The following is a 72,089-nucleotide window of genomic DNA, read 5'->3' on the forward strand; positions in this document are numbered from 1 at the left end:
AACGTGTTAGAAATTAAACCGATTTGGAGAGAACACCACACTAACTTAACATGTAGATTGAATCAATAAAAGAGAGAAAAAGAGAGAGAATTCTTATTTCTTTTCAGATTAAACTAAATGGGAGGAGGTGGTTACCTTTATATACAACTAGGTAACCTCCTTACTAAGATAAGGGATTAACATGATAAACAGTAAGATAGAGGATGATCAGGATAAACATCAAGATAGAGGATGATCAGGATAAACATCAAGATAGAAGGTTATCAGGATAAATACCAAGATTAGGATAACACATATCAATGGTGGGCATCCACATAAGCCCATGGATTTCATAACATTTTTTATATATTGAAAAAATAATAGTTGAAAGCTAATTGGCCGGAAAAGGGGTAAAAGTGTAAAACTAGAAAACTGAAAGGCCTAGAATGTCCTCACTAAGATTCCACATGGACCGTTTATTTCAAACAAAAGTACTTTATTATAGGTAGTTTTCCTCTTTCATTTACTTCAAAATTCTGGAAATAAATTGTTAATGTGATGGAGGTTGTAGAGGAACAGTCTTCGTGGTGCATTGGTAGAAGTGAAATGGATTTTTGGTCGTCAAACTAGATGGGGGGAGTTAATTTTTCTTGTTTCAAATATATGTGGATGAATGTTATTCCTATAAAAATTAGCGTGTTCACTTGGAAACTTTGGAATGGAGTGGTACTAGTTGATGAAGGCATTCAAGCTATTCGTATTCCCATAGTTTCAAAATGTCGTTGTTGTACATGTTCATCATCAGAAGGGCTAGATCATTTATTTGTCATTGGAGATCTTGCTAGAAAGGTATGGTGTCATTTTGCAGCTATTTTTGGAGTGAACTTCGGTGGAGTGTCTACAGTTAAGTAGACTTTTTTGCATTGGTACAGTCACTGCAAAAAATCTTCTCTTTGTGGTTTTCTAAAAAAATTAACGTCTTCCTTAATTGTTTGGGAAATATGGTTAGCTCGTAACAAAATGTTATATGAAGAAGTTCCTATTTATTTTATGGCGGTGATTGAGAGAATTTCCAAATGGATGAAGAGGTTGTCAATTTTTTCTCATCATAAAATTCCATCTTTTACAGAGAAGCTTTCTTTGCATCCCTTGGCAGTAGGAGACATACCGGTTACTCATAAAGCTCCAATTGTAGTTATTTGGAAAAATCCGCCTGTTGGATATTTCAAGCTTAACTCCGACGGCTCGTCGCTTAATAATCCCGGTCAATGTGGAGGAGAAGGCATTACACGAAATCATCATGGTATGTTTTGTAAATCATTCTTATTTTCTTTTGGTCATGGTTCTAATACTAAGGCTAAACTTCTAGCTGTTATGGAAGGTTTAAACATATGCTTACAACATAATTTTAAGCCATTAATTGTTGAAGTGGATTCCCAAATTATTCTTGGTTGGTTTTAGAGATGGCGAATGATTTGAATACTACTTTTCTCTATGTATTGGGTTAACTAGTATTACCCCCTAGACAGGGAAATTAGTGTCTTCTCCCCAAGTATACAAAAAAAAAAATCAATTTGGATTGACTGTGTTTTTGGTGTAGAGAAATCCTAATTGGCTCATCTAGTAAGGGGTTACCCCCTTGTATTTAGAGAGGATAATTGTGTAGCAAATACTCTAGCACAGTGTGCAACGTTAATAGTCTTGCTAGGAAAGCTAAAGGTTGCTATATTCTGGACAAGATGGGTATGGGTCATTTTAGAGTTTAAACTAGATTTTGGACCCGGACATACGCCCGGGATCTATTAAATATTTTGTGGGCTGAAAATGCTTTACAAAATGTCTCACACACATTTTCGAATCAGAATATATTTTTATTGAAAATAAACCGAAATACATTAATGACCAACGATTATGGTGCATAAGTATTTGGAAACTAATTAAGAGATCAAATTGAGATAGCCTCATCACTTTGTGGTTTAGGATATTAATCCGTAATTTTCAGATAGAATTATCTTAAACTCGATCTATCTTGTATAATAGTTTTATTATATTTATGGTCATTTAGCGGCAAATTTTCGAATCGGAATATATTTTTATTGAAAATAAACCAAATACGTTAATGAGCGTGATTATGATGCATAAGTACTTGGAAACCAAGGGATCAAATTGAGATAGCCTATTCACTTTTGTGGTTTAGGATATTAATCTATAATTTTCAAATAGAATTATATTAAACTCGATCTATTTTGTATAATAGTTTTCTTAGATTTATGGTGATTTAGTGCAAATTTTTTTAATCGAGAATATATTTTTATTGAAAATAAAACCGAAATACGTTAAATGAACAACAATTATGGTGCATAAGTACTTGGAAACTAAGGGATCAAATTGAGATATTCTATTCACTTTGTGGTTTAGAATATTAATCTGTAATTTTCAAATAAAATTATTTTAAACTCGATCTAGCTTGTATAATAGTTTTATTAGATTTATGGTGATTTAGCGGTAAATCATCACCGTTAAAACTTACGTACTAATGTGTACAAATCACTAAAACAGATTGATTGTTTCCATATCCTCAAATAATACACTACTCCCACTTGAAAAGATTTATCATATGAGCGTGTCCTACTTAACGGGTGCCATTATATTAAATTATTCTAAAAAATATTAGCAACTATGCATAGTTATGAGATATGAAAATTATATTAATTACTCATTTAAATTTCTTGCACCACTCTCTATAAAAATGAAGCACCAAATCTTGATAAAACTAATCGATTTTTTTTTTTTTTTATTGTTAGGTTTAATAATTGAAGTTTTGTGAGAATGCCCAATCTTGGTAAGATAATATTGAAGATACTTGAATAGCAAGGTATTCCCAATCACAATAAAAAGAATTATAATAAACAATACTTAAAATACAAAACTATATTTGTCGAGACATTTATCCCCTCTACATAAAATACAAATATGTTTTAGGGTTATTAGTTCAATGCATTTGCACCAAGTTTATAATTTTCCATTAATTATTCTTTGAGGTTAGTTTAATATAGTATGTTGCATCCCGTTTCTAATTTCTCATTAATTATTCTTTGAAGTTAGTACAATGCAGTTGCATCAAGTTTTCGATTTTCCGTTAATTATTATTTTGAGGTTAGTACGGTGCGCAATTACATCCACTTTATGATTTCCGTTAGTTATTAATTAAAGTTAATTCAGTACGTACAATTGCATCCAGTTTTTTATGTTTCGTTAATTAGTCTTTGAGATTAGTTCATTGTATTTGCATCCAGGTTCCAATCTCCCGTTAATTACTCTTTGAGGTTAGTTCAATATATTTGCATCCAGGTTTACGATTTCCCATTAATTATTTTTCTAGGTTAGTTCGATAGTTTACAATTTCTATACAGTTTGCATACATGTAAGAGTCTATTTTTATAAACTCACTTTCGTTTTGGGTTCATAATTACTTGTAATTACTCATATGAGAAGGCTAAAAAGTGGATATTTATGCCTTGAGGTCAAGTCGCGATGCGATTACATCCGACTTAGATTTCTAGTTAACCATTTTTTTATGTTATTTCAATGCATTTGCATCCAATTTTTGATTTCCGTTAGTTAATCTCTCGATTTTAGTTTAATGCAATTGCATCCAGGTTTTAGTTTTCCATTAATTATTCTTTTGAGGTTAGTTCAATGCATTTGCATATAATTTTAGATTTTATGTTAATTGTTATTTGAGGTTAGTTCAATGCATTTGCATCAAGTTTCGATTTAGGTTAATTATTTTTTTGAGGTTAGTTCAATGCAGCTTACATCAAATTTATAATTTTCCGTTAATTATTCATTTATGTTAGTTGGTGTAGTTTCATCTATTTTTTAATGTTTCATTAATTAGTCTTTGAGATTAGTTCATTGCATTTGGATCCAGTTTCCGATTTTCATTAATAACTCTTTAAGGTTAGTTCAATACATCGCAGATCTAGTTTCGATTATTTATGCTTTGAGGTTAGTTCGATATAATTATATCCAGGTTTTTTATTTTCCGTTAACTATTCTTTTTGAGGTTATTTCAATGCATTTGTATTTAGTTTTCAATTTCCCACCAATTATTTTATGAGGTTAGTTCAATGCACGGTTCATTCGTTTTTTGATTTTATGTTAATTATTTTTTGAGTTAAGTTCAATGCATTCGCATTCAGTTTCCGGTTTTCCATTAATTATTATTTGAGGTTTGTTTGATGTATTTGCATACTATTTCCGATTTTCCAATAAATATTTTTCAAGGATTTGCATTCAATTTCTAATTATCCGTTAGTTATTTTCTCAATCATTAGTTTAATGCAATTTGCATAAAGGTTATGATTTCCCATTAATTACTCCTTGAGCTCGGTTATGTATTTGAATCTAGTTTCCAATTTCCTTATAATTATCAATGTGGTGTGTAATACCAACTTCTACTGATCCATCTGTAGTGTCATTGAAAACATGACATAAAAAGTAAATTATACTTAATTTACTATGTGGGATCATCGAAGATTATCTAGTTTTCGATTTCTCGTTAATTATTCTTTAAATTATGCATGACTCACTATGTGGAATCTTCAAAAATTATCTACAAATGGGTGTTGTTTATATTAATTATTCTAAAAATATTTGCAAATATGCATAACTATTATATATTAATATTATATTGATCACTCAACCAAATTTCTTATAACGTGAAAACCTCACTCTCCATTAAAAAAAATAACTCACCTTTGATAAAATTCTTCAACTTCATTTTTTTGTTTAATAATAGAAGTTTGATTGAATTTTTGTGAGATTGCCTAATAAGGCGAAGTTCATATATATTGAAGCTATTTGAATAGCAAGGAGTTCCCAATCATACGGAAAGAGATAAGATAAACATCATTTTAAATGCAAAACTATACTTATCGAGACATTCCCACAACATATAACCCAACTATGTTTTGAGGTTAGTTTAATGCATTTGTATTTAGTTTCTGATTTTTTGTTATTTATATTTTGAGGTTAGTTCAATGCAGTTGCATCCAATTTCCAATTCCCATTATTTATTTTTGAGATCGGTTTAATGCAGATTACATCCAGTTTCGATTGATCGTTAATTATTCTTTTTTAGGTTAGTTCAATACATTTGCATCAAATTCCCAATTTTCTATTAATTGTTTTTTGAGGTCGGGCCTAATGCATTTGCATCCAGGTTCGATTTCAGATTAATTATTCGTGAGATTAGTTTGATGTATTTGTATCAAGTTTTCGATTTCTCATGTTTATTATCGATAAAGTTGCATTTGCATCTAGTTTCCGATTCAAGTTAATTATTGTTTGAGGTTAGTTCAATGAGTTTGCATCTAGTTTAGATTTCCGTTAATTATTTCTTGAGGTTTTGCATCCAATATATTTTTGAGATTAGTTCAATGCGATTTGCATCCGGTTTTCGATTTTTCCGTTAATTATTTTTTTAAGATTAGTTCCACGCATTTGCATTATGTTCTCAATTTATAATTAATTTTTTCTTTGAGGTTAGCTCAATCTGATTTGCATCCATTTTTCGATTTCCCATTAATTTAATCTTTGAGGGTTAGCTCAATGCATTTGCATCCAGTTTCTGATTTTTCGACAATTATTTTTTTATGTTAGTTTGATGTATTTGTATCTAAGTTTTGATTTTCTGTTAATTATTTTTTGAGATTAGTTTAATGCAGTTGTATCCATATTCTGATTTTATATTAATTACTTTTTAAGATTAGTTTAATGCTTGCATTTGCATCCAGTTTCCGATTTTCCGTTAAATATTATTTGAGGTTAGTTCGATGCATTTGCATCCAGTTTTCCGTTCTCCATTAATTGTTTTTTGTCGTTAATTTCATTAAATATTATATATATTTTAAAATATTTGTCATTATTGCTTTGCCGTTATTATTATTATTTTTTTATTTTCTATTATATATTTTGTATAATTATTTTTAACTATATTTTGAAGTCATGTTAAGGATATATTCGAAATAAGTCGGTGTTTTATTATAGATACTAAAATTGTATGATTTGTAATAGGAAATTAGTTTATACAAATCACCTATTTTTTAGAATTTTTTTTTTATTTGATTAAATATAAATTAGTTTTTACTAATCACCTATTTTTTAGCAAATTTTTTTTTTTTATTTGATCAAATATATAAGAATTGGAACACTAAAACTCTCCAAATATAAGAATTAGAAATACACTCAAACTCTCCAAATCACCTATTTTTTTAGTAATTTTTTTTAGTATTTCTACAAATCACCTATTTTTTTAGTAATATTTTTTTATTTGATCAAATATATAAGAATTGGAAATACACTCAAACTCTCCAAATATAAGAATTAGAAATACACTCAAACTCTTCAAAGATCTTTCATATTAGAGTGCCACATAAGATAGAAAAAAAAGCTAACTCTCATATTAGAGTGCCACATAGGAGAGAGAAAATCCTTCTTTAAAGGTCTCTCCTTTAGTATATAGATAGTAGATGGCATCTTTATATATATATAATAGCAGTCCCTTTTCAAGCTCATTGGGGCTGTCCACGTAATCAAGGGGATTAAGAAAAAATAGGAGAAAAAATATAGTAAGTAAGAGTCCCAATTAATTATGTTTCTTTTGTATACTAAATCTCTTTTGAAGAGTCCTAATTAATTATGTTTCATGTTTCCTAATCTATACACATCCAAACAAAGAATAATAAGGATTACAGGATAGACTCTCTTCTTCAAGAGTCCTAATTAATTATGTTTCATGTTTCTAATCTATACACATCCAAACAAAGAATAATAAAGATTACAGGAGAGACTCTATTCAAATCAGGAGAAAAAAATTGCTGATAAAAAAGCTAGAGAAATAAGCTACGAGAAAAAAACTAAATAGGAACTAAAAGTCTCAATTCTTGAACTTATAAGTATCCCATATTCTCGAGTTCTTCAATTTACAACTATTGTGCTGATTTCAAAAGTCTTCTTTTTCTACCTCCCCAGTATGTGTTGATTTCAAAAGTCTTTTTTCTTTTGATTTGTGTTTACCATAAAGTTTGGAGTGTTAAGGGAGAAGGTAATGTAGGTCTAACATTAGTACGTCTGAATGTGACTCCCGAGATTGACAAACCATATATTTTACGTATATATACCAACCCTAACTGTTTATTAACTCAGTCTACTTCCTCATCTAGGGAGAATGTTAAGTTATTTATTTTAGTTGTCACTATCTATATACTATCAACATATTTTAGTCTGTTCCATAAGAACGTTAGTAAGTGGATCTAAAGCTTTAATTTAAACTTTACATGTATAGTTTTTGAGCTTTGAACTTCTCTTTCATATGAGCAATTCTTGATCAATAAATTTTTTCAAGTAACTATTTTCATTCACCTAATCCTCATCAACACTGCATTGAACAAACCTCAAAGAAAAATTAATGGGTAACCGGAAAATGGATGTGAGTGCATCGAACTAACCTCAAAGAATAATTAACGGGAAATCAGAGACTGGATGCAACACTGCAATGAACTAACCTCAGAGAATAATTAAAGGGTAACTGGAAATAGGAGACGATCGACTGGATGTAAATGCATCGAACTAATCTCAAAGAGTTATTAATGCAAAATCGGAAAATTGGATGCAAATGCATTGAACCAGCCAACGTCAAAGAATATTAATGTTAATCGGAAACTTGATGCAAATGCATTGAAGAAACCTCAAATAATAGTTAACGCGAATTCGGAAATTGGATGCAACATTGCATTGAACTAACCTAAAAGAATAATTAAGGGAAAATCGAAAATTTGATAAATGCAAATGCATCAAACTAACCTCAAAGAATAATTAGTAGAAAATTGGAAACTGGATGCAACTGTATTGAACTAACGCCAAAAAAAAGTTAACGACAAATCAAAAATTGAATAAAAATGCATTGAACTAATCTCAAAGAATAATTAACGGGAAATCAAAAACTATATGCAACTGCATAAACTAACCTCAAAGAAATAATTAACGGAAAATAAAAAATTGGATGCAAATACATCAAACTATCCTCAAAGAATAACTGACGTGAAATTGGAAACTGGATCCAAATGAATTTAACTAACCTCAAAGAATAATAATTGTGAGAAATTAGAAGTTGGATGCAACTGTATTGAACCAAAGAATAATTAACATGACATCGAAAATTGGATGCAAATCCAGCTAACTAACCTCAAAGAATAATTAATAAGAAATCGGAAACCGGATACAAATGCATCGACTAGCCTCAAAGAATAATTAATGGGAAATCAAAAACTTGATACAAATGCATTGAGCTAACCTCAAAAAATAATTAGTGGGATGAAATTGAAAACTGGATGCAAATGTAATGAACTAACCTCAAAGAATAATTAACGGTAAATCGAAAACTGGATGTGGATGCAACACTGAAATGAACTAACCTCATAGAATAATTAACGGAAAATCGAAAACTGGATGTTACACTGCAATGAACTAACCTCAAAGAATAATTAACGGGAAACCAGGAACTGGATACAAGTGCATTGTACTAATTAACCTCAAAGAATAATTGACAGACAATCGGAAACTGGATGCAAATGCATTCAACAAACCTCAAAGAATAATTAACGAGAACTCGGAAACTGGATACAAATGCATCAAACTAACCTCAAAGAATAATTAACGAGTAATCGAAAACAACATGAAACTGCATCAAACTAACCCCAAAGAAAAATTAACAGAAAATCGAAAAGTGGATGCAACTGCATCAAACTAACCTCAAAGAATAATTAACGGAAAATTGAAAACTAGATGCAACTGCAAGGAACTAATTTTAAAGAATAATTAACAGGAAATCAGAAATTTGATGCAAATGAATGGAACTAACTTCAAGGAATAATTAACGACAAATCGGAAACAGGATGCCAATGCATGGAACTAATCTCAAAGAATCATTCAGGTGTAATCGAAAACTGGATGCGAATGCATCAAACTAACATCAAAGAATAATTAACTGGAAATCGAAAACTAGATGCAAATGTATTGAACTAACCTAAAAAATAATTAACGGAAAATCGGAAACTGGATGCAAATGCATTGAACTAATTAAATTCAAATGATAATTAACTTGAAATAGGAAACTGGATGCAAATGCATTAATCTAACCTTATAAAGTTCTTAACGCGCAATCCAAAACTAAGTGCAAATTCATGGAACTAACCTCAAAGAATAATTAACAAAAATTAAAAAAGGGAAAATCAGAAACTGGATTTAATTGCATTGAACTAACCTCAAAGATGAATTAACAGAAAATAAAAAACTGGATACAAATGCAATGAACTGATCTCAAAAAATATTTAATGGAAAATCAAAAATTAAATGCTAATGCATTGAACTAAACTCAAAACATCGTTGTTTTATGTGTAGTGGAAATGTCTCGACAAGTATATGATTAGGAATGACTTGCTATTCAAGTATATTCAATATGAATTTTGCCTCATTGGGCATTCTCACAAAAAATTTATCAAACTTCTATTATTAAACAACAAAAAGAACTCGAAGGGTTTTTATAAAAGTGCGTTATTATTATTATTTTTTGGAGTATGGTTTTCATGTTGCAAGAAATTTGGATGAGTAACCAATGTAATATTCATATCTCATAAATAGATCTATCTACATAGTTCAAATATTTTTTAGAATAATTTAATATAACGGCACCCGTTCGTAGGACGGGTTCGAAAGCTAGTTATTTTGTAATGGTTGGAACGGATTAAACTAGTCCCCCCATAGGAGGTTTCTTCACGAAAAAAAACTATATATTCCTTTCTTTGCTTTTTTTCAAAAAGTCTTATATTATATATTAGAGTATGCCCGTGTCTATGGCTCACGAGACTAAATGGCGCTTTCTTTGCTACTCTCGACAAGCTGGGTCGCCTTAGCCGGTATAAAGGTCACTGATTGCCTATTATCCATAAGCCCAATAGCATCAATTGGATTAGCCAATTGTGCAGTACTATGTCAAATTTGGAGGCCCAACAATTTATAAGTTCAGCCACAATTGTTAATTTTTAGTTGATTTTTAAGTAGATCTCATGATATTGATTGCACTTAACAAAATTGCACAAACCTACTAAACACTTAGATCTGTAAAGTCATATTTTAATGAGAATGATTACATACCATTAGATAGGGCATTTTGGGCCCCATACTTCCCTATTTTGTTAGATAGATAGATAGATTGTAAATTGCAACATATTAGGCTAAGTCCAATAGTTTGGTGTGTCATCCCACCAAACCACAATAGAATAGTGTATACAGTTATCGGTTTAGCGTTTCCTAACCCAATGGTTATTTTCACAACCGCCAGTGCCTATGACGGATTTTTTTTTTTTTTTTGGACTCTCCAACTGCCATTTCCACAGGCGTGTGGGAAAAAAAAAATAAAAAAAAATGATTTTTTTTGTTTTTTAGACTCTCAACCGCCAGTGCCTATGGCGGATAGGATTTTTTTTTTTTTTTTTTTTTTTTTTGGGACTCTCCAACCGCCGCTTCCACAGGCGTGTGAAAAATATAAATAAAAAAAAAGATTTTTTTTTTTTTTTGGACTCTCCAGCCGCCATTCTCAAAGGCGTGTGGGAAAAAAAATAAATAGATTTCTTTTACCCGCCACTTATAGTGGCGTGTAGACTTGACGCTATCTCGTTAAAACTGACACTATATATAAGTAAACTTATACCAATAGCGTTGGCGGGTTAGCGTTTTGATGCACTATTAGATCAAAATTTCCGTAATATTTGGTGGTTTGACGCACCATTGGACTTAGCCTTAGAATTTAGAATTGTTTGTTAAAACTAGATTGGGTGAGCTTAGAATTTATATCCAATGTGGTTATAGCGTAAGTCATATTCTCTTACGGAAAATTGCAAATCTCTCAAAGCTTTTCAACCACTGAAGCTATATTTGATTTTGTTTTTGCTTCCATAGGTTGTGTTTTTATTAAGTTTGTTAATCTAGGAAATATCTTTGTCTACTTTTCATTGTTTTCAAACTCTAGTTCGATTCTTAATCACCGAATTTGATTCTTGCAAAATTTTCACTGTCCTGTGTTTCTATTTTCTTACGGATGTACAGTAGGAAAGGACTAACCAACTGAAGTATAAGTATTACATTTACTCTGTTGTGAGACACGTACACTTAGTATATTGGACCTAGCGGGATTTCCGAAAGTAAAGCAAATCTGAGCAGGTAAGAAAAGTTGTGGACTTAAACTGATAGTTTTAAATTGAACAAACACAAAGAAAATTGATTTAGAGATGTAGAATGGAGCAGTTGAGGCTGCGAGCTCCCCCAACTAATTGTTTAGAGTTCTTAATCACACATTGGCCTGATTTCCCAAACACAACAAACAAAGAAATAGGATAGGAACACCATATATATATAGTAAAGCAGTTTTGTCAATGTATTCAGGTCAAATGACAAGTAGCTTTGAACTTGAAGGAAGATACATATTTTTCACTAGGATCATCTGATAAATATTTTTCACTCAAACAGGGGGTTTGACTTAAGTTGACTCAAGGAGGGGGTGAAACAATGAAGCCATTTTGAGAAATGCTAATTGCAAGCAGTTCTGGACACAAATGAATTGGCTCCAGTAGCACATGTTGGTCCAGAGGCATGTTCTATCAAAACTCTCCAGTACTACCTTGGGCTGTACATCGGTTGGTTTACGTCTAAATTGGACCCATTTATTGCTTTTAACACTCGACCAAGCCAAGCTGAAAACAAACTAAAGCCGATTTGCTGATCAAGTTGATCTGAGTAGTCATGTTGTAACTTCACAAACAATTTATGTTCCTTGAATGAAGATTATACACAGAACAAATGACAGAAGGTATCAATTCTGTAATAAGTGTTTAGATGCCTAGGAAGATCAACAAGGAATGGGATGAAGGTGCCAACTAGCAAAGTCAGTAAAACTTTGGGGTGATTTTACCAAAAGTCTGGGGCTCGAATCCCGCCAGTATCAAAGAGTTATTGATCTCATTTAAAACAGACTTGCTAATAAACAAAAAAAAATGGAATAACTTATATGACAGATTGACAAAGCTAAAGGTCTAAGTGGTCTAACTACCTAAGCCCAAATCAAGCTTTACCCAATCTTAAAGCCCGTGATTAGGTTAGGCCTGCCCAACTCAATTGACTTTCACGATGGGTGTGTGAACCAGTGTTATCAGACCCAGCCCAGTTTGGCAGTTTGACGCGGTGAACTGGCAACTCGGTCTCTAACCCGGGTTGGATCATTAAGTGGATCATTTTAGTAATTAACCTAGTCCTAACCTAATAAAACCGGTTGGTTTTCTATTAAATCAGTTAAACCGGGGCGATTTTAACTAAACCGGTTCATGAGAAATAAATTCGATAAGAGAGAGGGCTCAAACCATGAGTCAATAAGTCATCGATGGCTCACCAACGTGCCAATTCACTTCTTGTGATTCGAACCAAGGACCTCCAAAATCACTAATAGACAATATTCTACTAGGCTACAATATCAACTTTTGCTATAAAAATTAAACAAGTACATTGTATATATATTTATGGCGGACCAAGTAATGACCCATTAGTCTAACCAGTGACCCACTAGTTGAACTACTAACCCAATGACCCAGCCCCTTCACCGGGTTGACCTCCGGGCTCGGTATAGCATTGGTGTGAACTGTGAAGACTGGAATTTGGATTGAATCCTAGGCTCCTAGCTTGATCCCAAACCAAGATTTTAACCAATAACCACTATAAAACCAACAATAAGCATCAATTTGATTTTGAACTCTCAGGTTCAACATTGTCACTATTCCATATTACGGAACTTTTCATCCAAACCCAAACACTCTCAATATGTATCTAAACGAGTAAACGTTAGGCTAATTACTTGTTACATTGATCCACTCATCCACTGGATGCACCAATGCTTCAAAAACTAGCCTCGCGTAGGTTAATTAGTAGGCGTTCCGTTATTCCCCGCTCGATTAGCCTTTCGCTAAGTTTCAGTTGCACCAAAAATGGCTCCCTGTTTGGTTACTTATGGGGGCCGGTGATGACAGCCTTTGAGCCTAGCCGCCCTAACAACAATACCTCAGTAAGACCTAGAATGTCAGTGGCCGAAGCGAACAAGTCTTTTTCAAGTTCCCTTATAAATGCCTCTCTATTACCTTTCAGTCACCAAATTGGCATGCGTACAAGAACAACTTAGAAGTTAGAACGTATGGAGTTGGATTTCAATACCAATGTTGTCCTAATCCACGCCATTGCCATCTATCTCAACTTTTACCTTTTCGTTTGTAGTATTAATTGCTTTTAAGTAGTATGTAAAAGAAATATTTCACAAATTTGAACAGCACATTTTGTGTCTAAAGACTTAGATACCACAGAAATGATACATATCAATATATCATGACTATTGTGTTCCAATGACATCTTCATCTATATGCCATCTATCCAGTTTACGCTTTTGGATGGTTATGGATGAAATGAAACATTTTTTTTCTAAACTTCCCAGCTAAGGCTACGACTTTCAACTTCTAAAGACATGTTTCCTAGTATAGAAACATATAGCCACTCTGCTATGTTCTTTGGAGTGAACATTTCCCTAAGCACCTCGCGCAATACATGGAAGCAATCCGTGGCGCGAACTGCCAATGTATGGTGGAGAAGTTTATAGGAATACGTACACATTGTGTGTAAGCAATTCAAAGTGAAATCATGTTCCTCAAAAGTTGCGATGCTCTTGAGCCTTGACCAGAGCGTTTTACTGATCAAACCACCCCCACAAGCAAGCAACTTTTAGATATCAAATTGTTTGATTAAATACAATTTCGTGCCTAAAACGAAATAAAATGAGGGTGGGAGTTACCAAACAACAACACTAGTACTTAAATTAGAGTTAAGGTCATAGTCAGCCGGGCAAGCACATCACATCTAACCTTTGTTTGAAAATTAATATATGTTATGAACAATGTTCCCCGGGAAATCTGGCATACCAGTGCAAGAAAAATGCTGCTTATTGTAGTTGTTTGATTGATACATATATCCTCTTTGAAATCTCATTTCTTGCTTCAGAGGCTTTTGACAATGTTACATTGAAAATCAAGTAAACTAGCACATATATTTTAGGAAACAAGTCATATGATATAGAATGTCGCCATTAAACAATAATATGGTCAACTTGGAAATCCTATAATCTCTGAATCTAGCTTCCTTACTCTATGTATGTCATCTAGAATTTGTGTACTTAACTAAAATGCACGTATTCTAGGTGGATGACTGTTATATGAAGATGATTTTATCTCATAAACTAGCCGTTGTGAATAAATTGTAATAGGAAAGGCCGTCTTTAGGACTTTAACAAGATATCTAAAGATTTTTCTATGATAACAATCATTGTAATAGTCACTTTTCAAAATTTGCAACTATATAGCCAATGACCTCCCGTTAGCCTCATGTTAATTATTGAGTTTCGGGGCCAAAAAGTAAGATATTTTCTTTTGGGAATGTAAAATATTTGATTTTTGGTATCATGTTTGTAAGAGTTGAAATACGAAACTGCATGATATGTCTATTTAGCGCGCAACATGAAGTAGAACGAAAACTAAAACATTTTGCGACTACTGTTCTTTGTTTTCCCTTTAATTTCCAATTTCATTTTATTGAAATATTAAGTCTGAAAGCTTTTGGTCTACATCTTGGTGACTCTTGTGTACCAAAATGTAGTTATAACTGGATTGTTAGTTGTTACCAATGAAATTAATAAGGAGTTATGGTCTTTCTTTTTTCTGTTTTTAATATAAACAAATTTAAAGGTTTTTCTTCTTCCTGTTTTAATAGAAACAAATTTAAATGATGATTTTGGACACACTCATAAAAACACTCTCATACTCCAACTTTAAAATAAATAAATAAAATTGTTTTAAACATATTTATATTCCTAAATTATCCTTTTTTTATTAGTCATATCCAAGTCAAAATAATTCATTTATTAGAATATATTAATGACCCAATACTAAACCCTAGATACTTAAAGCTTTTCACTTGTAACTGGAAAAAAAAAAAAGAAAAAGAAAAATGATCTTGATTTCTTGTCCAATAACCTCTTATTTAACAATATTTTTCTCATTAATAAACATGCAAGCGCCCACCTTTGATTTAAATCAACCATACCAAAGTAATGGGGATGAATACCAATCTAATGAGGATGAAAAAAAAAATCAAATCAAATCAAATCAAATCAAATCAAATTTTGATGAATAATAGAGAAGGAAGAAAATTGTCTAAAAAAGTGCATTTTTTTTTTTTTTGGTTCATATTGAAAATATCTCAAATTTGGGAGATATTATTGGATTGAGACTGTTATTAGGGTATGGCAAAAACTTTGGTTAGTTATGTGGTATGGGAGTGTGTTTTATGGGTGTGTCCAAGATCACCCAATTTAAAATTTATTTTTTCCAGTTTTTTTTTCTCTGTTCTTTTTCCCATTTTATACTCACATCCCTCTTTGATGTTTTTCATTGATACTCACATAGTCACATCCCTATAAGGATTGATCAAAATTCAAACTAGCTTGTTAAGATGAACCATAATTATGGGATGCAATTGGTTAACATTATTGTGTAACTATCATGTCAAATCTCAAAAAAAAAAAAATCTCCATTTGAAGAAGTCATTAGTTAAGGACCATACAGATTAAGTTTTATTTAGGCTGGCCCATAATAATAATGTATGTGTGGTAGCATATCTGCCTGATTAATGAAAATAAGATCTTCTAAATTTGTGATATGCTAACACAATACTCTAACCCAATGATAAAGATGTTTTAGATTCCATTAATATTCTCTTAACTCCTCTTTTATCTACTGCAACTTGCTTGTTTTTCCAGAAATATCATGACAACAACTAATGAAGTTTGATTATGCTGTGCTTAGTTTAATTAACCATGCTTTACAATAATACAATCTTTATTAGTTTATTCCCATAATTAGGAGAACATATAAAACTCTTTCAAGATAAAGAAGCATAGACAAATCCCTAACAAGAAAAAAAAAATCCCGGCTGTCTTAATTTCTATGGTTCTGTTTCCCTTCGGAGGATGACTTATCCCATCAACCGTAAAGACAGTAATAATTTCGCTTATCCAACATTTGAAAACCACATTGATTAGCGAAAAAAAAAAAACATTGAAAACCACTAACGTATACAAAAGTGGGCCTATGATAGTATATGAAATCCAATAAATAAATATTTTTAAATGCATCTAAGAAGAGCAATCCAAATCAAGTAAAAACAAGTAAACAGCTACAATAAAACCAAACAAAACCAATGAAATAAGTAAGCAAATTTGAAAACTTTTTAGAGAAGAGAACCTAAACCAAAACGAAATGTAAGCAACGTATTTTGGGAAATTCAACTCTAGTATGATTCTTAATATAAACAAAAATTTTATATGAACAAATTCTTTTGAACAAATCCTCTTGAACAAACTGACGTGGCAAGTATCATGTGCTTTACTGAGCTACAACACTCTTCAAGTTGCAAAACAGTTTAAAAAAAAAAGATTTGATCTCTTTTTTTGTGGCACGTAATCACCATTGTCTCTCTCTCTAGTTTTAGTGCGAGAGAGATAAAAATTAGAGTTACGTAGCAGTTTTTTTTTTTTTTTTTTGGAATATGAGGAGTGTTGGTTTGAGAAGTAAGAGCACATGATGCTTGCCACGCCAGTTTGTTCACGTAGAAAATCTAATATGAAAGCCGTGGTACCAATTTCGACGCCAACTAACCTAGTGGAGACAAAAAGGAAAAACAAATGCCGGATAAAATTATAATTTCTCAAAAGCTAGTAAAGAGGTATTATGTATCAAATAAACGTTTTATAAATTATGACAAAGTAAAATATGAATAGGCAAAATATTAAGAATCGTTTTTTAACTTGGAAACACAATAATTGCATCCTTTGACGTCTGTTGTGCTCCTTAAAATCCTCATCAACACTTACACGCAAACTAGTTTGACCTTAAAAATAAAAGTGTGTTAGAAAGAGGGGGAAAGAGATGATAGAAGATCTGAGCCGCAATGTGACTTAAATAAAGGCCACCTTTTTCTTTACATACTACAAGTGGGTGAGACCGTGATACCCATTAGCTTATTGGAATCTCCCACTTTTTCCAACTTTTTCATTTTTAATATGTATTTTTATAAAATTTTATTTTATTTTCTAGTTGAGCAATTTAAATATTTTAAAAAGTGGTTTCCCTTCTCTATACGGAGAAGGAAGCCTAGTTTCTTGCATTGTCAATGTTGGAGGCTTATTAACCGGCCCACGTTAGTCCCACTTCATTTTGTGTTCCTATACTACCCCCATAGGTTTTATTCATTGGGTCGAAAATGTCCTACTATTTTTCCTTTCGAGTGTTTGGTTGTTTCGACAACTTCACTTTGGATTTAGAGTTCAACCCGACATAACACAACGTTGCATCCTGTCATACATTTTGGACTCCATGATGAGGCCTAATGAGAAAATGATAGGGATAAAATGTCTTCACTTTTGTAGTTAGCTATGGGCGTGTATTATTGGAATAAATAATAACCGTTATAGTGGTAATTGTTGTCGTTATTATGATTATGTTGAAACATTTTACTTTGTAATTAACCGCCATATCGATTAATGCTTTTTTTTCTTTTATTATTATTATTATTATTATTATTATTATTATTATGGTTTCGATTAACGCTTCTACTATCAACAAGTGTTGAATACATATTACTTTAATTTTCATTGAGGCTTTGAGTTGTATGAAGCCAATTTTTAGTAGGAGACTAGGAGTATAACATTTCATCTTTTGACTATAGTCATTTGACCCTAGGTAACAGTTGGAGGTTTGGGCAATGTCTTGGTGATGTACTAGGTTCAACTTTCAGCTTAATCAACTCAAGTAATTAGCAACCATAATTCAATATATACGGAATGAATTATGAAAGATTATGAAGATCTTTTTGTGTCCGATCTTTTTGTGTCAAATTGGTGATGAAATATGAGTTTCTTGTCCACCATCGCCAATCCCTTGTCAAAAGTACTATGTCCTTAGGCTCCATCGGGCTAACATAGACACTGGACGCGACAATGTAATAGATTATGAATTACTTTTTCCGATTTCTAGACAAGTAATAGTAATTACAGTGCAAAAAGTTATTTGATACCATTGCATGAGGTCATTTTGGTCCCAAAGTATCCTTGTGCCATATTGCCATCACTTTGAAATGTGCATTTCTTTGATGAAAATTCAAATTCAATAACTACATAGAAAGAGAAAAGATTGAGGAAATCATAGCGGGGCACCAAGTGAACGTGGCAATTTTGTCACTTACCTTGAAGTTGAGGTATGTGTCCGTCGTTGTGAGGGCAAGTAGGTCCAGATTCTTTTATTCCCTCACGATGCCCCACCTCAACACCAGTCTCAAGTCTCAACTTCAGCCTCAACACTCAACAGCAGTGTCAAATCACAAAACTACCCTTTTCTCCTGTGTAGAGGTGTGAATTTTGTGTGTACGACCTGATGTTGAGCTTGGTAGGAAATGACTGCACTCTTTCTTTAGACAAGAGTTGCCTATTCATAAAATTTATTGGGTAAACTTGAATCAAGCCTTACGCAGTTCATCTCGATCTCAAGTAGATGTTTGAACTGACTTTCCTTATTTGCTCCAAACCGTTGTCAAATGTAGATCCATATTTTGTGCTATCTTAATGATTCATCATTACTCCTGATGTTACAAAGTAAATGTCTCCTTAATTGATGTGTTGACTGAGCTCCAAGATCGCGGTAGATCATTTGCTTTCATATATGGTTGTATCTGATATTTGGGACGACCTACGTCTGGGTCATTGTTACGTCCGTCCTGATGGCTTAGTACGAGCTGTGAAGGTACGACCTGGTGTGTGGACACGTGTGTTGTAGTGATATGAATGTAGAACGGAGGGTACTTACATAGCCCCTTTTATTTTATTTATTCTTTGGACAGTTGTGGTGTGAAAAGAAAAGATAAAATAAAGCTTTCCAATACGTGTCATGCAGCTGGTTCGTTTGAATGGGTTTGGAAAATGTGCGGGAACTGTTAGATTTGATCCATGGGCCCAAATCGCGGCGGTTTGTGGGTGAGGTTATGATTGCTTTTTAGGGGAAGGCAAAACGTTTTGTCAGTTTTTGAGATTTGTGCACCTAAAGGGTTTTTGCGTGTGAAGGTTTTTCATTTGTTCATTCTATCAACACAAAGTAGAGACAAGGCAGAGAGAAAGAAAAACAAAAACCTTTCGAACCTTTCGGCTTCAGGTGCGTCTTCTTTGAACTAAAAAAAAATTGATCTTTTTGTTGTCGTTTTTGCTATTGTCATATCGATTACTAGTGATAGCTTGAGTGGGGAAGTTGACTTGGATCAATGGAGAGAGAAAACTGTGAGTGATAGAGATGATGCAGGTGTTAGGGCTCGTAGTGGAGATGAGGTGCCATCATCTTCCTCATTAGAGACGATGGTTGAGGAGGCGGTACCTAGGTCAGTAGATTGTATTACTGCTTTGAGGGAGGAGTTTGGCTGGGTGGACTCCGACTTGACTGTATACAACCTGGGTGGAGAGAGGAATGTGTTTGGCTTGGATTACATTCCTCGGGATGGGGGTGTTGTGGTTTGTTATGGTCAACTGCAGGCTGGGATGAGGTTGTCGTTCTCACAGCTTATTGTGGAAGTTTTGAACTTTTATGGAAAGGCCCCTTATCAGTTCGTAGGGAATAGTTTGAGGATTTTCTATGTGTTGGATTTGTTAAATGAGAGGGGTTATAACATCTGTTTATCAAATGTGCTAGAGCATTTCTCTGTGAAGAGGTCGTCTGTAATGAACTTTAGTTTGCAGGTGGTGAAGGGGAAATCTGCTGTGATTGTGGGGGCGAGTAAGAAAGATTGAGAGTGTAAGCCTTTACTGGTTGTGGGTAATTACAGTCTTTCTGACTGGGAGTTGGATAATCGTACTATAAAGTAGGATGGTAGGTCATTATTTTACAGGTCATAGTGTATGTACGGTAGTTGATATTTTGAACGTTCTGATCAGTTTATTTTGTTTTTGTAGAGGTTACTATTCGTGGGCGTACAAGGAGCAGGGTTATCGAAGATTTTGCTTGTTTGAGTTGGGAGGAGAAACGATCTATCTTAGGAGAGGTTGTGCATTACTTCAAAAAGCGCAAAGGTGAGAAGATCAACCGGAAGAAGGTTGAGCAAAAAAAGATGGCCCAAAAGCTAGTGTTTGATATCTCTGATTCTAGCTCGGATACTGAGATGGAGAGAGAGAACTAAAGGAGAGCACCTATTTCTGGAGTGAGAATTGCTAGAGGAGGCTTTAATAGCCATCCTGTGCCCTGACGAGCTGAGGTGGGTGAGGTTGATAGGGCTGGACGTGGAAGTGGGAGTGCTCGGGGAGGTGGTGATGCTCCCACTCCCTTTCGTAGGCCTCAGCTGAAGAGGCATTTTGAGGTGGTTGAGCCTGAGGGGGCGAAGAGGACTCGAACTGAGTCTGAGGAACGACCTACTTTGGTGAAAGGTCGTACCTCATCAGGTCGGGCTCATTTGAAAAGGATGAACCTGAAGGAGCTGGTGGCAAGAAGAAGGCTAGTGAGACTGAGCCAGCTGCCCAGAAGTGCAAGGGGTCGGGGAGTGCGGCCCCAGGTAACAAGGCTGGTGATTCTGACATTCTGGATAGAACGGTCACCTACTACGACCTAGTGAGTGGGTTGAGACGGCTGGTGAAGAACAAGGACTGTAGTTTCAAGTCTTCACTAGTTGCGAATGTGCTGCTGGAAAGTATTACCTTGAATGGAGATAGGCACCAGCTGGAGACTTGGAAAGACCTGGAGGCAAACCTGAAAGATATGGATCGCTCGCTGTGCTTTGTAAGTGTCCATCCTATCTTATTTTCGTTTTGTGCTTTGAGTTGTTGCTTTTTTTACTTATTTTGTTGGGTTGTCAAGTTCTTGCCATGTATAGGAAGCTAAGGGAGATTGCAACTATCTCTAACCTGTACAAGAAGGAGTTGGAGGTTGCCAAAGAAGCTTATGACAAGTTGCTGGCTGTGCAAGAGATTGAAAGGGCTGAAGTGGTGGGGCTGAGGGCTCAGGTCGGGGATCTGGTTAGGAAAGTGGCTTTGTTGCAGTCGTCTCTTGATGCTTCAAGGGTGGAGGTAGCGCATTGGGTTGCTGAGAGCAAACAATCATAGGCCGTTGTTGAGTGGGCTCAGAATGAATATAACGACCTGGTCAACTTGGTCGAGAGTGCTGATGTTTACATTCTGGTGGATGATTACATGGAGCTGGAACGTAAGTACAAAACCCTCAAAAGATCTGTTGAAAGTGGGGCTGTAACAATAACTGTTGAAAGTACTATTATAGATGCTAGTAGACGATCTGCTCAACCAACCGACCTGGGTGCTACTCATGCCTCAACCCTCATCGAGAATGTTACCACGAAGTCTTTGAATACGAGTGGTGATCCGCTAGCTAGCTGATTCAAAAAGAGGGTAAAGCCAACCTTATTTGGACCCCTTGAATGTGGAGAATCTTCCTTGTATCAAATGATCTTGTTCTTCTTGTAAGTTGTTTTGATGATGGACGAAATGTTTGAACAATTTTCTCTTTTGTTGTTGATACTGATACTTCTATTTTTTATGGGGATGCTGAGGTCATTTCCCCAGGATAACCTGGGGGCCTCTAGTGTCTAACCGAGATTGTATTAAGTGAAAATATTTAAATTACTTACTTGCTTTTGAATGAGATTATTTTTGAATTTTGCATGAATGTGATTGCTTTCATTGCTTTTTGATTTGTTATTTGACGACCTGTGCTGCATAGTAGTAGACTCGACGATCTGTTGAACTTTGTTAGATTGTCTGATGCTTGTAGGTTGTAAGTGTCTGTGTACGACCTGATAGATGTGCGTAGTTGGCACCTAGGTTTCCTTGTGTCCTTAGGTGTGTGTATTGATTGAGTGGTTCCTTTTGGGAGAACTTCTTATTGATTCCTGACTGATAATTAGCTTTTGAGTAGTAATTATAGTTGAGTCAAACTTAATCATTTCAAAGGCCTTAAGTTGACCTGTGGTTCTTTTGGGGGTACCTTGGATTGTATTTAATTGATAATTAGCTTTTGTGTGGCAATTACAGTTGAATCGTTCTTATTCATGGCGTTGGTGTTAAGTTGATTTGCAGTTTTTTTGAGGGACCGTGGATTGAATTTGACTGATAACTAACCACTGCGTGGTAATTATAGTTTAGTCGTGCTCAACTCTAGCGTTGGTGCTAGGTCGGCTATTTTGATACCCCGGATCGGGCAGTGAGTGCAAGATGCATGGTACTCATGTAATGCAATGATAACATATATACACGAAATGCTGATGAAATTTTATTTAATTGATTGATACATCTGGAGACATATTATTGGTAAAAACGCTTGAGTAGAGCTATATTCCAAGATTGGAGAAGTACATTACCGAGCTGAGTTTTGATCCAGTAAGCTTCATTTCCAATGACTTTGTGAACTACGTATGGGCCTTCCCAAGTTGGGCCAAGTTTGGCTGGTGCTAAGGTCTTTTTGAGGACTAGGTCTCTAGCTTGGAAAGAACTTGGGACGACCTTTTTGTTGTAAGATCGTTGGATTGTTTGGTGGTACCGAGCTAGGGATATTGCAGCTATTTCCCTTCACTCCTCTAGGAGGTCGACTTCTTTGACTAAGATGTAGTCATTTTCTCCTGATTCAACGATGTCTGAACGCATGGTTGTGATTGTAAGTTCTGATGGTATGCCTGCTTCTATTCCGAAGCAAAATGTGAAAGGAGACTCATTGGTACTGGCTCGAGCTGTTATTCTGTATGCCCATAAGATGTTCTTGAGTTGTTCTGGCCATTGGCTTTTCTTGCTCTCCAACTTCTTTTGGAGATTTTCTTTAATGGATTTGTTTGTGGCCTCTGCTTGGCCATTACTTTGTGCATATCTAGGTGTAGAAAATGTTTGAGTGATGCGCCAGCAAATTGGGTTTCGTTGTTCATGACGAGGGTGTGGGGTAGACCAAATCTTGTGATGATATTGGTCCATATGAAGTTGATAATGTGGACTTCCTTGACTTGAACGAGTGGTATTGCTTCAATCCATTTGGCGAAGTCATCTGTGGCTGTAAGGACGTATTTGATTCCTGTTTTCTTTTGTGGGATAAAAGGTCCCATGATATCTAGCCCCCACATAAGGAAAGGCCAGGGGTTGGCTATGTTGATCAACTCCCGTGCTGGACTTAGATGGTTGTGGCCAAATGTTTGACATTGGTGGCATTTGAGAACATACTTATTTGCCTCGATGTGCATGCCTAACCAATAATGCCCTTGGGCGATTGCTTTATGGGGCAGAGATCTTGCTCCTACATGGTTGCCACATTCATCTTTGTGAATCTCGTCGAAGATGAGTTGGCCTTCGCGTGAAGTTATGCACCTTAGGTGGGGTCTTCCTGTAGATTTACAGAACAATCATCTGTTGATCACGGTGTATCTGGGGGCTCAAAATTGTATGGCACGAGCATTCCTTGCCTCTGCTGGGAGCTCGCCATGTAAGATAAATTTTAGGAATGGACCTATCCACGATTGAGTGATCTCTTCTTCGGATGAGGGCTGGAAGTCCGTGAGGCTGTTGACGCTTTCTTGTTGGTAGGCGGGCCTCTCTAGGATGTCAATGTAGACAGTGTTGGGACATGCATCTTGGGTTTTCGAGGCTAAGAAAGTTAGGCTATCTACATGTCTGTTATCCTCTCGGGGAATGTGTTCCAAGGAGAATGTTGTGAACGAGCTGATGATATCATTGATGACATGGGCGTACTTGGCTAAGTTTGCTCCATTTGTCACATACTCTTTGGTGATCTGTTTGACGATTAGTTGTGAGTCACTGTAAGCTTTGAGCTTTTGGGCTTGTATTTGTTGTGCCATGCGAAGGCCTATAATTAATGTTTCATATTCCGTTTCATTGTTGGATGTTGCGAAATCGATCTTGATTGACTTTTGTAGTTGGGTTCCTTCTGGTGAAGTTAACACAGCCCCCAGTCCACTACCGATGTTGTTGCATGTTTTGTCTACGTAGAGGTATCATGTGTCTAGGGTGGTTGGTTGATGGAGTGAAGTAATGGGCTCAGGTTCCCAGTTGACATCTTCGACGGGGAAGTCAACAAAGAAGTCAGTAACGACCTGACCTTTGCAAGACGTCTGGGAACAAATTCGATGTGATGTTCTCCGAGTTCTTCAGCCCATTTGGCCATGCGGGCTATTTTGTTGTTAGAACTCAAAACCTGCTTGAAGGGTACATTTGTTATGACCTTGATGTTGTAAGCCTAGAAGTAAGGTCGAAACTTGCAAGCAAAGTATAACAAAGATAACATTGTTTTCTCAATTGTAGAGTAATGCTTTTCTAAATCTGCCGATGTCTTACTGGTGAAATAGATTGGTTTTTCTATTCCCTCACTTTCGCGAAAGTAACAGAGCTGATGGCAAAGTCGATAGTTACAAGGTAAAGCCCCAGTGTTTCTCCTTCATTTGGTTTGGACAGGACGGGCGGAGTTGATAGGTAAGCCTTCAGGTCGTTGAACGTTTTGTGGCATTCATCTGTCCATGTGAATGTTGTGCCTTTCTTGAGTATTTACAGGAACGGTGTGCACTTGTCAGATGCACATGAGATGAATCTGTTGAGGGCTGAAACCATGCCAGATAGCTTGTGAATTTGTTCTTTGGAAGTTGGTTATGGCATTTCAAGGAGAGATCGTATTTGTTCTGGGTTTGCTTCAATGCGTCTTTGTGAAACGAGGTATCCTAAGAATTTCCCTGAGGCTACCCCAAATACACATTTTGCTAGGTTGAGCTTCATCTTGTTTTGGCGTAATCTTTTAAAAGCTTATTGCATGTGAGAAATGTGATCACCAGCCTTTTCGCTTTTGACTACCATATCGTCTATGTAAATTTCCATAGTGTTGCCCAGCAAGTCTTTGAAAATCTTTGTGACAAGTCTTTGGTAGGTCATACCAGCGTTCTTTAAACCGAATGGTAAGACGTTGTAGTAGAACATTCCTTGTTCGGTTATGAATTGAGTGATGTTTTTTCCTGGTTTTTCTCTGCAAGTAGTATATGATTGTACCCACTATATGCGTCCATAAATGATAGAAGCTCATGTCCGCAAGTTTGATCTACCAGTATGTCAATCCTTGGTAGGGGAAGTTGTCCTTTAGACAATGCTTGTTGATGTTGGTGAAGTCTATGCAAAGTCGTATCTGGCCATTTTTCTTAAGAACGGCTACATTGTTAGCTAACCAAGTCGGGTACTCGACCTCTCTAATGAATCCAATATTTTTTAGTTTTTCTATCTCTTCATTTATGGCTTTTTGAAATTTGAGTGCTAGTTTCCTAGGTTGTTGTTTGATAGGCTTTATAGTTGGATCTATATTTAATTTGTAGCAAGCGACCTGAGGGTCGATTCTTGGCATATCGATATACGACCAAGCAAAAAACATCTTTATTGAGAGATATAAATTTGACAAGTTGCTCCTTGAGCTTGGGGTCTAAATCAGCCCCTACATAAACAAATTTTGGGTCATCATTTGTGCTCAAATTGACTTTTTCTCCCGGTTCGATTTGTGTTTGTTTCTCCTTGAGCTTGTCTGTTGCTGATGCTGGAGGGTGGAAGCTTGAGGACCTTGTGGCTTTGGGATTTCTTTTGTTTGGACAACCTAAGTTTTGGCCATGGTTGTTGCGCTGACTTAATTGCATTGATGAGCTTCTATTTGGTTGCTTCTAAGCTCCATGATACCTCGGGGCCCGGAGAACCTCAGGACTTGGTGTAAGGTTGATGGAACTGCTTGGATCTTGTTAATCCACCTACGTCCTAAGATGACAGTGTAGGACTACTTGACATCAATCACACTTAAGCGTGTTGAGGTATTGACCATGTCCTCTTTTTCTCCAATGGAGACTAGTAAGATGACGACTCCAATGGCATCTGTGCGATCTCCATTGAACTTGTAGAGTGGTGCATTTGACTCTATCATCACCGAGTCTCGCAGGTGTATATCCTTGTATGTTTGGTAGAAGAGGATGTCGCAGGAGCTGCCTGGATCGATTAGGACCCATTTGACTGTCTATCAATTGATCTTGACGTGCACTACCAGGGCATCATTGTGGGGTAGGCACACCTTGTCAAGATCTTCCTCGGTAAATGATATGGAGTTCGTAGATTGAGAGCTGGTAAGAGTGATTACTTCAGCTTTGTGGGAAAGGTGGTAGATTTATTGCAGTGCTCCTACACGTCTGTGCTTTTCCCGACATGAGGTTTCGTTGTTGGAGGTGTCTATAATCATGTGGATTACCTTTTCCTCATCATGATCGGAGGAGTATTGTCTCTTGTTGTGCCTCGACCGACTTGGAGATTTAGATCATCGAGCTGTTCTGCTTCTGCTCCTTCTGCGAGAAAGTCGTTCATGGCTCCGACTCCTACTTCTGTTGCGGTTGCCATTCAGCTTATGCCTGAGGTCACTTTCTAACAGAAACTCTTGCAGTTTTCCCTCTTCGACTAAGTATTGGAGGTAGTGTTTGAGACTCCAACATTCATCGGTGTCATGGTGGTGGAGTTTATGGAAGTGGCAGTATGGATGTCCTGGTATTGGTATCACCTTGTTGATGTTTGGCTTGAAGTAAGGTGTTGAAAATATCTTCTTCAGGATATGGCTTGCCATCCTGGAGAAGTTGGAGAATTTTCTTTTGGTGTATGAGGGCTTGTGGATGTTGTTGCCCTTGTTGTTGTTGCTTGAATACTGATTGCTTTCTTTAGGTCCCCACTTGTCGCTTACTGCGAGAATTTCTTTGCCTTTGCACTGGCCATCCATTCTTCGTACTTCATGTACTTGTCGACTCTGTGGTACAGGTCGTCTAGGCATTTTAGTTTATTGCGCATGAGAGACCCTGCTAGGTCGGAGTCGTCTAGGAGGGCGTTGGTGAATGCGGAAGTTGCAAAGCTGTCCTTGAGGCCTGGCTCCATTGATAGGAGTTCCTTCTTGAAACGTCCTAGAAAAGAGCAGATAGTTTCACCGTGTGCTTGCTTCAGCTGGAACAACGAATCTAGGTCGGCTTGTTTCTTCCTGTTGTGGGAGAATTTTATTGCGAATGTTTCGGCCAGCTTGTCGAAGTTGTTGATTGAATCGAGGATGTGGCGTGTAGAAACGATCCTAATGCTCCGATCCTTGTTTTTGTTTGGAAAGAGTTTGCACTTTAGGTAGTCATAGTCTGGAGTGCTGTAAAGTGCAAGGATCTGGCTGAAGCGAGCTATGTGTTGGCTTGGACATCAACTACCGTCGTACAACGGGAAATTTGATTGGATAAAATCTGTGGGAGGCTGCTTGTCCCTGACTTCGGCGGTGAATGGTGACGCCTTGTACGACTGTAGCATCTTTTGTACGATATGGGCTGCACTAGCCTTTTCGCTTGACTTCTCCAACCTCTAGGCGAAGTCTTCTAATCATTGATTGGTGGCTGTGGTGAGGGCAGTGACTGCATTGTTCTCAATTGCATCTAGAGCCACGTTGTTAGTGTTGGAGGTGGTTTGCTCACACATAGCTTGGTTCTCTTGTTGGAGCGTGGTGAATGACTTGTGGAGGAACTTGACTTGATCTACTAGAGCTTGTAGTTGTGCTTCCATGGTGGTTTTCTGATCAGCTTCGTGGACTTGAGAAAATAGTGTGTGTGTTTTTCTCAAGGAAACGAACTGGCAGACAGCACCAATGTAGAGGTGTGGATTTTTTGTCTACGGCTTGATGTTGAGTTTGGTAGGGAATGACTGCACTCTTTCTTTGGACAAGAGTTGCCTATGTATTAAGTTCTTTAGGTAAACTTGAATCAAACCTTACGTAGTTCATCTCTCTCTATTTATAGATGTTTAAGCTAACTTTCCTTATTTGCTCCAGGCTGTTGTCAAGTGTAGATCCATATTTTGTGCTATCTTAATGATTCGTCATTACTCCTGATGTTACAAAATAAATGTCTCCTTGATTGGTGCATTGACTGAGCTCCAGGATCACGGTAGATCGTTTGCTTCCATATATAACAGTATCTGATGTTTGGGACGACCTAAGTCTAGGTCGTTGTTACGTCTTAATGGCTTGGTACGAGCTGGTAATGTACGAGCTGTGAAGATATGACCTAGTATGTGGACACGTGTATTGTAGTGATATGAATGTAGAACGGAGCAAGGCCCAAAATATCACCGATATATCTCGGTAAATTGGTACACCGATATCGATATTTTTGACATATATCCACTGAATATTGAACCCTTTTTTCCAATATATATCAGAATTTCCGATATAAAACTTTATATCGCCGATATAATCGATATATCTGATATTTACGATATATATCGGTTGCCTTTTTGACCATTTTTTAATATAAATCTGATATTTTCAATATATTTCTGATATTTTCGATATTATATTTTTCGATATTTCTGATATTTTAAATAGTTTGGACTAGTTACCAAAAAAAATTGGACATATCCGATATATATCGGTTTTTTGGTACACTGATATATTCATCGATATCGATATCGATATTTTGGGCCTTGGAACGGAGGTTACTTACCCCCTCTAAAAAACCAAAATAATATTCTTCATTACAAAAGACAAGTTGTTTTATAAAAGAGAAAAGAGGAGATGCTCGTACCATGATCATGGACTTGTGACATATCTACAACAAGAATCTCCAGCACATTGTCAACAACTACTTAAACTGATATTATATGTATCCCGAGGAACGTAAATTTCTAATATACTGTTTAATTAAGCTTATTTAAGCTTGGTCACCAACTCCATCATTGTCTGTGCACAGTGCACACACTCATTTGGTTCAATGTACAAGTGACCTACATAACCATTATCAAAATTTGTTCATGGTGAACTGGTGGTAATATGAATATAGGTGTTAAATTTGGTAATTAATAGACAGCACAAAAATTTAAGACAAAAAAAATTAATGTGTGACAGTAGGGTCACTTTCACATTCAAATAGAAACCATTGGACGTTATCTACAGTATATATCCAATAACAGGGATATATCATTGTGCTCTCCACATCTCCACTAGACGTCTGTGAGCTCTTCAGCAGTAAGCATGACATCAGGTGACTTCACTTCTCCGGTGCTGTAACCTATTTGGGATTCCAAGCAAACTAGACCATAATACCCCTTCCAACTAATCAGAAAAACAAGAGTTACAACTTACAAGGCGGGTCCTATCAGTAAACATAAACAAAGATTGTACTTGTCTACCTTTTAAGATTTATGTTCAAACTTAAGGTTAATTATGAACTAAAAGAGTGTTGTATTTTGTAATTTGAATAACCTTGTAGGTGCTCTGCTACTAAAAAAAACATAAAAAGTGGGAAATTAAGCAAAACTTTGATGTCGAATCATACTGGTTACTAATATTTTCATCTTTTGGGAAGGAATTTGGAGGTAGAAAGACGTATCAATGCCGGCCTATAAACATCCTATTCTACTTCAAAACGATCTCCACTAAAACTCAAGTTTACACGACAAAATTTACAAGCAAACAAGCCCGACAGTTGATTCAATTGGACTTATTGATGCGTGCAACACAACCTTACAACCAATACATGTGAAAGATAGCGAAAAGACATAGGAAGTGTCTTTGAAAGTTCAAAGATAGTAGGCATACAATTTCTACTTGGATAGCCAAAATCTACCTCTCGAGTCAAAAATACAACCACCTCCATTTAACATGCCCCAACTAAACGCTGGGAAAAGTTTTGACAGCATTGATTTTTCACTTTTTTCCCATATAGAAGGCATGATAAATTGATAACCAACTAAGTTAAACTTGGTGATTCGATTCAACTAACAAAATTTAACATTTCGAACGAACCCAATTTGATCTTCTCTACAAGACTTTATATGCTTAGTTAAAAAAGAAAAAAAGATGCGTCAAAGAAGAGTTGGAGTCTCTTTTACGCCAAATGAGTCGTCCTATTCTCCCCTATACCGCTACTATAAAGAAGCTTAGCTTTTCCTAACCCAATTCCACACCCACATCATCTTTTCTTGCCTCTCTTTCCTCTTGTTCTTGTTCATCTCCTATTCTTCTTGTTCATCTCACTTATGTACACTTGTTTTTCATGAACTATAGGAACCACACTTGTATTCTTTGAATTTTCGGGGACGGGCTAGCGCGCGATAATTGTTGTTACAAAAATGGAGAAGCTCAATTTTGTTAGAAACGGAGTCATTAAATTGCCTCCCGGATTTCGGTTTCATCCAACAGATGAAGAACTTGTTGTCCAATATTTAAGACGTAAAGTATTCGCGTGTCCATTGCCCGCTTCCATCATTCCCGAGGTCGATATTTGCAAGTACGAACCATGGAATTTGCCAGGTCAGTCCCTTTGGCAATCTTTGTACTACACAAACTTTAATTTTCACAGTACAATTAAACTAAAATAATAGCATATCGAGGTAGATTGCCACTGCACTATAATGCTAACAGCTTTGTACTGAAAGTGATGCAGTTCATTGTATCCTTAAAAGAACTTTTTGAGCTAATTATGTTGAAATGTGGGGCTTTGTTTGTTCAGGTGATTCGGAGCAAGAGAGGTACTATTTCAGCACTAGGGAAGCCAAATACCGAAATGGGAATCGACCCAACAGAGCTACCAATTCTGGTTACTGGAAAGCAACTGGACTGGACAAAAAAATTCTAGCTTCTAAGAGCAACAACCAAGTAGTGGGGATGAAGAAAACTTTGGTTTTCTACAGAGGGAAACCTTCAAAAGCATCAAGAACTGACTGGATTATGCACGAATATCGCCTCGTTGATGCTGGAAATAGAGCCTGCATTTTACCCCAGAGAAAGAACTCAACCCAGGTGAGTTTTTTGTGCTGAGTACCTATTTCTCTAATATATAATGTACTTTCAGAATGAAACAGTACCAACGATTTCTGCAAAATTTAGTCTCATGTTACTGAACCTTCTACAGAATTCGATAAAGGAAATGGAGGACTGGGTTCTATGTCGCATTTTTCTGAAGAAAAGAAGCACTAGAGATGTCGAAGATAGGGTCCAATCGTATAACAAGAACGAAGTTCTTGATCTCACATTGGCAAGGCCTAGGTTCATTGATTTCATGATGCGAGACAAGATTACATCAAATCCTTCTCATTCTTCTTCCTCATCTTCGGCTTCGAGTGGGATCACAGAAATCTCTTCCACTGCATCCTATAATGATGATAACGGTAGCTCTAATAGTATTTCTTCATTTTCTTGTAGCAGAGAGCCATAAGAACTTTTAAAAATGAGCCCTGTATCAAAAATTGGGTTTTGGAATCCAATCAAAAGTGACCATCCAAGTTTTTTATTATTAACTCGTGTCCATCACTCTTTGCATATTTTGTCTCTAGTTATTTCTCAAACGCCTCGACATAAAACTTGACATCTACAACCTTAAGAATGACATTACTGTTTGTTTTTGCAATGTGAATTAAAACATTTTACTTCAAAAGAAGTAACTAGCTAACATATGCGAAAGCAGTGGCAAAGGCAGATGAATTTATAAGAAGATGCTCTGTAAGTGAGGAAAGGAAGAAAAACAAAGAGAAAAGGGGACATTTAAAGAAGGGCAAAGATGTCGAAGGAAAGAGAAGGGAAAGAGGGAGGAGAGGATATAAATCTATCTTTACTTTGTCGAAAAGATAGAACATGCGCAATTGCAAAGCAAAAAGAATAAAATCCATGCTAACAAGAATATCTGTATTCTTCAAATTAATTTCATAGGATCCAATGCTGTGGAAAGTTTTCTCAAGTGCTTCTTTTGTTTTAGGACATACTGAAATTTTCATTAGAACTGTGATATAAATCTAATTAATGACAACTCAAGTCGTAGTTTCTGTATCATATAGACCAGAGTCTAATGGCCTCTCAAACCATCAATTTGCCACAAAACCACCTTCAGCTATTCACAATATCTTGGTTTCAATGGCACTTTGTTTAACAACTGATATATACATTTCAAAACATAGAACCTTATTTGAAAGTACTAAGACTCTAAGAACTCCTACTGTGAGCAACAAGCGCAAAGTAGGATTTTAGATGAAAACCAGGGCTACAAGAGCATAATGCAAAACAAATAATTGTAGCAGCCAATAAAGAAAACTTCACGATTGTCAATATGGTTATATGGGTCCTCCACCTTCTATTAATGCATGGTTTCCTACGGAGTATCTTCTATCCATAGAGCAACATCGAATGATAATTAACCTATTCACTTCTCAAGTACAATTAAATGGATTTTCTTTTTTGGTAACGAGTACAATGCATTGGCCAAATATCATACTACCAAGTTATTTCACCAACAACATATCAAAGTGTTAATATTCCTCTATGGAACTTAAAGTTGGACGACAGATAAACAGAAAGATTCTCCTCATGATCACTTAATTACTTTGCAACATAATTAAGCTCAAGATGCTTACACAACGTTATATATATAGTCAAACAATTAAAAGGTTGCGTATAGTATCAATATCACAACATTAAGGAAAACAATTAGAGTATCACTGCACTTAACTCGACGTTCATTAAAAATTCCAAGGTAATAATAATCTGTGTACTTCATCGATATTTTAAGAGATACCATGAGGTTAAAAATACCAACCTAATAGACCGATCTTAATCAACCGATGAAATATGCCATGTCACAGTGAAGGAGTATGATCATCAAATGGTGGGTCAGAATCATCCCATATGAGTGCCATATGGAGGGACCAAAAGAACAGGACGGCTTCTACATAAAATTAATTATATGTAATTAGTGTACAATAATTAAGTTGATTGCATACTAAAGCTGGTAAAAAGCAAATGAGAAACAGAAAACAATTGCCGACCAGAGTTTCTTGTGACTGGTTTTAGAATCATCTATAAGGCTGTTGGAGTTCTTCACGTCACACCCTTTCTATATATATTTCACTCTCATAACCCTTCCATGTTCTAAGAAACAATATTATCAAATTGCCTGGATCAAGTTGAGAGAGAGATTGGATTGGTGACTTGGAGTTGGAGTTTCTTTTTTGTCAAATCTCGTGGGTTTGGCCGTCATTGTCGACCACAAACACTTCAATGGGACTTTTCTAGCTAACACCTGATCTATGCAACATGCAAGTCAATTACATAAACAAATACACTCAAGTGAAAGAAAATTACATACAAATGAATTAGAAAGAAAGAATAGTGCTTTAGTTATTGGTGGTGAGATTGTGACATTTAGAAGAAAGATAACCTAGCAGATGGGGAATGTGTGTTGACCTGTTCTCCTACTCCGACACTTTCTCAAATGCTGTCTTTGAAAAATTGTTCTGAAACGCTTTCTTAATAATCGTCTGACTAGGACATCTCCATTTCCTTTTTCCTTTGTTCAATGCAAGTTTTTACGCTACATGTTTGATTAACATATTTACATAGATAAATGATAAGAAGCAACTCATTCCAGACCATAATAACACCTACTGAACTTTCCGTAAATGGTCAACTTGCAAGACCATGTCTTCTCAAAGGTGGTATAGGTTCACCATGTAAACAATCAATACTAAGAGCAGAATATATGTCGTAACTGTAACAACGGTGAAAAAGCGATGTTTCTAATTAGCTTTTCATCTGTGAAAACGAAATGGGGAGTGGGAACAATTTAAAAGATTACATGGAAAAGTAGAAGATCTCATCGAATTCTATGGACATCGTAGACAAGGCTATCCTCCCCATCAACTTAATCGCCTCAGTGTCCTAATCAGTCTGTGTCAGTAATGTATTTTCAGATCAAGGCTCAAAGAGTTATCTGATTTTTTTCTCTTCCATGGCTCTCATTTTCTACTAGTATCTTGTCCTCTACCAAAATGGATGCAACATTACCAGCCTCAGAATATGTCCAACCATTACTGAAGTTTAGTTTTGAGAAGAAATCTACAAAACATAACCTACAAGTTGTGAAAAAAGGAGATTCTTTATTCAGTAACAACATAGATTGTCAACATTTCTGCGACATGAGCTGATTTATGAAAATGCAGATAGAAATCCCACTGCAAAAGCTGAAGAAAATGAACTCTTGCATATCTTAACTTCTACGAATGTATAACAGATGAGAGAAGTTATCATGATTTTATTTTTTTTTCAATGTCGTTATCAGTTTGTATTTTATCTTCATTTGAGGTCAGAGCTCACTCAACAATTCCTATACCCCTGGTTTTCGTGTTTCATATTCTAATCATGTTTCGTGGTCCTCTACCAAAATAGACTGCACCATCTCGCGACTCAGTAATAGTTCCTCCATACATAAATCGGAAGGAGCAACAATTCCAAATTATTCTCATCCATTCCCTATCTTAAATGTTTGGCTCCAAAGAAACCTATCCAAACAGTCCTCAAATATCTTTATGATTTCTAATTCATTCACAATAAGGATGCTGCCCAAAGGCTCGTATAATCATGTCTTCTGAAAAACTTCAATTTACTCGGCTAAAATCAATGTCTCTATCTCTTTAATAATCTCAAAGGTACTCAAAGTCTTAAACTTAAGCCCTCTTGCCTCATTCAAATCAAAGTCTCAGATGCTAACATACAATGGACCTTATACAACACTTCCTCTGCATCACTAAAAAATGCGTCCTGAGATGTAATGAAGAAAATCATGAATATATAAACACAAATAATTGCAAACAAAGATATATCATATATTGATCCAGAAATTAGGGAAATAAGGATATATCAAACATAAGCATAATATAGACATCACCAGATTACCAAAACGTTTTAGTTTTCTTGCTGAAAAGTTACTATCATTAAGGCTTCCAAGATTACTTGGTAAAGATACATATATCTCTAAATATCACAAGGCCGAAGCATCTTATCATGCTAAACCCATGATCAACAGCACTGCAACTTCTGAAACAGTAAAGACTTAATAGCAGTCATGAATTCAGTCTAACATGGACTACGACTATGGCGCTAAAGAGATTTCACTTTAATTAGAACTTGGAATCTTTGGAGTGCCGCCGTTTAGTTATCTTACTCATTCCATTTGCTAACTCTGGGAGATGACACTTTCCTTATCTGCCATTGTCACATCACCACTAGCTGTATCTTTCGGAGGAGGTGGCCCAGCCAAGGCCTTCAAGACTGCCTCGTTCTGAAAAAAGAAGAAACATAAGTTTTTCATAAGATCTCAATGAACTCACAAACTTCGACCCGATACATCTACTTTAAGCTCATACATATACCAAATCGTCAGAATATATCTAGTTTAAGCTCATACATATACCGAAGGTAACAATATAACACAAACTTTGCAATGACACTTAATGATGAACAAAAATAACCTGCAACAGAAATATGTGAACCGAGAATCTCAAAACAGTGAAAACACCCACTGTATAAACCACAGACGTCATCATAGTTTCGTGTCTTATCATATTGCGTATCAAAAAGTTCTGTTACTGAAATATACAATAAGTTCAAAATGTATGCTTTTTATTTTTATCGGTAAAATTCAATTCATTAATATGATAAAATTAGTGTTACAAGTAAAAAGGAGAGGGGTGGGCGTACCTGCCAAACACGGAGAAGTCTTTTTTTAGCGTTGGCTTTACGAGTGGTGGTGAGTTTGATTCGCTTCCAAAGGAGACCACCAGAGTCGTTCTTCTTCACTATCTCCATCACTCTACTTCCCCGAAATGCCCCTATTATTCCCATCATCATCTCCCTCTCGTCTGCGTTTCGGCTAATGTAAATTATTCCCAGAGCCAAAGGCATAGTACAAAAAATATCGCAATATATCTCTCTTTCGTGATATTTTACATTGGGCATATGCAAATATCGACAAATATCATACTGAATACTTAAAATATTAGACGTTGGTTCGACTCTGTTAAAGAATAGATTACATCATTTAATTCATTCTCAAATTTCCATCTCGTGATTTCAAATAGATGATTGCTCTGCATTGTTTTTTTTACCAGATCGCGATCTTTAGCAAGTGAAGTACAGTTCTCTAACCCCAAACTATTAACAACTAATATTAAAACAGACTATTTTTTTAGAAAAAAAGAAAAAGAAAAAATACAAAGTCTGCTAGAACTATATATGCGGGTGATAGCTTGTTTTCTAACACTAGGGCTGTGTTTGATAGGAGTTGTGACAAAGGCAAATTTTGTCACCATTTGTCATTGGCAAATTTGTCATGTGGCAATTGCAAATAATTTGTGACAGTTTAACTGTCACTGTTTGATAATACTATGACGAATTTCATTTGCTATGGTTTGCAACCATTTGTTGTTGTTTGATTGTCAAAATTTGTTGTGGCAAATATTTTTTTTTTCCCTTTTTTGGTTCTTTTAATATATTTAAAAATTATAGCTACTCTTATTTGTAAATGATTTCACCTATGTCACACTAAAAAAAAGTATAAAACACTTGCCACAAAAACAAAAAAAATAGCTTGTCTTTAACTTAAACAACTATTGTACCATTGTAACCATAAAATCAAAATTGGTAGTACTACTATCATCATAGACTTCAATGTCGGCTAAAAATGTTTAGCGAAAAAAAAAATCATAGACTTCAATGTTAAACTACATTCTTAAACCAGGAAGGTTGTCCAAAAGCCATTCCTTCCTAAAATCTTCATTCATAGTAACCGCAGCTAACCTACACACTTCCTCAGTCGGCATTCTACCTAATTAAATTAAATGGACAATCACCCATGAGACAAAATAAGTCAAAGCAAAAACATGGATTACTATAGCTTTTAACGTTGGAACCAGACAACAATACAATTTTCAGTTTCTGGATACGTCTTACAGTGCATAACCTTTTTTATCCTATTATCACCCAAATCATGTTCCTAAAGACACAATACAGTGAACCAATTTCAAGGATTGCTCCAACTTAATTAAAAATTAATGGAGGGTAACAAATTAAATTGAAAACTACTACAGTGGTATTGTCAAGCGAATCCATTTGAACATATAGCATTTTGCAAAAACTTTATTTGCTCAGAAAACACAATTAAGCAATACCATTCTAATAACGTTGGATTAAAAATTAAAAAACCACATTCACATTCTCATAATTCTCAAGCCATCAGACTAAAAGATTTTAATTGTGTTTGTCTCCATATTTTTGAAAGACACTCTAGACTAATCAGCTATGACAGAACAGGGACCCTCTAAGAAAACTAAAAATGGAATGCAGTCTACAAAACACAAACAACCATGGAAAGCAAGTACCAGCAAATTCCAAAACCCCCATCATTCAAAACTGCAAAAGATGATATTTTTACAACAAAATAAAAGAAAACCCCTAACCTTAACATAAAGGAGTTAGATGATGAAAAATAAAAAATACATATACAGAAGAGAGAGAGGAAGAAGACATACCTGGTTGAGACTAGGAGGAAGAAGCCTCTCTAAAGTGGGTTTTCAAGAATGTGTTTTTTTAATTCTCGTTTTTGTTTGGACTTTGGAGAGATGATGAATTGGGCTTTATTTTGTTGGTGACAAATCCACTTCTTTGTCACAGCAAAATTTAGATAGCTCCCCAAAACTTAAATTTTGCCGTCAAAATGGCAAATCACAACTTGTGGCAAATCCAAATAATATTTGTCATGCTAAAAGAAACACACATCAAATAGTGGCAAATAAATGAATAGTGCCATTTATTTGCATTTGTCATGGCAAATACTAGGATTGATATTAAGAAACTTGTATGCAAAAAATATGTTGTAGAAGTATAGGATAAAGTCATGTGGGCATCTTGGAGTCCTCCTAAATTAACACATAGCCATGCAGTCCCTCCATGTTGAGGTAATAACTACATGCCAGACAGATCGACATAACTTGTATAGTTGCATCCATAGTACAAAATATCACGATAAATATCGAGATTTCATAGATGGGTATAGAAATATTGCGATATTAATTTGGATAAATACCAGTATAAGTATCGACGATATTTGTTGATATATCGCGATATTTGGACGATATAACAGGTTTTTGTTTTAATCACGATATTTTCGGAGATAATTGGTGCCAGTGGCGATTCGATTGGAAAGAAAGTGGAGAATTATTCCAAACTGACGAACAAACTCAAAAAAGGCTACTCCTACCCTCTCCCACGCGAGCTTGCTATCCCATGAATTTTGATGGCTAGAAAAGCTCCTTCTTCTCCACTCTCGCACTCCTCTCAAACTCAAACTCTGTCAAAAGTGAGCACAAATCGGGTTTCACTGTCGAAGGCACAAACGGTCTAAGAGGCAAGCATTCATGTTAGATTGTTTTTTTAATTACCTCAGTTGTGTTCTCCAACTTGATTAATATCCTTATCTATTTCTTTATTTTTTTCTTTCCTTTTCCAGATTCGAGGACAGTGATGGCTTTGCTTAGTGAGTGATTTACTTTTCCCATTCAAATGACACTTATTAGCTAAACCTGACTAAATGACACAAGTTCTATAGGAAGTCTTAGTGGTTGTTTGTTTTTTCACTTTTAAGCATTCAGTGCCACTGAAAACTTAGTTTTCAGCATTCAGCACAAAGTTAGTTGTTTGATTTTTTCGGACTCTTGAGCATTCAAAGGTGCAAAACCGAATTTAGCATTCCGCATTTAAATCCTTGCTGAATGCTGAAAAGAGAGAAGCTCATGTTGGGTTTCCACCCCTACCCTTCTAAACCCTTCCACAACTTATCTTCTCCACTTTTGTTGATGCCCTCTCTGTATGTTAGCTTTGTTTCTTTAACTTTTAATTAATGATCTTTCATCCATTCTTCATATTTTTTGTGTATGGTTTGTGTATCTATATATTTTTTTAACATATCTATTTGTTGGAATTGATTAGTTAAATTCACTGTAATTTTGTATATGTGGACTATTGGAAACCAGGTAATATTATGAGTAGCTTAATCATTCCCAGGTGTAGTAAATCAAAGTATAGTAAACTGAGGGAGCCTACCAGGGGTCTTGTGGATGGTATGTACTTTCGAATGATGGAGCTCATGACCTCTAACTACGATAACTCCATAGAACTAATGCATAGCTTGGCATACCGGAAATAATATTCCAAAGCTTTCATATGTTCTCCGCTACTTGTGTGGATAAGACCTATGTTATAGAGTATATAGATCATAGGGATCAATTTCTAATCTCGTAGCTTCATAATAATTTTGTAAAGCTTCTGCATAATTTCCTTCGGATTGGGCTAACATCCGTTACGGTCGTTCATTCTATTCAAAGAATCCCCATTCTAGAACCGTACATGAGATTTTCACCTCACATGTGTCCTCCTTTCTGTGCATAATGATAATAATCCATGAAATCAAAGGAATTAAAATAAAATATTCTCATTATAAACTGAGTGGGGCTAGCGTTTTTACAATAAATATCTAGCCAACCCTCCTGCAAGAGGTTTTTTCTTAACACCAATCTCGTTGGTGCTAGATAGAAAAAGGGGTAACTCGATCGAGCAATTTCTTTGTCCTCAACGCCCCTTATTTCCAGGAATTAGTCACTTCAACGGTCTTCGATGGTTATACGGGCGTTAGTCGCTAGTCTTACGTCAAAGTAAATTATATAGATCGAGAAAATCTGATATCGGATTAAATTGAATGAGCCAACAATATGCTCAAATTGATTTTAATGAGTAAGATTCTTTTTATTTTATATGAATCAAATATCTTTTCGGGCGATTGAACCCAACAACAATACGTTTTCTTGGGTAAATTTTCATAAGAAAATTTTCCATGAGGAAATGAATAATTTCTCGAGAATTTCTAGATGGGTTGAGGTTTGGACTTTGAGTTCTACATGTGAGTAGTGTGAAGGTGTGGTGTATATATATGCGAAGTGTGGTATCTCTAGTTGGAACTAATAGAAGTGTATAACAATGATATAAGTGGAAATGATGTATATGTTGTTTACATTTTAATTCCTGTATATAATTTATAGTATTCTTTTGATTCGAGAATTGGTTACTTGACTTAACTGGCATTAGTCGAGATGGTTAAGTAGCTGGTTCTACGAATCAATATATATTTGAGTAGTTGGGTACTTGGGTTTACAAGGTATTAGGTTTTAATATATGTTATGGAAGTATATTATTTGATTTTCAGGTTATGACAGGTTTTAAATTTATAAAATGTTGAAAATACAAAGGAAATTCTGCCGAATTTTTTTTTAGAATGTGATGTTAAATGGTGGTTTTATATTTGAGTTATGTATATCATAAGATATTTTGTATTCTTGAAGTCATCTAGAAGAGGATTGTACCCATCTTTGGTCCTTGTCTTTGAGGGTAGAGCAAACTCTTCCATGAACTGATATGTACCAAGCTACATCCAAAGGGGTAGATGTGAACATATTATACTAATTGAGATGAAAATTTTACTGAAGCCTTAAAGCAATTGGCAGACAACAATTTAAAAAACTTTAGCAACTATACTATGTTCTCAGTGGTTGCTTGTTTTTCTATTTTGCTGCATAAGCACAGCTGAAAACTTAGTTGTTGCGCTCTAGGTACGTCGTGTTGTCTCAGTGGTTTGTTCTTCTCCCACTTTTGGTTGTTGTGCACTAGGTTTTTTTTTTTTTTTTTTTTGCAGCAAATATCAATTTTTTTAGTATTTTGAGTAAGAAAGTCGAGCATTTATTAGTAAGAATAATTCAAATAACCTGTTCATTGTTGGTGTAGTAGTGGAGTTTGATTTGTAGTAGTGGAGTTGGCTTCTAATTCTCTTGAGGTAAAATTTCTACCCATTTCGTATACTAGTTTTATTTGTTGTTTGTTGTTTTTTGCAACAACTGAAATTGTGGGTGTTTGTATGTGATGAAGTTCTATTGGTGCACTTAAATCTTAACTGCTTTTTACTTAGAATTGGTTAATACATTAGAAACATTTTTGGGGTTAGTAAGAAGTTTTCTGGTTTTCCAAGGCTTGAGAAGTAGGAGCATATGAGAAGTGTATAGTATAAAAATTTACCATTGCTTACCCTTTTTTTGGCCAAAGTCAATATTGTTTTGGGATTTTTAACACTAGAAAAATTTTACACTAAAAATACGAGATTAGAAGTATCCATGTTACTTATTTCAAGAATTATGGTGATGGTATTGTTGAACTATATGGTAATGGAGTGTCCATGCTAAATGAAGGGTCCATTGGCCCCTAGGTCTTCGTTTCGATCCTCACCATCACTTGGGGAAGGGGGATTCTGGATCTAGGTGTTAAAATAGTGGAAGAACATTATCCTGGATCGTACTTATTTTATTTAATCGTTAAAAATATTAAATTTCCTGGGGCAAAATTAGTTTACCTAAATAAAATTTAGGAGAATTATCCACAATTCCTAGTTGCTTGTTACAACATTAAATGGTATTTACTTATCCAATGATATTTACTTATTCAGTCAAAGATTCTCCTAGACGCACCCAAATACTATTCAGTCAAAGAAGCAATAACATAGGTAATGAATAAATGTTTTTATAAGGTAACATGCATATAAGGGACATGTTTAATTTGGTTGTGTGCCATGGTAAAGTCATTTGGTTTGTATATTAGCTATGTAGTGTTAGGATTTATTCTTGGTTTAATTATCAAGTGTGCAGGTTATATGTCTTTTATATTTTATTTGTGTATGACTTTAAATTAATTTGAATGGCTAATGTAATTTAAATTGGTATTCAGATTCTATGGATAAACTGATAGTTATAGAATTTATGTTTGCCTTTTTGTTGTCATTTTTTTTCTTTCTTATTTTACTATATGAGTATTTTAGGCGAAATACAGGTCAAAAAGTTGAATAAACAAAGGAAATTTTGTCAAAATATTTTTAGCTCTTTTGTTTTATAAACAAGCAAGTTAATGTTAAAAATAGATTGTAATGATAAAATTGTCTAAATGATTTATATCGTTATTTCTAAGTACAAGGAAGATATGGCATTGGTTGATGAGGCATGAATATTAGAATTAGATATAGGAAAAGCGCCCGACACAGTTAAGGCAACATTGGAATATCAATAAAAGCTTGGAGTTTCTTTTTACAGCTTGTCAGTTCATCTTCTTCTTTAGTTCTTAATATTCTTGATATCACTCAAAGTACAGTTTGGCTCCAGAACACGGTGTACCTACGGGTGATCTGAGAGTTCCTACTTGTTTAAAGATTGGTTAATTCGATCACAAGCCTGGATGCCGGTTTCGAACTTGACTGTAATTGTTTGATATTGTTAATATTTGGATGTTTGACTATTAGAATTAAATGTAGAAAAAGCGCCAGACACAGTTAAGGCAACGTTGGAATTTGAGTTATAGGACCACGTACTTGATCCATGTAGTTTTAAATAGGAATCATATCCATCAAATTTAATTATGTTTTGGTTTGATGTATATATTAAATTATTCTCGTTTGTGATAAATGAGGATAGAAATGCCAAAGGGATTTGATATTGGGTGGGACCACACTATCCGTATCCCTAGGAATAAAAACAGGACACAGTGCAAATGCTGTGATAGGATTTTAGCTGGAGGTGGTATTACAAGGCTTAAAGTACATCTTGGCGGAGGGAGCAAAAATGTTGAGAAATGTTTGAAGTGTGGAAAGGAAATTTGAGACATGTTCCAACAAATAATTGAGTCCGGAATTGAGAAAAGAAATGTAAAAAACAAAGGTCAAGAACATTATAGAGCTGCCATGCATGCATACCCTCCTGGAGAAGACTCAGACGAAGATGACTACAAGTTCGAGATGGCTCGGCAACAATCTAGAGATGAGTACCAGGGGTTCTGCGAGGAGAGCTCGTGGGATAGGAGGACTCCAACTAGAGAGAACACCAATGTTCCAAGCACAAGCTCTCGCAAAGGCAAAGGTGTTATGTCTTTCTTCTCCCGTTCGAAGAGCACTAGGCATCCCGAGCTTTTGACTTGTGGTGAACTTAATAGTGGACCAACAATTAAGGGGTGAGGAAAAAGAACTGGTGAACTTAAATGAAATAGGGGGTGAGAATATTACCACTATAACAACCCCAATTTTTAAGCAACATAGTTAATATTATTTAAATTGAAACTAATTATTTTGAAGTCTAGCATGTTACAAATTTGTTCTTCTTTAGTGAAACATTAGTATTCTTGTTGTTGTTGATTTTATGAAGTAGATTATTTTAATTGGTTGCTAGAACTTTTGTAGGTTTTGAGAATTATATTGGGCTTGAAAACATTGTTAAAATGTACTCATTCATATAGGTATGGACCTTGGATGTTTTTAGACCCATTTGAGGCCGAAGCTAAACAAACTTAAAATTTTGAAGTAAACAATCCTGCGAATTTTCTCTATAAAAATCTTTTTATTCAAAAACAAAACCCTAGCCCCCATTAAAAATAAGAATATTTTTAATTGAAAGAAAGAGAAGAGGAATAAGAAAAAAGATTGGAGAAAATGAAGCATTGATATTCATTTACTAGCATTCAATCCAAAGTGAATAGACACTATTTAATTTGTTTTGTATTGATATTATGTTAAGAGAATTTCTATAATATTATTATTGTTTTGTTTGGATTGTAATGTCTAAGACATAATGGATGAGAACATAAAAATCAAGTTTTGGATTGCTTATTGAAAATTATCAGTAAATCTCTGTCTTTGTTTATTATCTGTAAAAGTGGCTATTAATCACTCGTATATCATTCAAAACGAAAAACAACCCGCTTGTCCTATAGAAAATTTAATTTGGAACAACTTTTGTGAAATATCGTTTTTTGAGTTTCTGCACCATTTGATCAGAAATCTCAGTCTAGATTGGGTTTGCCCCAGAGCCGACACGAAAGTTGCCTGAGATCACCTATTATGATTTGTTTTCAAAAATTAGCATTTAGAATTATGGATTTTGAGTACAAGTATCTTAAAACATCTCTCCATAGTTTTCAAAACTAGATGATATAAAAATAAAAATTATACACCCCGGAGTAACCAAAATGATACCAGAATAACGTATAATTATATCTTCTTAACAAAACCTCTATATGCTAGAGATATCTTTTGCTTGGGGACGTCTTCAAACGCGAATTAAACAAATAGTGTAACCCAAAGTGATACTATTCTCTGTTTAATTCTATCGTTTGCCTCCACCTCTCTATTTGTCTCGAGAATCTGATGTTAAAATACTCAAACTTGTATAAATTTTTAAAAAAAATTCCTTCTTATATCGTTTTAAAACCTTTCTCTGTCTCAATCTCTTTCAAAATTCTCCCAATTTTTGAATATGTCTTCTGTTCAGAACAAAACCCATCCACCTAGCAAGACCAGGTGGATCAGTTTCAATGATCATGTACAAGCACTTTTTAGAGAGCTGGAAGTGAAGATATGGATCCATATACCAAAAACCATTCCTGGGTTAGGTAAGAGTTCATATGCACGTAAGATACGCGCGATGAGAGAAGGCTGGTGCTTGAACTATCAAACACCAACTTGCCCTGGTCTTCAACCTCATAATAATAATTCTGTTTTTAAAGTCTACATACATGTGTCTTCCTCCAGCGCACCGCGCTCAGTCTTATCAAGTTATTCCACCTTTGGGTTGGGATTAACTTCGGTCTTTGAAAAGTCTTGGGAATATGACTTAAAACGACCTACCTTTTTAAAATATCACTTCATCAATATCCAAAATACAAAAAAATTAATTAAAATTTTCCTTTCTTTTGTTTGTATATATTTTCTCTTCAGTTCTTTTTCATTTCTTTCCTTTACCTGTTTTTCATCCACTATTGTATGTGAGTGTACCTTATATCTTTATGTAGCATTTTCGATGATGATCGTTTTGGTACCTCATGGGTCAGAATCGGACAGGTAACAAAGAGCGGATCTGCTTTTGAAGTTGTCGAGGCACTAAGGACATGATCGAAATTACCTGAATTCATTTGGACTTGGGCCCAAATTCTAAACAACGTAAAAAGGCACATGCCACCAAATCCTTTATAAACCACACGACCGCCCGACTTACCCATCTTCCCAAAAAAAAAATTCAAACCCTAGTCGCACCACACCAGCGTGCGTCCGCCCCACATCATCGCGCAACCGCCTATCCAAATTCAATCCCACCACTCCAAATTTTTATAGAAAGCTCCATTTTCAACCCTCATTACAACAAACCACCCCGATTTCATCAACTCCTAACCAAAATGGCAAAAGTCTTAAAAATCGTGCCGGAGCAAAACTTTGAACCCCTCTTCAATTCCGATATGTTTGAAGTGCACTTCAAGGCTGAGATTAGAAGAAGAAGATGGGAGTCTCTTGTTTTGATGGGGGACGCAAGTTATTCTCCTTCTCTCACTCTTTTGTTTTACAACAACATACAATGAGGGGAGGATGATCGCGTTATGGTTGTCATGGAGGGCAACACTTTCAAGCTCACAAAGGAGGTGGTGAGTGAGGCTCTGGGGATTCCTCTGAAAGTCTATACACAGATGAAATAGTCCCCAGACAACAAGATCATCGATGTTATGATGGCAGAAACTCTTCTTGAGGTTTAGAAAAACCCCACGCCACACTGCGCGTTGCAGAGTTTGCTTCAAAGGAATTAATTAGTTAGTGGTATCTCAATGGACAACCCACAACTTGATAGGCTCAGTCAAGCCTTCTGATATCGGGAATTCGATGCTCCACATCCTATGGATTCTTCAGGAGCAGAAGAACAGCTTCTGCATCGCCACCTTAGTCTGGGAGCAACTCTGCAAACCCAGGAGGTCTACTGCTTCTTTACCAGTGTTGGTCACTAGGATCATGCAGCATTGGGGTTTCGCTGCTATAAATGCTCTAGTATGTGGAGATCAAAGATGCTACCATAGTTCCTATCTATTCCCACTGTGTCTAGCAATTCTGGCATCCACTTGCCGCCAAAGCCGCCGAGCACGCACGTGCTACTCCCACACCTACGCCAGTGGACTACTTCGCTGAAGGTGCCACTCGCCAGTTCACTCAGCCCATGGACGGAATTCATTTTATCCATGAGGGCCAGAGGATTCTGCACCAGTCCACCAACTCAGGCAAGGGCAACGAGTCCTTATAGCGGCACAACAAACCCTCAGAGAGGAGTAGCAGTATTTCCAGCAGGAGTAGCGAGGTTTTCAGCACAGTGTCACAATGACACTACACAACATTAGAGATGCACTCCCGTATAGTGATAGACACTCTAGGACCCGACGTCAGTGAGGAGAAGGATTTTTCGACGTCATGACGAGTCACGCACGGATTCTGACTAGGCAACTCCCTAGTGTCCGTATAGATATATGTTTATTTTCTTTTCGCACTTATGTATAATTATAATTATTAGTATAATTTTAATATTATATGCCTGTTTAATTTTTATTTGTGGAATTTCGTATATGAGTAAAAGGTAATACACATACATCATGCCAAAATTTTCCATTTTTCTTTTCTACATTACATATGTTTTCAAAAATACAAAAACCCAAAAAAATCATTATAGAATAATTACGTAACCTACTAGTACAATAAACCATAAATTTCTCGTTATATATCAAACAACCCACGCCTCAAACTTATTTGGGGATGGTATATTTTCATCACGAATAACAGAGTATAGGTGTATTGCCATTTTTGCTCATGTTTCTATGGTAATCTCTTTCCTTATCTCTTCATACTTTGATGACAAAACATATTTCTATTTGGGGGTGCTATAGTAATATTTTGCAAAAACTAGGCATTTCTTATATTAGATATAATAGTATATTTCTTTCTTTTTAAAAAAAAAATAGGAAAAGATCAAAAATATTTTTCTGTTTGGTATTAAAAGTCTTGGTTTCCTTTTTCCATGATGAATACATAGTCTAGAAGTCTCATTATAGTAATAGAGTAAGGATTCGTTCTTCAAACTTAGACTAATATACATACAATAGTTTCTACATCTTTTCATGAATGACATACATAAGCATTTGATTGTATATAGCAGTGAGTTTCCGAGACCAAGGTTAGAACAATTAAGTTCCATATCCTGTGAGAATCTAGCCAAAAGCCTTATCTGAATTATTATTAAGTAATGACACAAAGGATGTCCGGATAGAAAGACCACACGTCCACTTGCTTGATCACCACGTCATATCCTAAGAGAGAATTTAGGCCCTTTTTGGATCGATATAGCCAAATAAATGTTAAAACCCTAAAAAGATAGTTTTTCCTCTAATTATCCCTTTTTTAGCCTTCAAAATTTTCTAAAAGCTTTTTTTATTCTTCGCCATCAATCCCTCACCCATTACATCACACAATAAAAAGCTTACCCAGCTGACGAGTTGATAATTGGATGAATAAAAAAAAATAAAAAAAAAAAAAAAAAAAAACTTTGTACAAAAACAGATCAGTTAGTTGCTTCGAAAAGAAAAGAAAGACCTATCGAAAACCAAAACTCCAAAAAAATCAAAGGAGTAAAAAAAAAATCGAATCTCCCAAAAGTTCAAAATCAAAAGGAGTCGATATTAAGAAACAAAACAAAAAGAAACAAAGGCAAAGTTAGAACTCCCAAAAATCAAAATCGTATGGAGGTACAAAGCCAATGGGCTTAAAAAATGAATCACAATTAGGAAGCAAAAAACAAAACGAGATTCTTCTCTAGTTACAAGTATCCCGAAGACCCATTTTCTCAACTTATCAAATTTTGTTTTTCCTTTCCTTTTTCTTTCTAAACCATCACCCTAGCCCCGTAACTCCTAATAAAAGACCTCTAGCTCGATTAAAAATAGGATGGTGTGATAGTAAGTGGCAAGTGTGATCAATCGACCCCAGTTTTCTTTGGACGTCATTCGTGTATGTGAGGAATATAAATGTCCGCTGCATTTGAGAGAACGAAACTCGAGTGAATCTATCAAAGAGTTTGTGCATGTTTTAACACATCCCTATGAGAACCCACCTTAAGGACGCTCTCCAAAAGTTTCGGAAACGACTCTGCTTTTGCATTTCATTGCTCATGTTTGCGCATTTATCTTTAGATAAATTAATTACTGTACATATGTTATTCTAAGTTCAAAGGAATTTGTTCTTATTCCCCGCTAATGAGATGTATAGACTTCTGAGAATAAATAAGGAGATAATACCATTTGTACTAAATAGAAGAAGTTTGTGAGTACCTTCTCTGGAAAACTCTCATGAGGCTTAAGCTTATCCACTAGTGAATTCCTAGTGGTTTAAGATTTTGTTGCATATGGTTAATGCAATCGCACTCTGCAAAATGAGATTAGTATAATAAATCACACATCTATGATCTTAGTTTTCTCTTTGACCATTGTTTGAGGACAAGCAAAATGCTATTTGGGGGTAGTTGATCAGCTCTCAAATGTGCATTTTATTACCTTTACATTACTACATTACTGCCCTTCTTACGATAATAAACAGACAACTCAAAGCTTTTACTACCTTTTGCAGGCTATAGGCCAATTCAGACCACTTATCATAAAAGCTGCATTTTAGCACCAAAAGGAGCATTATTAACGTTTATTATGAAGACTCAAGCTGCTATGAAAAAGTGCTAAAAAAAGTCAAAGTCAGAGTCAAAGGTTAATGACTCAAAACCAAAGGACTGAAAGTCATATCCTTAACTCAGAAGACTGGAGATGGATGGCCTTGCTACAAAAGAAGACTTGCTCAAAACCTAGCTTGCTCAAGAAGATAGAGAAAAAGCAAAAGCAAAAGCATAAAGGAAAAACCAAAAGCAACATAGTGAGGTGTCTTGATTGTAGAAGGAGAGGGAAAATCAGTCATTGGGAAAAGGTGTAATATAAAAGCCAAAAAGTAGGAGGAGAGAGAGCACCTAGACTTAATCTATGGTCATGTAGGAGTAGAGTAGATTTTAATTTCAAGTCCTTTACATTTTCAAGTTTTTATTGCTTTATTTACTTTTGTTCTTCAATACAACTTTTCAATTCAAGTTTGTTCTTCAAGTTTCAATTAATCCAAGTTGTTCTTTAATACAAGTTTTCCATTCAAGTTGTTATTCAAGTTTCAATCTAAGTTTCCATTCATCAATATAAGATTTTCCATTCAAGTTTTTAGTCAAGTTTCAATACAAGTTTTTATTCTTTTAAAAACAAGTCATGAACTTTAAGAACTACTACCTTCTCACTTTCATAAACTTACATCAATCCATCTCTAAATATTTATGGTGAATCTCAATACAAACTCCCACAATACTATTACTTCACATCATGCATGAGAAAATAAGACGGCAGTGGCGCCATTTGATAACTCATAAAAACAGTAGGTAAATCTAACTATCATTCATGCTATCAATTCATATTTCATACTCTCATTAACACAATCATATATGCAATATAATTGAGTTACGAGGTCGTTCCACTCTCAATTCTCAAGACATATAATGATTAAACATGAAAATCTACTTTAAACTATATGAGAGTAATGATAGAAGTGTTAAATATAATATTTAAATTACTAAACTACGTGAAATAACGATTAACCAATGAATAAAAAGTAATAGAGAGGGGTTTATCCACCTATGTGATTCAAACAACCATTTAACCTAATCATTGATTTAGTTTTATTGATCCCTAGTAAACACCAAGTTATCTCTAATCATGGTTGTCGGGGCAAAATGTTAACCCGACACTCCCGATGTGATGGTGCTTCCGAAGGCTCGAAAGAGATGGGGGATTGGGATTTTTGAGGAAGAGAGACTGCACCAACGTTCTGGTTGCCTACGTACCCAGTGAGGAATCCGGGATCAAGTCTCTTAAAAAGATAGTTCTGGAGGATGCAGAAGCCTCCGTATATATAGCAATCTCCTGCCTTGGCGGCCAAGAAAGTGATTCTCAGAGATTGCATTCTTTCATGAATCCTATCATGACTCTATCTAAAATAGGATCATTCTCTAAGATTCCATTCTATCCTTGTGCAAGATCTTATCGGATTGCATTAAGATCTTATCAGGTGACTGGATCAGAATGATCCGGACGGATTGGGTCCACGAACTTGGGCCACCCGGATGGGCCTTAAACCCGTTGTGAACTCTAACGGATTAGAGGACCGGATTATCCAAAGTGTTTGCCCCCAAACTGGTCCGCCGCTGGTCTTACACCCGGTTCATAGTCCGAGTACACTTTGGACCGGAAATATGACGTAGGGTACACACATTGCCCCCTCTTCAACAAATGATCAAAACGAAGATGAAGATGATGTGTTGAATAATTAAAGTACCGAAAAAACCAAAATGAAGTAAGAAGGAACGTGTAATGGAGACAGGCCAAAAAGTTTGAAAAGCTTAAACACTTGAGTGGGTAAAACGAGTGGCCAATTAAATGATATGACCATGGAAGAGGCTAACCTGGTCGAAAAAAGACTAAAATTGGCTAGAAAACCGGTTGATCCAAAGAAGCAAGCACACTGCTGACCCAGGAAGAAAAAATGATGACCCGGCCTGAAAATGTAGGAAATTCATCAGACCCAAATCTAAGTAGGCTTGAACCGGCCTGGCAACTATTGGAACCGGCATGTATACCGACTGAATCGGCTGGGAAATGCTAGACCCAGCAGGAAAACCGCCTGGACAAGCTGGAAAATGCCTGAACCGGCTGGAAAAAGAGTGAACCGGCTGAAAAGATGTCGAAACCGGATGGAAACCACCTGAACCGGTTGGAAAAATGCTTGAACCGGCCGGTGCCGGTCGCCGGTCGCTGGTGGGAGAGGGTCAAGAGTTGAAGTGCACTGTTCAAGTATTGTGAACAGTACTTTTTTTTTTTTTTTTGGAATGGGCCCTTTGGATGGGGCTTTGTTGAATACATGGGAGGCTATTCGAATAATGAATTTTGGATGTCTTGAACGACTGGGCTTGTGGCTGATCAATTATTTGATAGTCAAGCCTTAAACTATATATGCTCTATGCGGCAAATCTAGCCGACATGGCTGACTTCGTAAAGGTCATCAACTAAGATGCCCCCGCTTGTGTTACACGTCCCGGTATATAGCTCATCATTAGAAATAACATGGGGTTTGTGATGCAGAATAACACCAAAATACATAGTATCTAATGAACCTCACGCTGCATCCATGTCGTGTGAAGAACAAAGTCAGTAGCAGATGAAAGTATGGAAGCCAAATCAGGAGAAATAGAAGTAGAATCTTTGGAATTGGGACAACATCTCCAACCGATTCGACACTAATCCGTAAGATTCTCTTCATAGAACCTGCGAAAGTGGACGTAACACGGAAAGAATATGTGTAATATCTTTATAAAATATTATACGGTGGTCTACCGTTGCCGCGACGATAACAATGCCACTAAGTCACTTGACGAACAAGCGTAGTTACACTGCAAAGATTCTCCCATAGACGATCCTTGAGGAGACCAACAGACAACCCAGAAGTGCCTCAGTAGTTGGGTTTAAATCAGAGTGTAGCTTAGACTCCGCCACCAAGGGTATATGCTTGATGTACTCTAAACAATCGCACCCAAACCAAAAGCGAGACATTATCGTTCTTGGATTTTCATTGTCGAACCATGATGCCAGGCGTAGGCACACTGCACCACGCAGTTTAAATCGGCGCGGATTGCCTTCGCCACCCAGGTAAATTTAAAACTAAATGACCAATTTGAAATTAAAACACAACATAAATGGAAAAGAATTTTATTGATGAAAAATGGAAGGAAAGTACATTGTATGTGAAATTTATTGGTGGAACTAATGATAAGTAAATTACTTGTGAAATAAGCGCAAATGGTACGCATTCCATGGTTTGGTTAGGACATCGCCAGCCAAGTTCTTGAGAAAATAAGAACCTTTGGATGCGAGCCTTTCAATGATAAAAGGCCCTCCCAGTTCTCACCGAAGTTTCCGTTGTTGGGTTCTTCGTTGCTCCTTTGCCGCGGTAATGCGTAAGACCCAATCGCCTGGTTTGAATGCTCGTCGCGGCGTAACTTCTTGTCATAACTGCACTTCATAGAATCTGGTAAGTCATGAGATTCTGGGGGCTTCATCTCTAAGGTCCTCCACCATGGCTCTCGTCGCAAGCCAAGATGTCGGATTGACCTCGTGGAGATGGCTTGTGAGCGACCGTTGGGGCGATTCTTTTCGGGGAGTCTTTGCTTCCATTCTATATGCCAATGAAAAGGGTGACATTCCTGTTGAACGACGAGGGGTTGTCCTATAAGCCCAAAGCACCCCTGGTAACTGTTTAACCCAGTTTCCTTTAGCCGATTCAAGCCTTTTCTTCAACGTGTCCGAATAACCGGTTGTTGCTTCCCCACCGCCCATTTCCACAGGGATAATAGGGTGCGGAGAAGTTATGCCGTATCTTCAGGGATTTGCAGAAGATGTGGATCTCAACAGAATCAAACTAGCGGCCATTGTCCGATACCATTTCAGCAGGGACACCGAATCGGCACACAATATCGCGCCAGATGAACCGTTTGACGTCTGAAGACTGAATCTGACTCAAGGAGACAGCTTCAACCCACTTAGTGAAGTAATCAGTTGCGACCAAGAGAAACCTCACATTACCTGGGATCGTAGGTAAAGGACCCACAATGTCGAGTCCCCACTTAGCAAATGGCCAAGGGCTAAGTATGGGATGAAGCTCATTCGCAGGAAGCTTAATGATCCGAGCATGTTTCTGGCATGGTACACATATTTGGACAAACCGTTTGGCATCTTTTTGCATATATGGCCACCAATATCCTTGGGTGAGAGCTTTGTGAGCGAGGCTCCGACCACCAGAATGATTACCACAAATGCCTTCATGAATTTCTTTTAAAATCTGTTGTCCCCTGCTCAGAGTAAGGCACCCGAGGAGTGAGCCCGAACCCATGGGTTTTTCAGAAGGCGGGACCCCCTCCGAGGTAGGTAACAACACAAACTGCCATGCATCCCGTTTGATTTTGTCGGATAAAAGCCCCGTCTAAGGGGAGTTCTCCGGTTCAGTAAGAATTCAACCATATTCGACGCCAATCGGAAGTAGAAGTTCCATTAACTCAATGTTGGAAAACCGATCATCCGGTATTTGGGGAGCATTGTCGCCAAGATCCGTTTCGAATCGATTCGCGCAGAGTCTTCCTTCAGATAACCTCGTTTTCCGCCACTGCAGAGTCAGTATCCACCATGGGGGAGATGTCAGGATCCTCCTCATGGCTGTGAGGAGAATCCTGAGTGGGATGCTTTTGGTGCTTGTCCCGCGACTTTGCGCGGCAGAGGATCGCGATAAATCTGCGTGAATGCCGCGCATTCGGCAGCGTAGACGTCAGCCATATCGGGCAATGGGAGGTCAATGCTAGGCAGTAACTGGACCTCTACCCTGATATTGCGAGGTTCAATTGAATCAATTGCTGCTAATGCATCAGCGTGCCGAACATCATTCCTTGGTCTTTGCAAAATTGATATGCGCTCAAATTTTGCAGCGAGATCGCGTATCAAATCTAAATAAGCCGCCATTCGCTCATCTCGAGCTTGATATGACCCTCCAAACTGACAAGCAACTAGCTTAGAATCCGTTACCATATTGATTTCCTTTGCCCCCATTTCGAGCGCCGCTCTCATTCCAAATATTGCTGCTTCATATTCGGCTTCATTGTTGGAAGCAGGAAAGCAAAGTCGGACGGACCTCTCGATTCGGCTACCATTTGGGTCGACTATCACACAACCGATCCCTGACCCCTTCCTATTACTTGAACCATCTGTATACACAACCCACGCCTCGCCTCCGGTGAAATTCTCTTCAACGGAGTCAGGTTGGTGGTTGGGAAAATTTGGCAGTTGTTCCTCCTCGAATAACTCGGGTGAAACCATGATATCTTCTACCGGGAAATCTGCCATCAAAGAAGCTAATGCATGACCTTTTTCTGCAGTGCGAGGCTCATATAAGATGTGGTAAGCACTTAGGTAGCTAGACCAATCAGCAAGGCAGCCAGACTCTTCGGCTCGTCCGAGTGCCTTGCGAAGGGGATATTCTGTATACACTTTCACCACACGTCCCTGAAAATAAGGCTTAAGTCTGCGTGCTGCATGCACAAGGGCAAGCGCGATTTTCTCAATTTTAGAATACCTACTCTCTGATCCAGTCAACATTTTGCTAATGAAGTAGATTGGGCGCTCCTCCGGGTTTTCCACAAACAATACTGCGCTTACTGCGATCTCAGAAGCTGCCAAATAAATTCCAATGTCTTGGCCAGTTTGCGGACTAACCAGGACGGGGGGTGATACCAAGTATGCTTTAATTTCTTTAAAAGCCCTATCACAGTCCTCGTTCCAAACTGAGGCACCTTTCAACGTTTGAAAAATGGCCTCAGATCGATCCGAATACTTTGATATAAATCTATCAGGGTTGCTAAACGACCGGGCGAGCATTGAATTTCTTTTTTTTATTCAAGGGTGGGGGCATTTCAAGAATGGCCCGAATCTGTTCAGGGTTTGCCTCAATACCCGGCCGAAGTCATCGAAATCCTAAGAACTTTCGGATGCTAACCCAAAAGAACACTTCGAAGGGTTCAACTTCAATTTATATCTTACGAGCCTATCGAATACCTCTTGTAAATGCTGAAGGTGGTCGGGTGCTTCTTTGGATTTGACTACCATGTCATCGATGTAAACTTCCATGATACGCCCAATCAGATCGGCAAACATTGTATTCATCATCCTCTGATAGGTGGCGCTGCATTTTTCAGACCAAATGGCATGACTCTAAAGCAGGGCCATGGTCCATGGTCCGCTACTTAACCGTGTGCTCCTGGTCCTCCTCAAGCAGAGGTATCTGGTTATAACCAGAGGAAGCGTCCATGAACGACAGACGCTTAAAACCCGAGATCACATCGACTAGATTTGAGATGCGAGGTAATGGGTATGGATGCACTGGGCAAGCTTTGTTTAGGTTGGTGAAGTCAATGCAAACCCCGAGCTTCCCATTTTTTTCTTTGGAACCGCGAACGATATTGGATACCCAAGTCGGTATATTCGATGGGCTTAATGAACCCCGCTTCAAGCGGTTTACCAATCTCATCATTGACCTTTAGTTTTCGCGGGAGCCATCCGCCTTTGGTCTTTGTCGAACCGGTTTGAATCTCGTGTCAATATCGAAGCCTGCGGGTAAGCGACATCCGTGGTCGACTCGGGCATTTGGTTGATATCCCGTGCAAATATTTCTTGATAATCCCATAACAGTGAATTAGAGCTTTTTTCGGTTGGGGGTAAGCCGGCAGCGATGAAAGTAGTTTCGCGGGCTCTCGCCCCTATCCGAACTTTCTCCAACCGATCGATCGAGGGACCCTTTTCAGAGCATCGGGCTTCGCACTGATAAGCCCAACGTTTCAGTAATTGCTATTTGGCATGATCAACACGGAGAATCGTGTTGCCCCGACTTCGGATTTCCTCAGATCTTCTAGTGCCAAATCATGACACTGATGTGACATCATCTGGTCACTGCGGATCTTACATACTCCTGTTGGCGTGGGGAATTTCAACGCCTGGTGGAAGGTGGATACAACAACCTGATTTGCATGGATCCAATCCCTACCGAAAATTGCATTGTAACAAGAACCACAATCTATCAGAAGGAAATTTATCCCGACAGATTGATGCCCAACCGTGACAGGGAGATGAACCTTTCCAATGGCATGGGCTGGTTCGCCGTTGAATCCAATGATTGGGTTACGGTCTTCTATGATCAGGTCCTCTGATAGTTTCATTCTGGAGTAAGCCCTGGTGAATAACACGCTTAGCCGAAGCTTCCTCGCGGTCGATAAGAATCTTCGCACCCTAAAGATTCCTATCCATGCAAAGAATGACAACAATGATGTCATCAGGAGGGTAATACACCCCTTTCGGTCATTCGGTGAACTTCAACTCGCGGACCTTCATAGGTTTTCAGATTGATACCTTGGTCAAAATTGAAACTGTTGACCTGGTAATGATCTTGTATATGACGAAGTTTCAAGCGTGTTTCTATCTTGCGCTGACGACGTGAGACACTATCGACACGCGCGTGGCATACATCGATAACGTTGTGTTCAGCCAAGTTGAGATGGGCTGACCGAGGTTTGTTTTGAACAAACTCAGTAAGTTGTCCCTCGTCAACGAGGCGTTGAACTTCTTTCTTCAAAGCTCTGCAGTGATCTCCGTTTCATGCCCAATATCATCGGATATTTGCATTTTCGATTTTATCCCGCCACCGTAGGATCTTCTCGGTAGCGCCGAAATGGGCAAAGAACATTTTTTAGTTCTGATTTTTTCAGTGCAGTTCGCAAAGGCCAAGAGTTAAAGGGGTGAATACCTTTTCCTCTATATTTGGGGCCTTTGTATTATTCTCGAAGTACTCCTCTTGTTACCTTGACGGCAATCTTATCCTTTGTGGAGTCCCTTGGAAGCCGGATCTCGCCATCATCCTTTCTCTGTCGAGACTTTTGATCATCTTCCACTCGAACGTACCCTTCCACTCGGGCTTAATAAATCAAAAGGGTGGTAGGCGGCTTTTCGAGTGAGAGAGTTGTAAAGTCCATCTCTCGAAATGCAACGCTTGATGGAATGCTTGTATGCGAAAGCATCACTCACATCCCGAACCCGTGAAGCTTCCCCGAACCGTCGTATCAAACTCTTAATTGTTTCGCCTTTCTCCATAGCTTAAATTGAACGAAAAGTGTGCTCGGACTCTTCTTCGTCTTCATGTTGTACTCGAAAACGTTCAACGAACATATCGCTGAGCTTGGTAAATGAATCAATTGAACGCGGAGGCAACTTGTTGAACCAGGATAGTGCGTATCCTTTCAACGTCGCTGGAAAAATACGACACATTAACGACTCATGAAATTCCCATAAGGTCATAGCCGCTTGGTAGCTCATGACGTGCTCGTTCGGACAGCCATCCACGCCATCGTAAGTCGGGAAGGGGCTGTTTGAATGCCTCGGGATGAGCACGCGGTCGAATGTCATTTACAAAGGGTGAAAATTTCGGACCTCGCACAGCCCTTTCCAAGAGTGGATCGTCTCGGATGGTTTGCCTGGTCACGGCTTGGTTAATCAATTCCTTAACCCTTTGTTCATTCATATTCTCACAGCTGTCCTCATCTTGATTCTCTTCTCTCCAGATCCGTTCATCGCGGGCTAAGATTCGAAGGGGATTTGGTCGTTGCCGATGTTCTATTCTACCCCTACCCCGCCGCCTCTGTTAGCGGTAGCTTAACTCTCATTCCGATTTGTGTGTTGGGATTCATATCTTGATCCGGACACATCCACGGATGCTGGTGTTTCCGAACTGGAACTCAATGCATTTGCTGGCGTTCCAGATTGTTGTGACTGGTGTGTCTGAGGATTTGTACCCAAACGATCCCAGACATTGTTTGATCGCGGAATAAGTGTGGATGGAACACGATAGGGTGGACAGTCCAGCTTTGGCTTGGATCTCTAGCTTGACCATTATTGTGAATAAGGTTTTGGCCATTATTAGGATCTTCGCGCTGTCCCGGTTCGGCCCGTTGCCTTTGCCTACGTGCAGACAAAGGGGACTCGACCGATTGGTGCTCCACAGGGTCTCTAGGCCGTTTGCCTAGTTGATTTCTCAAATTTTCGTTTTCCGCAACTACTCTTGTCAAAAGAAAGATTAGAGCGGGATCCGATTGGTATTGCAAGTTCCGGATGGAGGCGCGTGGGTTAGCATGTCGGCCTCCCCGGCCCCTTATTGGACGTCGCGCAGTAGCATCACGGGTGGGTTCAAGCAGACCATCCCCGACGTGGATTCTCGGCAACTCTCGTGTTCGCGACAAAGATTGCGGCGAGGGACACGGGGATTAGATTCCCAAGTCCCTAATGGCTCCAGAGTGTGTGGAACTACTTCAGACAGTCGGTTTCCTCCGTTCTGAGAGAAAGATCTACGACGGCTCGACTGCCCCACCTCTGTAGTGGTGCCTAGAATAGTCTCCATTTTTTGTAGAGTTGCTACATGCCGACTGGCAGCTTCTGTATTACTCATCGCAATTTGTTCAGCCATGGTAACAGGGACGTATGAAAAATAAGGCTGCTGATATCAAACTCCAACTGAATACCACGTGGTCGTGGGTTCGGTCCCCACAAACGGCGCCAAAGAATGTCGGGGCAAAACGTTAACCCGACACTCCCGATGTGATGGGGCTTCTGAAGGCTCGAAAGAGATGGGGGATTGGGATTTTTGAGGAAGAGAGACTGCACCAACGTTCTGGTTGCCTATGTACCCAGTGAGGAATTCGGGATCAAGTCTCTTAAAAACGTAGTTCTGGAGGATGCAGAAGCCTCCGTATATATAGCAATCTCCTGCCTTGGCGGCCAAGAAAGTGATTCTCGAAGATTGCATTCTTTCATGAATCCTATCATGACTCTATCTAAAATAGGATCATTCTCTAAGATTCCATTCTATCCTTGTGCAAGATCTTATCGGATTGCATTAGGATCTTATCGGGTGACTGGATCAGAATGATCCGAACAGATTGGGTCCACGAACTTGGGCCACCCGGATGGGCCTTAAACCCGTTGTGAACTCTAACGGATCAGAGGACCGGATTATCCAAAGTGTTTGCCCCCAAACTGGTCCGCCGCTGGTCTTACACCCGGTTCATAGTCCGAGTACACTTTGGACCGGAAATATGACGTAGGGTACACACAATGGTTTCATAGCATGAGAGATTAGCACCCCCACAAATCTCTTTGGTGGGGATTCTAATCTCTAGTTCATTATTAGGAGTTTTATCTCTAACACTCATAACAATGAACTTGAAACACTTATTAAAACAACAATAAATATTAAACTAGTTATAATCCTCACATAGGCTTCATAAACCCCTTCTATTTGGAGGTTTAGCCTCGTTTCATTGGATTTCTATACTAAAACAATAATATAAAGACATAATGTAAAGAAGAATTGATTGAATAGAAGAAACTAATGTCTTTAATAGAGGTTTTGGAGGCTACAATTAAACCCCTAAAAACTAATTAACTATGGGATAGAGATATCTCCAATGCTTTGCCCTAAACCTCTTTATAAAGCAAAGGTTTCGGTTACAATTTCGTGCATGGGCTTTGAAGCTAAGTTTTGGGCCACTAAATCAAGCCCAAAACCTAAATATTTAAGTCCAAAAGGGTCTCACTGCTAGAATTTATTGCAATTCCCTTTTCGTCCACTTTTACTGCTCTGATTGGGTCGAGGCCTAGACCATTAGAAAGCTATTTCTGAGCTGGTCGTTGTTACCTAAATTAGGCCCAATTCCGAGGTTTAGGTTCAAAGATACGGCTTGTTGAAGTTTTGTTGACTTTTTGTTCTTTTTCTGCCCGAGTTGACTTTGACTTTCAAGTTTTGACTAGACTTTAAAAAGTTTTTTCTCCTTGAAACTTGGACTTTAACCATAGAACTTCTCTAGTAATCAATTTGGCTCATTTCTCTTGCAAAAGTGATGTATTTATTCACATATTTGGCTCCAAGACCTGAAATACACAAAAACAAGTGAACAGTAATAAACTCTCATTATTATAAACATAATTGGCCTAAATGAAATACTATTAAGTGGTTTAAACTACAGTTTTAGGCTCTTATCAAGAAACAACTAATTATATAGCAGCGGCAAGGAAGATTGACAAACACGAGGATGCTTGTATGGCTAACCAGCATTGTTTCATTTTGTTTAGTTTTGACACTTTCAATTTCTTGGTACAACAGACTGTTGAGTTCCTTAAGAGGTTACAAAAAGTTATGGACAGTAATGTAATGACAATTGGTTCTAACAAGTTTGCATTTAGAAGGATAGGATTTGTCATTCAGAAAAGACTTGCGGCGTAGCTTGTTGCACGCTTGTCTTAATTAATTGTAAAACTCGTTATCATTATTAATAAAAATTTCCACTTCAAAATAAAAAAAACTTATATCAACTTAACAAAGACAGGGTTGTTTTATTACCCACGGCTAAGATTCAATCTAAGGGTGGATAAATCTAACGGTGTGAGTTGGATTAGAAATTAATTAGGGAATAAATTAGATTATTAGAATTAAATTTCGTTGGAAAAACAAGAAATTGGGTTAGGGAGTCTGTTTTAGAAACGTTTATACATAAAAGATTGAAGAATATTAATTATTTCATAGATTTACTACTATTTGTCTTTTTTAAATAGTGAAAACTACTTGTACAAGGACAAAATTTAGATTTTTGGGCTTTGACTATAACTACCCACGTTTTGTAGAAGTGAACAATTTAGTTATTGGGTTTTGTAGCCTTTTTTTTTTTTTTTTTACCCTTATATAACTACCAAATATTTTCACTAAAAGTAAAGTAATAGAATTCACTTATAACAATCTATCTTCATTTTAATATGCATATAGTGTATCACAAACAAAAACCACAAAAACCGCATGTTATAAACTTATACATTTTAAAATGTAGGCACACCATGCATTTTAAAATGCAGATACAAAATGCATTTGATTATTTATTTTGTGGGATCAACTGACTACTATTAAATACAACGAGTTGGTTTAAGGTTTAATGTTGGGTTTTTTAGACATTGGTCCTACTGTTACTAATGGTAATTAGACTTTGGTCCAGAAATGCTAAAATATTAGTTTTTGGTCCTACTTATGTTACTTGACCGTCAGTCAACTTGATCGTCCTCTCTCACTCTTAAAGATAAGTTAGTATTTGACCTAGATAATAATGTCATCGTTAGGACATGATCATTATTATAAGTTAGATATTATAGTTTAGTTCAACTTTCTGACAGTCAAGCAACAGAAGTAGGACCAAAAACTAATATTTTAGCATTTATAGACCAAAGTATAATTCCATAGTACTAGTAGGACCAATGTCTAAAAAACTCTTTAATGTTTAGAAGTTTAGGGTTTAGGCTTAGTGTCTGTTTTAATAGCCAACGACTGATATTCAATCTAGGGGGTATAAATCAAGGGTCAAGGCGTGAGTGGGAATAAGATTAGAAAAGAATTAATGAGTAATTAATTAGCACGATTAATTAAAATCTCAAAACCTTTATTTTTTCCCCTTCGGTTACCCAAGTTACGTTCTTTCTCTAACCTAACCGTTGATCCTTTACAAATAAAGGTACGCATTTTCTTCTTTACTATATCTTTTTTCCTTATTGTCTAGTGAAAGAAAAATCTATAACTGCTTGGTTTTCATAGCAATAAGGAGATTTTTTATTGAAACACTAAACAATGTGACGCAATGCATATAAGAATATATAGATGTGAATAGCATCTCTGTTAATACTCATTGTTTCGGCAATAATCTGTTTCAACACAACGAGAGCAATATGATGAAATATGCACTAAGAAATATATGGGAATTGATAGTTAGGAGAGATGAAACTGAACCAAGATATAGCTGCTTACGTACCCCAAGATCTATTATCTAGGGATCAAGTTTCAACGTAGTTCCTTGTTGTGAGAAAGAATGTTTTTTTATGAATTGGTAGAGAAAGTAGAGTCCGTGGAGGACTTGTCTTGTTGAATGATTATATATTTGTCTTTATCTAATTGAATAATGAACCTGGACATATTAAAGAAATAAACCAATTATTGGATAGGCTAAGGTTAAGCACGTGGGCTTAATTGCTGGATTATACCTAGTATTGGATTGGATTCGTGGGCTTAATGAGCCACAAAGTAGGGGTCTATACATCGCCCTCTCTTTGGTAGATGGGCAAAGCCCATGTGGCAAAGAAGTGAATATAGAAAAATGAATTGTCAACAAGTATTAGCTTGTATAATCTCATTGTCAAAGGCGACAGTAGGCGGTTACAGGAGGCGAAAATTATTGGCGACAGGAGACATAAATAATTAGCGAAAGGCGACGGAAAGAAATGGTGGAAGTTATTGGCAAAAGGAGGTGGAAATAATTGGAGGAAGTTATTGGCAAAAGAAAGCGAAAAGTATTGGCAAAAGGAAGCGGAAATTATTGGCGACAGGAGACGGAAATAGTTAGCAAAAATTATTGGCAACGTGAGACTGAAATTATTGGCGAAAATTATTGGGAACAGAAGACGGAAATAATTTGCAAAAGGAGACATAAATAGTTAGCGAATTTTTTTGGCGGCATAAGACAGAAATAATTGGCGAAAGTTATTGACGAAAGGAGGTGGAAATTATTGGCGATAGGAGATGTAAATAGTTAGCAAAAATTATTAGTGACATGAGATGGAAATTATTGGCAAAAGGAGGAAGAAATTATTGGCGACAAAAGATGGAAATAATTTGCGAAATGAGATGAAAATAGTTAGCGAAAATTATTGGCGGCATGAGACAGAAATAATTGGCAAAAATTATTGACGACAGGAGATAGAAATAATTTGCGAAAGTAGATGAAAATAGTTAGCAAAAATTATTGGCGAAATGAGGTGGAAGTTATTAGAAGATTTAAATGAGATGGAAGAATAGGAGCGGAGTGCCGCTGTAAGGGCTGAATGATTAGAAGATTGGAAAGCTCAGGTGAAAATTCAGGAAGAACAAAACGAAAAGATGACAGCAAAAGTGTTGGGGGTTAGAAAACGAATTAAGTGATGCTAAGAAAGGGATTGTGGAAAAAAAAAGTTGTTAGCACAAGCTACTCTAGAAATAAGAAATAAAGAGATGGAAAAGATGCAAACAATTATGCAAAAGATAGATGTTCTAGAACAAAATGAACAGAGGAAAGAATACTATGATAAGTTATATCTGATGTATATGGATACTATTAAAGTTTTTATTTTTTGAAGAAGAAGAAGTTAGGGGGTTAGGTTTACCGTACCCCAACCTGTATTCATTACGTTCTTTTGTAAATACATCCACTTGAATCCTCATGAACAATTACAGATAGTTTCTCCTCTAAAGGCCATATACTACATAATACACCTATATCACTCCCATTTACAGTTTTTGCTACAAAGTCAGCAGCTCTATTCCCCTCTCTATAGATATATTCCACCAAGACGGTAGTCATGTGTTGTCGATGTGCCTTTACAGCTTGAAGAAGATTCAAGTAGTACCAAGGAGGAGTTTCAGTGCCATTCATAATGTTCACTGCCCTTTTAATTTAGAGTCAGAGTTGACCATCAGATGCTTGTACCCCATTTTGATTGCAATGCTCAGTCCAACCTCAATGCCTTGTAACTCTAGGAACAAAATGGATTTACTCTACCACAGTATAAGAGCAAGTCTCTTCCATCTGCATCCCTGAACAGGCCTCCATACCCAGCTTTGTGCATTTGTAGCATGTCGTCAGTGTTAAGCATAATCATATTTGCAGTTGGCTTCTTCCACTACACTAGCTTTTCCACCTTTTCATTGAATTGAGCATGTATTCCAAGCCTCTCCAATATTTGTCTTGTTGCTCCTATGTTTTCTACCTCTTTGATGGCATATTCCATATATAGTTGCATCTTCTTCATAATATCATTTAGAACCTGAGAAGAACAGTGGAATTTATTCTTGAACCTTCAACTATTCCTTTCATTCCACACCGCATAAATCACAACACAAGCCATTGCCCTTATGATCTCAGATTCAATGGTACTCTTCCTAGTCATCCTGAAGATACTATACCATTCATGGTTAGATTGTTGAACGTTGTTAGTCAACCCCATTCTACTCTTTACTCCCTTCCACACTGCCTTTGTATATGGGTAGTCAAAGTACAGATGATGTGAATTTTCCCTCGCATTCCTGCAAAATACACACTTATCCTATATTGCGTTGATAAGCTGCCACTAAAGAGTTGCCACGCAATAAAGGAATGTTTAGGCACACGGAGTTTTCCCCAAATCAGCTTGCACCACTTCACCTTCTCTCTGATATTTTTCAAACCCATGTAGGTTTACTGATAAGCACCCAAAAGTGTAGTTTAAATCCCTTAATAGTATTATATTTAAGCCAATTATGTTTATAATAAATAAGAGTTGGTATTGTTTACATGTTTTTGTCTATTTCAGGTCTTGAAGCTGTTTATGTGTTTAAAGACGTCATTTTACATGGAAAACAAGTCAAGATGATTGTTGAGGAAGTTCTACGTTTAAAACCCAATAATCATGAAGAAAAACCTTTTTCAAGCCCAATCAAAACTGGAAAGTCAAAGTCAATTCGGATAGAAAAAAAAATAGAAAAGTCAACATAACTTCAAATAGGCGTATCTTTTGACTCAGGCCTCGGAATTGAGTCTACTTTATGTCAAAACGATCGACTCGGAATCAGCTTTCCAATGGATCCAGTTTTGCCCTAATCAAAGTTGTAAAGGTGGACGAAAATGGTATTGAAATAATTTTCAGCAACTGTGGCCTTTTTAGACTTAACCTAATGGACTTTGGACTCACATTAAAGGCCCAAAGTCCCCTTTTTGGCCTATGTACGAAAATATAACCCTAACCCTCTCCTATATAAAGAGGGTTAAGGCTAAACTTAATCTTCCTTCCTCCCCTTAGTCTCTAATTAGTTTAGTTTAGTTTAGGATTAGAATTAGTTTTATAATTGTAGCCTCTATTAGAACCTATCAATAAAAAGCTTTAGTTCAATTTCAATTCTTGTCTTTACCTTATTATATCTTTCTCTTCTCTCATTAGTTTAATTAATCTGATGACACAAGGCTAAAATCTCCATTATAGGGGTTTATGAAGCCACGTGAGGATGATTGGTAATTAGAATGGTTATTGTTTTGTAAATAATGTTTTAAGTTTGATTCTTATGATTGTTTAGAGATAAAAATCATAAGAGTTGAACTAGAGTTTAGAGCCACTATCAAAGAGATTTGTGGTGGAGCTAAACGCTCATGCTAGTGAAGCTATGATCAGAGATGAATTGGTATTCACTAGGGATCAAGGAATTTGATTCGATGACTACTTACTTAGTATTATACTGTCCTGAAGAGGTGACATTCTAGATTATTTTATCTTCCTCTAAGTGATCATGTATTAGGTCTGCAACCGTCGCTTCCTTTGGTAATTGAATGAGTTATCGAGCTTCAGTATTGAGGTGAAAGCACTCACTTGAGCACCATGGGTGGTGCCATAAGCTAATACTCTGACCATTTGATATCAAGTAACTAATGAACTTGATTGCCTTCTTCCTATACTTGGGAATAGCTCTTCATACCCATGAGCAGTCGGCAGGTTCCTTAAGAGTCCAAAAGTGTTTCCTTTTCAATTGCTACTCCCAAATCCATCTTTTCCACAGTGAGTCTTCTTTGCTTACCACTTTAAAAATGAGTCCGCAATATGCTGCCACATTCCAAGTGAGAGGATCAATTATATTGAGGCCTCCCTCTATTTTGTTGCACCTGATAGTCGCATGACTAGCTTTATGAAGCTTTCTAGTCATAGAAGGTCGTTACAACAAGAACCTGTTAGAGATTTCTGAAATCTTCTTCATAACACCTACTGGCAAGATAAATGTCTTAGCCCAATAGGTAAGAAATGACTGTAGAACTGATTGAATCAGTTGTACCCTTCCTGCAAAAGTCAGCATTTTGTTCTTCCAGTTGGTGATCTTGAAAAATACATCTCTATTAAAGGTAAGCAATCCTTTATGCCCAGTCTAGAGGTAGTAAGATGGAGTCCCAAGTATTTGACCGGTGGTTTAACAAGTGAAACACCCAATATACTAGCCAAATCATTGCTGCCATACCCAGAGATACTACCTATAAGCATAGTGGTCTTGTTGGCATTAAGCTTCAACCATATGAGACTAGAAAAAGGTAGTTAAGACATCTTTAACTCCTTCAACTGAAACTGCTTCACCCTTGCAAAATAGTAACACATCATCAGCAAAGCACAAATGTGTGATATGTAATCTCTTGCATTTGGAGTGGTATGCAATACTTCTCTCCATAGCATTTTCACTAATCCACCTAATACCTTCATAACCATAACAAAAAGGTATGGTGATATTGGATCCCCTTGCCTAAGCCTTTTTTTTCCCTTCAAAATATCCTTGAGGAGAGCCATTAACTAAAATGGAGTATGAGGGGGTAGTAAAACACATTGTGATCCACTTGATGAAAGGAATAGGAAATTTGAATTGCCTCATGATCTTCTCCATAGCATCCCAACTCACAGAGTCATAAGCCTTCTGTACATCTATTTTCATAGAGCACCTACGAGGTCCATGCCTTCTATTATAACCTCTAATAAGTTCATGAGCCAACAATAAATTGTCTTGAATTGTATATTTCTACCAGGAACAAAGGCAGATTGATTCAAATCAATAACAAGATTCATTATAGGTTTTATTATGTTGCTAATCACCTTGGAGATGCATTTGTAAATTACATTACAACATGCAGTAGGTCTATATTCATCAATTCTAGATGACTTATACATTTTAGGAATAAGACATAAGAAAGTTGAATTAATACCTCTATGCATATAGTTGTGAAGAAAAACATATTTGAGTGCTCGAATGCAATCCTCTCCAATGATAGACCATACTCTCTTGTAAAATTATACATTGAAGCCATCAGGTCTCGGAGATTTATTATCCTACATATCAAACAGTGCCACTTTAATTTCCTCTGAAGTTAGACTCTCCGTGAGTTTCTCGATCTGCTTCAATTCCTCTTAGTTAACTTAGATCTCTTCTGATTAGGAGTTCTTCTAATGCATCTCCATTGCATTATATGTTGTCCCCCACTCTTAGCAGACCTTCATAATACTTTAAGAACATTTGTGAAACCTCTTGATGTCCTTGTACCCTAGTCCCATTGAGATCAGCATCCACTGACCAAATCAGATTTCTAGTCTTTTTCTCTTTCAGGGCTGCAAAGAATAATGTATTACATTTGTCACCATAGCACATCCAGCCACATTCTATTCTTTGTTTAAAGTTTTCTTACTCCATCTCAATCAATTTGACAAGATTAACTCTGTATTGCTTCTCCTTATTGCCTTATAAAAGGTCTAGGGGCCTCGCTTGCTGACATATTTGTATTTGTTTTAGTTCTTCTCTGGCCACCTCCACTCTCTTTTGCAAATCAGAAAGATGCATTCTAGCCCATCCTTTGAGTCTATTATTTACCAACTTCAACTTCTGAGTGAAAACATATAGTCTATTACCATACATTTCCGAATCCCAACATGTTTGAACTGTGTGCATGAAATCAGAATGCAAAACCCAAAAGTTATAGAATCTAAAAGGAATTTGACTTATTTCCTTGTTGTTGATACTTATGACCATTGGGGTGTGATCAAACATACCTTAGGGGGTGGAACTCCACTACAGAGTTGTTAAAATGATTTAATCAATTAGCATTAACCAATACTGCATCGATTTTTTACCATTTCTTTACATATTCTCCACAATTTGACCAAGTGAAAAAACTGTCAAAAGTCTTGAGATCTGCCAATATGAGAAACTAGGTTTGCAAAAGGAGTAGTTTCCCTAGGTTGAACAAGTTCACCCCCTATTCTCTCATGAGAATACAAAACATTATTAAAATCTCTAGCCACATTCCATGCCTTATTTACAAAAGAATGCAAATTCCTTATATCTTGCCACAACACCAGTCGCTCCCTTCTGCTATTTGACGCATATACCACTATGAAAATGAAACTTGAGCCATCATGTAAGAAAATAACCTTACAATGAATGAACTGGCTCGACTCACTTAATTTCTGAACCTTCACCTTACTTATATCCCACATTAACCATATTCTACCTGATGGGTCACTAGTATAGTTATGCACTGACTCCCAAGATTGGCAGCAAAGCCTCCTCATCATATCACTATTTGCTTATCTCACTTTTATTTCCAACAACCCTAGCAAACAAACTTTATTACTGACTCCGAACTTGTCAATCTCCTTTGCTTTACTCACATTATTCATCCCTCTAACATTCCATATACCACAGTTCATTTCCATTGTGTATTCTTTTTAACACTTGATCCCTTGGATTTTGATTTTCCTTTCTTCCCATTCATGGGTGAATTGATTTCTTCCGAAGTTCTTCTTTGGGCTCTTGTTCTAGCTTTTGCAGGGTTACTCTTTTGTGAGCTCTCTATGCTATAAGAAGTGTTTCTTGTTTTGCCACTCCTTAGAGGTAAATTCTCTTCTTAAGTTTTTTCTACTTCATGGTCTGAAAAAAGGTCTTGTTCCTTCTCAGAGATATCATCCTCTAGCTCGCCTTCTGACTCAGCAAGATCATTGAACTGATTTCTCTCATGAAGGCACTCCATATCCCTACTATTTCTTTGACTTTTTTTGCTACTGGTTTAGCAGCTGAACTTGATCACCTACTATCATGAGAGTGAGGAGACTCTCTCTGTTGTTGTGCATCACTACCTAGTACAGTTGCAATTGGTTCTGCAAAGCCGTACATTCTAATTCTAGTATAATCCCAGTCCATTGAGTTGTTATCCCTACTCCATTCATTGTCATTACCACAGTGTTACACTAGTTAGCATTATAATTTACCTGCTCTATTGTAGCAAGGCTATTACTGCTCATTTTATCTATTATGGGCCTCCACTTGCCTTCATGGTTCTCTATATAGAATTAGTTCCTGAGTTGTCACTGCTGGAGTTATGATTCTAGTTGTTACACCATTAACTATACTTGCAGTATTAGTACTACCACCACCTAACATAGTTGGAATAACTACAGCTATGTTACCTTCCTCCCTAAGGTCATTACTATTGTTGTCAGTGTTACCATTGAGCCCATATCTTTCCATGTTGGTATTAGTTCATTCTCTTACATTGTTATTTCTTCTTGTTTGATTTGGACACTTTGCCTCCTTATGTCCCAGTTTGTTACATATGGCACATATAGTGGGAAGCCACATACACTCCACACCCACTTCAATTGGCTTGCCCACCATTTTAAATCTCAGTCTATCAGTGTATGTTGCACTTATAGAAACTTCCACAGCGACTTTGGCATAATCAAGCCTTAAGTTCCTTTGAGTAGCATCATCCCAACAATGGGGTTTCCCTATTCTACTGGCAATAAAGCTCAACTCATACTAGTTTTTGTCCACATTTGCTTAGGAACTCCCCATAGTTTAACCCAGATTGGCAAAGTGACCATATTCTTTCTTTGTTCCTCTATTTCTGTAGTCCATGGTCTCACCATAAATACTCTTCCAGTAATAAATAGATGGCCTTTCTCAGGTACCATTTGTCTATCCTCATCCTCCTGGAATTTAAAATAGAATAGTTCCTTATCCATTGCAATCTCATATGATGCCTTTGTTTTCCATGTTCTTTCCAAAACCCTCTTGACCACTGGGAAATAGAGTCGTTTGTTAACAAAGAACCCCACTAGGTGGATACTCCACTTTTCAATACCTTCTAATACAATTTCTTCTGGTATATCTATTTCATCCAATTCCATATCTATCTCGATCCATTCCAGTTGACCATTTGCAAAATTTGTAGATAGATTTGCAAATAAGGAACTCCATGTAGCAAACTGACTTGAAGCAGACCCCAAGGTTGTCATAGCTTCTATAAAGAAACAAAGATAAAACCAAGCACACACACACACTTATAAGTTGCATCCACGGTGTGAAAAAGTGCAACTGGGAGAAACTATATGTCATGCTTTAAGTTGCTCCCATTTCATTGGATTCTCTTTATCCACTTTACGGATTTGGATGGTATGTGTTGCAAATTTACTCCAACAGTCCAACTAACCTGCCCTTATTAGAAGCAATATTATCTACAAAAATGCACACCATGTCTAACAGCACTATTGATTTCTCACTGTAGGTTCAAAAAGGGAGTGGAAATCATTGTTCAAGTTGTACGTTGAAATGTAGGCATGACCGTTTCATGGTATAATAATAATTTGTTTATGTGAGTTGTTTGTACAATTGTACTAAAGGAGAAACCATTAATTGTCTTAGTGTATTGTAATTGTGGATATGAACGTAGATTCGTTGATGTGCAATAGAGTTTCTTAGGGAGGCTACAACTTTTACATTACATGAGTACTGTTTGTGGTGTTGCCTCTACTTATGCGAGACTTCAATCAATTTTTGTTTGTAATTCTTTTACTGTATTAATGAAAGATCTTTATACCAATATATAAGAATTCATTATCTGCAAACCATTTTTCGAGGATTATAAATGTTATAGATAGTGGGTCTGATGAACTTTTAATATTTTTTATGGTACTCGCTATGGGCACTTTCTATTTTGTGTTGGGCGGACCCCAAAAAAAAATTATTACAAGTTTGTCATTGACTTAAAAATCATATTTTGTGTTGGGCACCCCCCAAACTACATCAGGATAATTTGTTGCCAACAGGTATAGCATTTCTCTTCTCTTCTCCCACATTCCTAATCCCTAATCCCTAATCCCTAAATTGTATCCTAAAAAACCTGAAATTTCGTATCAATGTGTGAGAACTGAGAACTGAGAAACTCAACACATAGCAACAACTAGGCCGTGTCGAAATATCTGGTACTGAAATTATGAAATACAACACGAAATGTTAAATCCATCGTATAGTTCTCATACCTCAGTGGCTCAGAGCATTCCCAATGCAGGTGAAAAAGAGGGGGGTGTGAAAATTTTCACCTCCTTTTGGTGCAAAACCAGTGCCCAATGCAGAGGTGAAAAATATGGTGACTATTTTCCCAAGTCATTCCCAGGGTGAAACCTTCAACCGAGATAGTGGCTAACTTGTGAACTAGGGATGGGATGTTGGATTCCGTCTGGATTACAAAACTCAGCAGATGGAATCCAACATCCTGTCTCGCTATATATTTTTTTCCAGACGGAATCTAACATCTCGTCCGGAGTCCTAACAGCTAGTTCACCAACTGTCAGAAAGTCAGAATGGTCAAAAATAAAAACTTTGGTATATACAACATTTGTTCCATTACAACTCACACTCACTTCCAACAATCATATTTCTTCTTCTTCAAAATCAGTTCTTCAAAAAAAAATATCAAATGGCATCTCAAACAACTCAAGCAAGTGGTAGCACTCAAGCAAAAACAAAGACTCACTTTAGCATGTCCAAAGATCAAGCTCTATGTCTTGCTTGGATAAAAATTAGTGAAGACTCTATTGTTGGTGCTTTCTAAAATGCAAAAGGATTTTGGAATCGTATAACAAACGAGTTCAATTAAACATGTGGGTCGGATAGGTCTTCCGATTCAATTAGCGGTAGATGGAAATATATTTCGAAAATGATGAACAAGTTTGTTGCAATTGTGAATGCGGTGGAGGCTCGACATGCAAGTGGTACAACAATACAAAGCCAGGTAATTACAACTTCGTTAATTTGTCAATTATTGATTATCTTAGTCTTAGTCTAATTATTTCCGTCTTATTCTAATTATCTTAGTCTAATTATTATTTCCATTTTAGTCTTAGTCTAATTATCTTAGTCTTAGTCTAATTATTATCTTAGTCTAATTATTATTTTAGTTTAATTATCTTAGTCTTAGAGATTATCTTAGTCTAACTACCACCATTTTATTTTTTACTTGTTTGAGGCAAGGATGACGTACCAACAACAAGAAAAATCATCTTTTTCACTTGATCATTGTTATTTTATACTCAAGGATAATCCAAAGTGGAGTAGCGCTTTTGAGACAAGGTCAAACAGCCCCACAAAGGGAAAAGGTCGCAAAAGTGGCGGTGAAGATTCAACTTCTAATTCACCAAGTGTTGGTAGAGTTGAATTGGAGGGTTCTCAAGAAATTGAGTGTCCTCTTGGATCGAAGAAGACTAAGTCCAAGAGGAACCAAGAAAAATCAGTTTGTATATTGGAGGGTTACTTTACACGTTTGGAGGATATATTTGTAAATGATGCAAATGAAACACAAAAGTGCTTAGAACTTAGGGAAAGGGAACTTGCATATGGTTAAAGAATTGTAATGGTAAGAGAAGAAAAAAATCAGATTCAAATGGAAAAAAATCAAGTTCAATTGGAAAAAAATCGGCTTCAAAAGA

The 72,089-nt window shown here is 36.8% G+C and overlaps 2 protein-coding genes and 2 long non-coding RNA genes across 5 annotated transcripts; 2 read left to right on the forward strand and 2 right to left on the reverse strand.

Moving 5' to 3' along the window:
• The first annotated feature begins 502 nt into the window (after positions 1 to 502).
• LOC147515355 (uncharacterized) lies at positions 503 to 11,935 on the forward strand. 2 transcript variants are annotated; one of them, XR_015213417.1, is made up of 3 exons: positions 503 to 828; positions 1,109 to 1,282; positions 11,569 to 11,935. It is a non-coding gene; the product is annotated as an uncharacterized LOC147515355 (long non-coding RNA). The 2 variants fall into 2 exon arrangements; XR_015213418.1 differs by lacking the exon at positions 11,569 to 11,935 and having other exon boundaries at positions 1,109 to 1,420.
• Positions 11,936 to 29,033: 17,098 nt separating this feature from the next.
• On the reverse strand, positions 29,034 to 33,606 carry LOC147515356 (uncharacterized). Its single transcript, XR_015210294.1, has 3 exons — positions 33,053 to 33,606; positions 32,824 to 32,952; positions 29,034 to 29,348 (listed from the first exon to the last, which is right to left on the reverse strand). It is a non-coding gene; the product is annotated as an uncharacterized LOC147515356 (long non-coding RNA).
• Positions 29,993 to 31,530, forward strand: LOC147515357 (NAC domain-containing protein 83-like). Its single transcript, XM_086587053.1, has 3 exons — positions 29,993 to 30,548; positions 30,748 to 31,037; positions 31,150 to 31,530. The coding sequence occupies exons 1-3, from the start codon at positions 30,368 to 30,370 to the stop codon at positions 31,450 to 31,452; spliced, it is 774 nt and encodes a 257-aa protein (XP_086443179.1). The 5' UTR covers positions 29,993 to 30,367; the 3' UTR covers positions 31,453 to 31,530.
• Positions 33,607 to 53,327: 19,721 nt separating the features above from the next.
• On the reverse strand, positions 53,328 to 54,545 carry LOC147515358 (uncharacterized). Its single transcript, XM_086592881.1, has one exon. The coding sequence runs from the start codon at positions 54,543 to 54,545 to the stop codon at positions 53,328 to 53,330; it is 1,218 nt and encodes a 405-aa protein (XP_086449007.1).
• Positions 54,546 to 72,089: the final 17,544 nt, after the last annotated feature.

This window comes from Coptis chinensis, chromosome 2 (genome assembly GCF_015680905.1).
Source record: "Coptis chinensis isolate HL-2020 chromosome 2, ASM1568090v1, whole genome shotgun sequence".
In the NCBI taxonomy this organism is placed as follows: domain Eukaryota; kingdom Viridiplantae; phylum Streptophyta; class Magnoliopsida; order Ranunculales; family Ranunculaceae; genus Coptis; species Coptis chinensis.

Coding starts and splice junctions, on each gene's coding strand:
- LOC147515357 (XM_086587053.1), top strand. CDS start 30,368: ATGGAGAAGCTCAATTTTGTTAGAAACGGAGTCATTAAATTGCCTCCC. Junction 30,549..30,747: donor CGAACCATGGAATTTGCCAG/GTCAGTCCCTTT, acceptor TTGTTTGTTCAG/GTGATTCGGAGCAAGAGAGG. Junction 31,038..31,149: donor AGAGAAAGAACTCAACCCAG/GTGAGTTTTTTG, acceptor AACCTTCTACAG/AATTCGATAAAGGAAATGGA.
- LOC147515358 (XM_086592881.1), bottom strand. CDS start 54,545: ATGCTCGCCCGGTCGTTTAGCAACCCTGATAGATTTATATCAAAGTAT.